This window comes from Bos grunniens, chromosome 19 (assembly GCF_055505025.1).
Source record: "Bos grunniens cultivar Pamir isolate PY7600 chromosome 19, Bosgru_T2T1.0, whole genome shotgun sequence".
NCBI lineage: Eukaryota > Metazoa > Chordata > Mammalia > Artiodactyla > Bovidae > Bos > Bos grunniens.
Genome location: NC_141183.1, coordinates 44468031 through 44540119, shown reverse-complemented (window position 1 = coordinate 44540119; position 72089 = coordinate 44468031). Strand labels below are relative to the sequence as shown.

At 42.8% G+C, this 72089-nt stretch overlaps 1 protein-coding gene and 1 long non-coding RNA gene across 6 annotated transcripts; both read left to right on the top strand.

Moving 5' to 3' along the window:
• Nucleotides 1-36542: 36542 nt before the first annotated feature.
• On the top strand, nt 36543-51362 carry WSB1 (WD repeat and SOCS box containing 1). Of its 5 annotated transcripts, none has more exons than XR_015148213.1 (10): nt 36543-36864; nt 41576-41744; nt 42758-43026; nt 44411-44542; nt 45757-45857; nt 46751-46914; nt 48132-48304; nt 49053-49166; nt 49896-50003; nt 50245-51362. XR_015148213.1 is itself a non-coding variant. In XM_086360177.1 (9 exons), exons 1-9 carry the CDS (start codon nt 36825-36827, stop codon nt 50402-50404), a joined length of 1266 nt encoding a protein of 421 aa, XP_086216303.1. In that variant the 5' UTR covers nt 36543-36824; the 3' UTR covers nt 50405-51362. The 5 variants fall into 5 exon arrangements, 2 of the variants coding, with proteins under 2 accessions (XP_086216303.1, XP_086216305.1); XR_015148212.1 differs by having other exon boundaries at nt 46751-46926; XR_015148211.1 differs by having other exon boundaries at nt 46751-48304.
• Nucleotides 51363-63920: 12558 nt separating this feature from the next.
• LOC147352486 (uncharacterized) lies at nt 63921-71501 on the top strand. The gene is made up of 2 exons (XR_015146937.1): nt 63921-64084; nt 70534-71501. It is a non-coding gene; the product is annotated as an uncharacterized LOC147352486 (long non-coding RNA).
• Nucleotides 71502-72089: the final 588 nt, after the last annotated feature.

The window sequence follows — 72089 nt, the reverse complement described above, 5'->3', positions numbered from 1 at the left end:
CTCAACACAAAAGGTGACTAAGAACCATGTCTTGAAATGTGTGAGCTGGTCAAGAGCAGACATTAAAGAGAGATGTTTCCTAGTGTGCAGGAGACAATTTAGGGAAGAGAAAGGCCAAGCTGATTGATTTGTCAAATTCTTCCTCTCAGATAGCAACAGATTGTTACTTAATTAGTTATTTCTCAGAAGTGCTGAGTTCTACCTTCTGTTTCTCTTGTGTTCTAATTTGGGGTCCTAGTTCAGTTCAGTCACTCAGTCATGTCCGACTCTTTGCGACCCCGTGAATCGCAGCACGCCAGGCCTCCCTGTCTATCACCAACTCCCGGAGTTCACTCAGACTCACTTCCATCGAGTCAGTGATGCCATCCAGCCATCTCATCCTCTGTCGTCCCCTTCTCCTCCTGCCCCCAATCCCTCCCAGCATCAGAGTCTTTTCCAATGAATCAACTCTTCGCATGAGGTGGCCAAAGTACTGGAGTTTCAGCTTTAGCATCATTCCTTCCAATGAAGTCCCAGGGCTGATCTCCTTCAGAATGGACTGGTTGGATCTCCTTGCAGTCCAAGGGACTCTCAAGAGTCTTCTCCAACACCACAGTTCAAAAGCATCAATTCTTTGGCGCTCAGCTTTCTTCACAGTCCAACTCTCGCATCCATACATGACCACAGGAAAAACCATAGCCTTGATTAGACGGACCTTTGTTGGCAAAGTAATGTCTCTGCTTTTTAATGTGCTATCTAGATTGATCATAACTTTCCTTCCAAGGAGTAAGCGTCTTTTAATTTCATGGCTGCAGTCACCATCTGCAGTGATTTTGGAGCCCAGAAAAATAAAGTCTGACACTGTTTCCACTGTCTCCCCATCTATTTCCCATGAAGTGATGGGACCAGATGCCATGATCTTCATTTTATGAATGTTGAGATTTAAGCCAACTTTTTCACTCTCCTCTTTCACTTTCATCAAGAGGCTTTTGAGTTCCTCTTCACTTTCTGCCATAAGGGTGGTGTCATCTGTATATCTGAGGTTATTGAGGTACTCACAAATTAGCAAAACAGCACAGGATTCAAAACGGTTGTACGTGCTGGATGAAAGGCATTTTTTAAAATTAGTTAATTTTAATTAATTTCCAATTATTTCAATTGGAAGCTAATTTACACTATTGTAGTGGTTTTTGCAATACATTGACATGAATCACCCATGGGTGTACATGTGTTCCCCATCCTGAACCCCCCTCCCACCTCCCTTCCCATCCCATCCCTCAGGGTCATCCCAGTGCACCGTCCCTCAGCACCCTGTCTCATGCATCAAACCTGGACTGGTAGTCTATTTCATATATGGTAATATACATGTTTCAGTGCTATTCTCTCAGATCATCCCACCCTCGCCTTCTCCCACAGAGTCTAAAAGTCTGTTTTTACATCTGTGTCTCTTTTGCTATCTCACATATAGGGTCATAGTTACCATCTTTCTAAATTTCATATTTTTCTTTCTGACTTACTTCACTCTGTATAATAAGCTGCAGTTCCATCTACCTCATTAGAACGGATTCAAGTACATTCTTTTTAATAGCTGTGTAATATTCCATTGTGTATATGTACCACAGCTTTCTTATCCATTCATGTGCCAATGGACATCTAGATTGCTTCTATGTCCTAGCTATTGTAAACAGTATAAAAAATTCACTTTTCAAATACGTCTAAATACAGAATATATGTGAAGTGTAATATTGCTTCTTGACAAACATGGGTGTTATTCTAGAAAAGCATAGATTTTTTCTTTAAATTTTACCCTCTGATACCCATCATTTAAAAAATAAAAATAGTTAATAAGATTTAATTAAATTTTCAAAGCCCAATACATGTTTTGGCTTTATTTGCTGCTGCTGCTGCTGCGTCACTTCAGTCGTGTCTGACTCTGTGTGACCCCATAGACGGCAGCCCACTAGGCACCCCCGTCCCTGGGATTCTCCAGGCAAGAACACTGGAGTGGATTGCCATTTCCTTCTCCAATGCATGAAAGTGAAAAGTGAAAGGGAAGACAGTCGTGTCCAACTCTTCGAGACCCCATGGACTGCAGCCTACTAGGCTCCTCCGTCCATGGGATTTTCCAGGCAAGAGTACTGGAGTGGGTTGCCATTTCCTTCTCCATGACTTTATTTAATTTCCATCTAAAATTTTTATATTCATGAAATTTAATTGTATCACTCTTTAACTCTAACAAGTAGCATTAAGTATTAAAAAAAATATTTATTTGTCTGTGCCACATCTTAGTAGCAGCATGGTGTAAGATCTTTAGTTGTGGCATGCAAATTCTTAGTTTTGGCATGTGAAATCTAGTTCCTTGACCAGGAATTGAACCCACACCCCCAGGATTGGGATCAGGAGTCTTAGCCATTGGACCACAAGGAAGTCCCTAACAATAAGTATTTTAGAACTAAAATAAGTACTTAGAAAATTCATGAAAAGTAATTATTTTATTTTACACTTATTTTATTTTTTGATAATTTATATTCAAAGTTTTTGTACTTGGGATATAATAAGAAGGTGTTTTTTAATCTTTTACATCATTACTGTCTGTGGAACACAATTATGTGAAAAATGTTGATAATCACATTAGTGTAATAATTTTGTTGAAATGAAGGTACAAAGTACAAAAAATAAATTTCATGAAATAAATATATAATATAACTTACAAAGGATGCTCAGTTTATTACTCTCCCTGATGCATCGGCTGAATTGCAAGACACGAGCTCTAACAGCTTGGTAACCTTTAGGTTATTCTTGGTAACCTTTGATAATTTACTACGTTGGGCATATAAAACTATAGCTTTCCATGTATTTTTAATTTTTTAGAAGTTATCTCTTTTATTTACTTTTTTGTTTATGTTTGGTTGTTCTGGGTCTTTGTTGCTGCGTGCAGGCTTTCTCTGGTTGTGGTGGGGGGGTACGCTCTCATTGCAGAACGTGGGCTTCTTATTGTGGTGCTTTCTCTTGCTGTGGAGCCCAGGCTCTAGGGCACTGGGGCACGCGGGCTTCTGTAGTTGTGGTGAGCGAGGTCAGTGGTTGCAGATCATGGGCTTTAGTTGATCTCCATCATGTGGGATCTTCTCAGACCAGAGATGGAACCCGTGCCCCCTGTATTTTTAAATATTGCTGTTTCAAAGATACAGTTGTTAAGATTGGAGGGTGGAACACATTTTATTTAGCAGTTTGTTCGCCTGATCTGATTTTTAACCTTTAGGCATTAAGCATTGTGAGTGCATTAGTCTCAGGGACTGCTGAGTCAGGGTGAGTCTAATCGGAGCTTTCCCAGGGATTGCAGTGGGGTCTTCTGCATGCAGCTTATCTCTTGATGATGAGCTCTTCTGGAATTCTAAAAAGTATCATTTCCTCCACCACCTTACATCTAAAAGATGATTTATTTCAAGTCTCTTGACCATCAGTTTCCAGCTGTCACATAATTTGCTTGTTTAAAGGCTCTCCTATCATGGCAGGGCTGGGGCCTTCCAAATAGCAAATTCAGAACAAAACCCATTTAGAACTAAAGATCTGGAGAAAGGTTGAGTTCTATGACATCCTGCTATTCCAAATGAGGTCCCAGGAGCCGAAGCATTGGTGCTCCCTGCAAGCTTGTCCAAAATGCAAAATCTTGGGTTCCACCCCACACCTTCCCCCAAATGACTGAATAAGAATATGCATTTTTATCCCCAGTTCATGAGTGTGCCCGCAAGGTGTGAGAAACTCTTCTCTAACTGAGATGAGGAAGAAAGGGAGGATGGTGACTCAGGATCAGCTAGATGCTTGGGGAGGGACACCCACAGAGGATTTTGGCCTGGGTCTCATTGTCAGCAAGAGCACTTGGGTAGCAGCACAGGAACCCAATCTTGTGACTGGACCACTGGGCCCCAGGGCCCCTGGCTGGGAAAGATGTACTATAAGACATTTTAGGATTTCTGCAAGTCCACTTCCTCTTCCGGGGGACTGCTGTCCCTGAATCCAGCTGCACTGGGGTGATTATGTCATAAACCATGTATGTGATCCTGAACCCTCTGGCCTTAACTCATATAATCATCTCAGGTCCAATGGTAACTAATTCATGGTCTGGTTGGTGGCCTGACTTGTGGCCTGGCTTGAATATATGAGCTGGGCCATCATATTCCTCTCTGGGGAGTTTAGGATGGTTATGGGGGTGGAGGTAGGCATTTTACAAAGAATTAGGGTTGGGTGGCCCTAATGGGCCATGTACATGCCTAAGGTATGAGGCAATGGAAACAGTGACTAAGCAGAGGAAGTTGACCAGAAAAGAAAGTGGAAGAGGAATGGAGGCTTTATGGACACACCAAGGAAAGGGAAAGGGGTTGAGAAAGAGAAGGGGAGAACAGCCGGGTTCCTGCTCTTCCCGTATTTAGTTTTCTTCCAAGTACAAGTCTTTGATTCTAGCAACCAACAGACCCTTGACTAGAAGAGTAGTTGAGTTAATTCCTAATAATTGAAACCTGAGAAATCTAAGGCTGTAATTCTTCTGTTAGTGTTGGCTCTTCCCAGTGGTGCTAGTGGTGAAGAACCTGCCTGACAACACAGGAGACATGAGTGTGGGTTCAGTCCCTGGGTTGGGAACCCCTAGAAGAGGGCATGGCAACCCACTCCAGTAGTCTTTCCTGGAGAATCCCAAGGCCAGAGGAGCCTGGCGGGCTACAGTCCATGGGGTTGTACAGAGTCAGACACGACTGAAGTGACTTAGCACGCACAGACACTGGTAAGAATGAAACAAGTCAACTTTGGTGGGAAAAGATCGACCTCTGAGGACTGATGTCTGGGTGTTTGAGAACTCAGTTTAGTACTCATGTATAGCCTAGAGATTACAACCATGTGTCTTATTTTCCCATTACGTGGTGTGTCTCTGTTTATCAAAACTGGAGGAAAATGTTCAAAATTTCAACAGAAAGCTCAGATTAGGGATATTGCCGGCTAAGTACTTGTTTTGAGCTTGGATTATCCAAGTCAAATTTGCTAATAAGGCCTTAATTTGATCATGTTCGAGGCGATTAATTAGGGAGATTTAAAATAATACTTTTGTAGCAGTCTTGGCTTGAACCTAACTGTGTCCCCCACTGGGCTTTTTACACGTGTGTGACCTGACTACAGGAGTGGGGTAGTGCAAGTAGGGGCTCCAAAGGCGTTGGTTCTTGGGACTCCATTTGCATAGAGTTGTCGCAAAGGAGCATGAACTTTGTTGTGCCAGTGGAGGAGGACTTGCGAAGGCAGTATTGATCTGAGCACTAGGGAGAGCAGGGCTTCAAAGATGCTGAAAGAGCTGTCATCCCTAAGACGTCTGAAACATTAGGGCACGAACCTAATTGTTTTGATGTCTGGGTGACACTGACACATGACAAAAAATGGAAAAGAGTTTCCTCCACTTCAGCTGTAGAGCCTCACGCAGGCCTCTGGGCACTAAGGGCAGCAGTATGGCTCGGACACCCCAGGCCTGCTGGGCGATTTACCTTTTGTCTTAATCTGCCTTTTGTTTTAAGTTGGCTCTTATGTGTCATGGGACCTTGCTTTGTTCATAGTCTACATGTTTAAACTCTTGCCCAACACTTGGTTAAGTTTTTCAACTCCTGATGTCATGCATATCCCAAACCTCTACTTGTCTACTCATGTCCAGCAGGACTTACGGTAGTGATCTCTTTAGCTGGTCTTCCTGCTGCCATTTTTGCTCTCCCACATTCTGTGCAGAAAAGACTTAAAGATATGGAAACTTCTTAAAGAGCTGGGAATACCAGACCAACTCACCTGCCTCCTGAGAAACCTGTATGCAGGTCAAGAAGCAAAGGTTAGAACCACTGGTTCAAAATTGAGAAAGGAGTACCTCAAAGCTGTATATTGTCATCCTGTTCATTTAACTTGTATGCAGAGTACATCATGTGAAATGCTGGGCTGAATAAAGCACAAGCTGGAATAAAAATTGCTGGGAGAAATATCAATAACTTCAGATATGCAGATGACACCACCCTTATGGTAGAAAACAAACAGGAATTAAAGAGCTTCTTGATGACGGTGAAAGAAGAGAGTGAAAAAGCTGGTTAAAACTCAACATTCAAAAAACGAAGATCGTGGCATCCAGTCCCATCACTCCCTGGCAAATAGATGGGAAAGCAGTGGAAACAGTGACAGACTTTATTTTCTTGGGCTCCAAATTCTCTGTAGATGATGACTGTAGCCATGAAATTAAAAGATGCTTATCCCTTGGAAGAAAAGCTGTGACAAACCTAGACAGCATATTAAAAAGCAAAGACATTACTTTGCCAATAAAGGCCCATATAGTCAAATCTATGGTTTTTCTAGTAGTCATGTATGGATGTGAGGGGTGGACCATAAAGAAAGCTGAGTGCCGAAGAACTGACGCTTCTGAACTGTGGTGTTGGAGAAGACTCTTGAGAGTCCCTTGGACTGCAAGGAGATCCAACCAGTCCATTCTAAAGGAAATCAGTCCTGAATATTCATTGGAAGGACTGATGCTGAAGCTGAAACTTCAATACTTTGACTACCTGATGCGAAGAACTGACTCATTAGAAAAGACCTTGATGCTGGGAAAGATTGAAGGCAGGAGGAGAAGGGGACAACAGAGGATGAGATGGTTGGATGGCATCACCGACTCAATGGACATGAGTTTGAGCAAGCTCAGGGGGATGGTGAAGGACAGGGAAGCCTCGTGTGCTGCAGTCCATGGGGTTGCAAAGAGTCGGACACAACTAAGTGACTGAACAGCAACAACAACATTCTGTGTTCAGCAGAATAGTCAGTGGGAACTTTTACAAATGGAAACCTCCTCTTAATATTCCAATGTCCTTCCATCATCTTTGCTGCTGCTGCTGCTGCTAAGTTGCTTCAGTCGTGTCCGACTCTGTGTGACCCCATAGACGGCAGCCCACCAGGCTCCCCCGTCCCTGGGATTCTCCAGGCAAGAACACTGGAGTGGGTTGCCATTTCCTTCTCCAGTGTATGAAAGTGAAAAGTGAAAGTGAAGTCGTTCAGTTGTGTCTGACTCTTAGTGACCCCATGGACTACAGCCCACCAGGCTCCTCCATCCATGGGATTTTCCAGGCAAGAGTACTGGAGTGGGGTGCCATTGCCTTCTCCCCCATCATCCTTAGCAAAGACCAAACCCCTCCCCTGCGTGGTCTGGCCCCTCCCCATCAGACATCCCCTGCTTCTGCTCTCCTGCTGACTTCACTCCACCCCTGTGGACTTTCTCAAACACTTTGAGCTCCTCCAAGCATTTGTGGAAATGGTTCCAGCTGCCAGGGCTCCTCCTTCTGTCCACTCACATACTGTCTTCATTGCTAAGCCTCTCCTGATCCCTCTGGCTAAAATGGCTATGTCTCTGCTGAAGCCACTTTCTATCACCTCTTCCTGTTTGTGTTTTCATCAACTGTGTCACTATCTAGAATGTCCATGTGTCTGTTTCTTCTTTATTTATTGCCTTACTCCCTCTAGTACAATGAAAGCTTCATGACAGCAGAGCCCTCGTCTACTTCATCCACTGCTATAATGCCAGCACCTAGAACAGTTCTGGGGACACAGCAGGAGCTCAATAAACAGGCATGGAAAGCACAGGTGAACTCCTTCCTATGTCCAACTGCACACTAAATAGATTTAGACTATTTAGATTGCAGGCCTGCACTTGCTCCTCTGGCTACGGAGGCTTCCCCTTTACACCTGTATATACTTGCTTCTGGAAATTCTGATAAACTACTCAGATCAAGCCTCATGCCTGGAATTTTCTCTAGTCCCAGAAGGGGAAAGTTAATAGAAGGTTGGTAGATTTAATTTTGTTGATCGAAACGATTACCTCCTATTCTATGGGCTTCCCTGGTAGCTCAGTCAGTAAAGAATCTGCCTGCAGTGCAGGAGACCCAGGTTCGATCCCTGGGTTGGGAAGATCCCCTGGAGAAGGGAATGGCAACCTACTCCAGTATTCTTGCTTGGAAAATTCTAAGGACAGAGGAGCCTGGCGGGCTACAGTCATGGGTCACAAGAGACATGACTTGGTGACTAAACCACCACCACCACCTATTCCACACCCATTTGACTGCAGAGAAATCCTACCAGCCCTTGGCTCTGTCTTGCGCATCTCCACATGCTGACTTTGTTTTCTACAGCAACAGGCCTGCTTGCTGGCAGCACCTGGGCCTCAAGGAGGAGGTCACCGCCAGCCTGGCGCTGCTTCTCTCTCCTAAGCTGCCATCTGAAAACTCCTGGGGGAGGTCGAACCTGACCTGTGTCATGTGTCCACCCTGTGCCAGCCAGCTGTCGCAGGGAGGCTGCATCCCACAACCCACCACTCGGGTCTGCTCCTGGGTCTCGGGGCTATTTTTGGAGAAGGGGGGATTGTTGTGAACTGGGAATCTATTCCAATCTGTGTCTCTTACAGGGGCCCTCCAGCCCTGACAGATAGGTCTCAGAGTGGATAACTGACACAAACTGAGCCAGTAAGAATTCCTCTCTTAAAAATTTGAAATATAAATTAGTGTAGAACAAATCAACTTTGCTGAGGCATACTGTTGTTTAGCTGCTAAATCGTGTTAGACTCTTTGCAACCCCATGGCCTGTAGCCCACCAGGCTCCTCTGTCCATGGGATTTTCCCAGGCAAGAATACTGGAGTAGGTTGCCGTTTCCTTCTCCACAGGATCTTCTCAACTGAGGGACTGAACCCATGTCTCCTGCACTGCAGGTGGATTCTTTACCGCTAAGGTACCAAGGAAGCCCTTTGTTGAGGCATAATTTACATATAATAAAACACATCCAACTTAAATTCAATGAGTTTTGACAAACGTACACATCCATGAAATTATCACCATAATCAAGATATAGAATATTTTAATCACCTCCCAAGTCCCCTCATGCCCCTTTGAAATCAATTCCTTCACATCACACCTAGGCAAACACTCAAATCTGTTTTCTGCCACTATAACTGAGTTGGGCAATTTCTAGAATTTTGTATAAATGGAACCACACTGAATGTATTCTGCTGTGTCTGGCTTTTATCATTTGGCACCAGGCCTGAGAGATACCTAGAGCCCGGGCAGCTGCGACGGCACACAGAGCGCGGCCAAGAGGAACTACCCCACGTCCGAGGTCAGGGGCAGAAGCCGGGAGGACCCCATGACAGAGGGGCGGCGGCCAAAAGGAGTTAGCCCACGTCCGAGGTCAGGGGCAGTGGCCGAGAGTGCCAGGCTGTGATGGCACAGGAACGGCCAAGAAGAGCTACCCCACGTCCAAGGAGCGGTGGCTCCATGGGTGCAGGAGGGCCTAGAGGAGCTATTCCACGTTCAAGGTCAGAAGGGGCGGTGGTGAGGAGATACCCCTCATCCAAGGTAAGGAGCAGCAGCTGCGCTTTGCTGGAGCAGCCGTGAAGAGATACCCCATGTCCAAGGTAAGAGAAACCCAAGTAAGACAGTAGGTGTTGCAAGAGAGCATCAGAGGGCAGACACACTGAAACCATAATCACAGAAAACTAGTCAATCTGATCACACTAGGACCACAGCCTGTCTAACTCAATGAAACTAAGCCATGCTCGTGGGGCCACCCAAGACGGGTGGGTCATGGTGGAGAGGTCTGACAGAATGTGGTCCACTGGAGAAGGGACCACAAACCACTTCAGTATTCTTGCCTTGAGAACGCCATGAACAGTATGAAAAGGCAAAATGATAGGATACTGAAAGAGGAACTCCCCAGGTCAGTAAGTGCCCATTATGCTACTGGAGATCAGTGGAGAAATAACTCCAGAAAGAATGAAGGGATGGAGCCAAAGCAAAAACAACACCCAGTTGTGGATGTGACTGGTGATAGAAGCAAGGTCCAATTCTGTTAAGAGCAATATTGCATAGGAACCTGGAATGTTAGGTCCAGGAATCAAGGCAAATTGGAAGTGGTCAAACGAGAGATGGCAAGAGTGAATGTCAACATTCTAGGAATCAGTGAACTAATCAGGACTGGAATGGGTGAATTTAACTCAGATGACCATTATATCTACTACTGCAGGCAGGAATCCCTCAAAAGAAATGGAGTAGCCATCATGGTCAACAAAAGAGTCCAAAATGCAGTACTTGGATGCAATCTCAAAAACGACAGAATGATCTCTGTTCGTTTCCAAGGCAAGCAATTCAATATCACAGTAATCCAAGTCTATGCCCCAAAGAATAATGCTGAAGAAGCTGAAGTTGAACAGTTCTATAAAGACCTACAAGACCTTTTAGAACTAACACCCAAAAAAGATGTCCTTTTCATTATTGGGGACTGGAATGCAAAAGTAGGAAGTCAAGAAACACCTGCTGCTGCTAAGTCACTTCAGTCGTGTCTGACTCTATGTCACCCCACAGACAGCAGCCCACCAGGCTCCCCCGTCCCTGGGATTCTCCAGGCAAGAACACTGGAGTAGGTTGCCATTTCCTTCTCCAATGCATGAAAGTGAAAAGTGAAAGAGAAGTTGCTCAGTCGTGTCCGACTCTTAGCGACCCCATGGACTGCAGCCTACCAGGCTCCTCCATCCATGGGATTTTCCAGGCAAGAGTACTGGAGTGGGGTGCCATTGCCTTCTCCAAGAAACACCTGCAGTAACAGGCAAATTTGGTCTTGGAATATGGAATGAAGTGGGGCAAAGACTAATAGAGTTTTGCCAAGAAAATGCAGTGGTCATAGCAAACACCCTCTTCCAACAACACAAGAGAAGACTCTACACCTGGACATCACCAGATGGTCAACACTGAAATCAGATTGATTATATTCTTTGCAGCCAAAGATGGAGAAGCTCTATACAGTCAACAAAAACAAGACCAGGAGCCGACTGTGGCTCAGATCATGAATTCCTTATTGCCAAATTCAGACTGAAATTGAAGAAAGTAGGGAAAACCACTAGACCATTCAGGTATGACCTAAATCAAATCCCTTATGATTATACAGTGGAAGTGAGAAACAGATTTAAGGGCCTAGATCTGATAGATAGAGTGCCTGATGAACTATGGACGGAGGTTCATGACATTGTATAGGAGACAGGGATCAAGACCATCCCCATGGAAAAGAAATACAAAAAAGCAAAATAGCTGTCTGGGGAGGCCTTACAAATAGCTGTGAAAAGAAGAGAAGCGAACAGCAAAGGAGAAAAGAAAAGATATAAGCATCTGAATGCAGAGTTCCAAAGAACAGCAAGGAGAGATAAGAAAGCCTTCCTCAGTGATCAATGCAAAGAAATAGAGGAAAACAACAGAATGGGGAAGACTAGAGATCTCTTCAAGAAAATTAGAGATACCAAGGGAACATTTCATGCAAAGATGGGCTTGATAAAGGACAGAAATGGTATGGACCTAACAGAAGCAGAAGATATTAAGAGGTGGCAGGAATACACAGAAAAACTATATGAAAAAGATCTTCATGACCAAGATAATCACGATGGTGTGATCACTCATTTAGAGTCAGACATCCTGGAACGTGAAGTCAAGTGGGCCTTAGAAAGCATCACTGCGAACAAAACTAGTGGAGGTGATGCAATTCCAGTGGAGCTCTTTCAAATCCTGAAAGATGATGCTGTGAAAGTGCTGCACTCAATATGCCAGCAAATTTGGAAAAGTCAGCAGTGGCCACAGGACTGGAAAAGGGCAGTTTTCATTCCAATCCCAAAGAAAGACAATGCCAAAGAATGCTCAAACTACCGCACAATTGCACTCATCTCACACGCTAGTAAAGTAATGCTCAAAATTCTCCAAGCCAGGCTTCAGCAATATGTGAACCATGAACTTCCAGATGTTCAAGCTGGTTTTAGAAAAGGCAGAAGAACCAGAGATCAAATTGCCAACATCTGCTAGATCGTGGAAAAAGCAAGAGAGTTCCAGAAAAACATCTATTTCTGCTTTATTGACTATGCCAAAGCCTTTGACTGTGTGGATCACAAGAAACTGTGGAAAATTCTGAAAGAGATGGGAATACCAGACCACCTGACCTGCCTCTTGAGAAACCTATATGCAGGTCAGGAAGCAACAGTTAGAACTGGACATAGAACAACAGACTGGTTCTAAATAGGAAAAGGAGTACGTCAAGGCTGTATATTGTCACCCTGCTTATTTAACTTCTATGCAGTGTACATCATGAGAAACGCTGGGCTGGAAGAAGCACAAGCTGGAATCAAGATTGCCAGGAGAAATATCAGTAACCTCAGATATGCAGATGACACCACCCTTATGGCAGAAAGTGAAGAGGAACTCAAAAGCCTCTTGAAGAAAGTGAAAGAGGAGAGTGAAAAAGTTGGCTTAAAGCTCAACATTCAGAAGATGAAGATCATGGCATCTGGTCCCATCACTTCATGGGAAATAGATGGGGAAACAGTGGAAACAGTGTCAGACTTTATTTTTCTGGGCTCCAAAATCACTGCAGATGGTGACCGCAGCCTTGAAATTAAAAGACGCTTACTCCTTGGAAGGAAAGTTATGACCAACCTAGATAGCATATTGAAAAGCAGAGACATTACTTTGCCAACAAAGGTTCGTCTAATCAAGGCTATGGTTTTTCCTGTGGTCATGTATGAATGTGAGAGTTGGACTGTGAAGAAGACTGAGCGCCGAAGAATTGATGCTTTTGAACTGTGATGTTGGAGAAGACTCTTGAGAGTCCCTTGGACTGCAAGGAGATCCAACCAGTCCATCCTAAAGGAGATCAGCCTTGGGATTTCTTTGGAAGGAATGATGCTAAAGCTGAAACTCCAGTACTTTGGCCACCTCATGCAAAAGTTGACTCATTGGAAAAGACTCTGATGCTGGGAGGGATTGAGAGCAGGAGGAGAAGGGGACGACAGAGGATGAGATGGCTGGATGGCATCACTGACTCGATGGCAGTGAGTCTGAGTGAACTCTGGGAGTTGGTGATGGACAGGGAGGTCTGGTGTGCTGCGATTCATGGGGTCGCAAAGAGTGGGACATGACTGAGCGACTGAACTGAACTGAACTGAGAGATATCTGCATGCTGGTGCATCTATCAGTAATTTGTGGAACACCTAGTTTGGTTACAAAGTAACAACAGAGAAGAATGAAGCCAAGATACCAAGGGAAGACGTGATGGGCGGCCACAGGGTCTAGAAGGGCTAGAGAGTAACCTCCGAGCCTGGTTCTAAAAAAAACTTTAAAAACCACCACCACTAACCAGGAAAGTACAGTACTATCTCATTTATCAAAACAAAGGGGTGGAAAAACAATCCCATACATGAGTGTATTTGTCTAGGCAAAGGCTGGAAAGATACATACAAAGGGGTTAATTGTGGTTATCTCTGGGTGGTGGGATTATGAGTCTTTAAAAATATTATTTTTGCTTATCTAAGTTTAAAATTTTCTATCATCAACAAAGGTTATTTTTACTTTAAGGGAAAAAAAGTATCTTTATTTTCAAATGTGCAGCTTTGGAAATCAGGCTGGGAAACTTCTCAAATGCTTGACATTTTTAAATGATGGGAACTGTTCCTAGTTACATTTCAAACCTCTGATGTGGCAGTTACAGCTCTGTGGCTGTTGTTTAAAAGTAAACTTCTGAAATAAGATCATTTCTGACTAATTATGCACTAAGCTCAGTTTTGTTGAAGGCCCTCTTAAGTCATCTCAAATTCTGACTATTCTCTTTGAGGGCTAAAATCTTAACCCAGCTATCCTTGTGATCCTTAAGCCTGTGGTCAAGTGGAAAGGACTGTACTTCCCATCATTCTTAGGATGTGGGCCAGAAAATTCACTTTCGGTGGTTGTGAAAATGCAGATTCTTGATCTGCACCCTGGAATTATTGACCCACAGTCTTTGGGAGTGGAGTTCAAATGGTGACTTTTAACAACTTTTCACAATAGCCAATCAGGCTATTGTGAGACACACTCAAGTATGAGAGTCAGTGGGTTCATTTTGGACCAAATAAACTTAATATCTCCCCTTCCACAGGCATCCTAGGACCTCCATGTCTACCTAGCTGATCCTCAGCTCTGCTTCTGCCCCCAGGACCAGTCCTAACCTCAGGCAGAAGGGAATAGAACTGGAATGATGCTGTTTTGTTTCAAAGAACTGTGTCCTTTGCTTTTTGGGGATGTTCATTTTCTCTTGGGAATCCAAGCACCACCACCCCTACTCCTGAAATCTTGGGCCTTCGTGGTATTCTTGCCGTCTGGGGACCTCTTAATGTCTAACTTGGTTGGCTGCCTGCCTTCATGGGCATCCTGTTATGTCCTACCCTGGGGTTCTATTGTTTTGTGTTGCCTGTTACCTGGGAGACCCTGCTAATTTGGTGACTGCCCTCCAGACTAACCCTTCTCTATTTGTGCTCATATCTGGATCTTCTCCCTCCTCTCCATCCATCCGCTCCTACTGCTGGTCTTTGTTCTGTGCTGGTGGCTGGGTTTATTTCTAGATGCAAGTCCCATTCTGCTCACTGGATCCCCAAAGTTGATGTGAGGAGATTGGCTATCATAACTTAGGTTTCACTTGGGCTTATTCCTCTAAATTCAACAATGGAGGTTGAATGCATTGAGTCTTCTTGAGTCTCAGTAGAGCTGTTTCTAATTAGTATCAGAGAATTTTCTGTGTGCTGTTTTATCTGTACTTACCTTGTCTTCATTTAAAGTGTTGACTCACTGAATTTATCCTCAAGGATAGAAAGAATCAGTAGTACACTAATGATCTATTACTATAATGTCTATATCACATTTAAAATTCAAATGGTGGTGTGTTTTTTTTTTTTTTAAGTCAGCTTGATCAAAGTCCTCTACTTCAGAATCAATAGCCTCTTTGAAGTCATAGAAACACTTAAAAATGGTTAAAACTCAAATTCAGAATTTTGATTACTTGAAAACCTTAATCAATTTCCAACTTGCCTAAATAGAGTTACCAGGATAAGAATTTAGGGTTTGGGGACTTCCCTGGCAGACCAGTGGCTAAGACTCCATGCTCCCAATTCAGGAGGCCTGGGTTCTATCCTTAGTTAGGGAACTAGATCCCACAAGCTGCAATTAAGAGTTCCTGTGCTGCAACTAAACATTCTGCATGCTGCAGCAAAGGTCCTGCATGCTGCAATGAAGACCTGGCAGAGTCAAATATATATATATATAATATATATTTAATTTAGGGCTTTTCGTACAGAAATACAGTGTACTTGAATACTAATACTAGAGAGTCATTAGAAAATCTGGAGTTCTGAGATACAGAAGATTGTGTTTTTCAAAGATGACCACTCAATATCTCCCACCTCATGTACCCCTCTCCCTTAAAGTAGCATTCTTGAATTCTCCTCCCCTTAAAATTGGTCTGGTCTTCATGATTTCTTGAACTGTAGAATTTGGCAGAAGTGACATTCTGGGACTTTCAAGGACAGGTCATAAGAAGCTTTGCACTTCCACTCAGGGCTCTTGAAACGCTTGCTCTGGTGCAAGTCAGCCACCAAGTAAGAAAGCCAACATTCCTGAAACAGCCATGTTGTGAGGAAGCCCAATCTAGGCACATGGTGAGAGACAACCATGATACCCAGCTCCTATCTGCTCCAACCTTCCCAGCCCAGGTACCAAACATGTGACTAAAGTCACCATCTTGAGCATGAGTCAACAAGGAATCTAGGCATACTTCAAACAGTTCTTTCTGTTTGTTGTTTGGCTAGTCAGAGGTTGTGTCACTGGCAATTGTGGCCTTAAGGAGAGTCCTGAGTCTCCAGAATGGCAAGTGTTTTCAGTTTAAGTGTTTGGATATGTTTCCTGCCCCTTCAAGAGTTTCTGTGCTGCGGGATTCCTGGCTGACTTGGCAGCAGCTGTTACCACACATCCATGGCTGGTTGTCAGGGAGTTTTAGATGCTGATAAACATAATGGACTAGAAAATGCTAGCCAGTTTTTTGCAACATAAATCCACCGTTTTCTTGGCTCTCCTGGGATTCTTCTCTGCTTTACCATCAGCCATACGGAATTCTGCTGACGTTCGAACCAGAAAGCTGAGAAACGGTTTGATTGCACACAGGAGAGATTATGTTGCACTGAGATTTCTGATACTCTCACTGAGGTCACAGGGAAACTGTCCTACAAAGTGCAGCTAAGCTAGGGCCACTCTCGAAGGACAGCCTTTAGAAGCATTCCTTCAGCCCTATCTGGCTTTAACCATTGAGGCTACAGCTTGAGGAGTCACTGAAATGGAAGTGTAGTTGCTCAGTCATGTCCGACTCTTTTAGGACCCCATGGACTGTAGCTTGCCAGGCTCCTCTGTCGGCAGGATTTTTTCAGACAAGAATACTGAAGTGGGTTGCCATTCCCTTCTCCAGGGGATCTTCCCAACCCAGAGATCGAACCCAGGTCTCCTGAATTGCAGGCAGATTTTTTTACTGTCTGAGCCACCAGAGAAGCCCAAGGATTCACTAAAGCCACACAACGAACAAAAATACTTACTTCCTAATTCAGGAATATCTACAGAGGGGCCACCTGAAGTTTCTAGGCCCATTGGTCTAACACAGACAACTTTGCAAAGTTACACAACCAACTTTGCTGTTGGTTGAGGAGGCTGGGCTGTTAGATATTGCAGGGAAGAGAGTGTTGGGATCCCTGTTAGTATCTTCATCCTCTTGTATTTCTTCAGTCACAGTCTTTGGTAACTTTTTGAGGGAGTAGATGGGGTTAGCTAGTGTAGAAAGGATTAGCTCAGGGTTACTTTTTGCCTTTCAGTGGTAAAGAATCCGCCTGCCAATGCAGGAGATGCTGGTTCGATCCCTGGGTCAGGAAGAGACCCTGGAGGAGGAAATGGCAACCCACTCCAGTACTCTTGCCTGGGAAAGCCCATGGACAGAGGAGTCTGGCGGGCTACAGTCCATGGGATCACAAAGGAGCTGGACCCGACTTAGCGACTAAACAACACTTTGCCTCAGTACATTCTATTGTTGAAAGACCATCCACGCCCATTTAATGCCGTGCCAGGGCAGCAGAGAACACACAAAAAGGCTCTTATTAAACTTTGTTCCTAGCTCCCACCAGTATTTACTGGCAAGATTGTAGCAAGAGAGGCAATCTCTAGCCAGAAGTTTCTTGGCTTGGGGATTCAGAAAAAATAATTTGCTTAGAAAATAATGCAATAATGGAGGAGGAAAAAAAGGGTCTCTTTTTCCCATGTGCCTCAGGGCAACTAAGCTCACTCACCACAACGAAGACCCAGCGCAGCCAAAAAGGGCAGGGGATCTCTCCTTACCTAATTTACTTGAAACTGACACCCAACTTTGCTCCCCTTTGTGGCTACGCCTTGCTCTATACACTGAAGTTTTTGTTCATCACAAGGGAAGACTAGTGAGTGAGAACATTGGCGGCGTCCTCTTGGTTTTCCAAGCCTTCATCTACAAAGCCCCTAAAGACAGCACCACATTTTAAAGGTGCCAGTGCAAATATTTAAACATAATCACACAGCATGTTCCCCTTGAGAAATACATCTCGCATTTGAGAAGTCAGCTCAGTAAGTCTAAAGCTTCAGAGCAGAGAAAAATGTCGCTTGTACCATGGTGAAATGTGGCCCGTGTATAAAGGACTGCTTCTGTCAAAGCGACTGAGTAATACCACAAATTTAAAAGGAAACAATTTGCTGATTCACTGCATCCTGGATCAAAATCGCGGAGTTGGTTTCATGAGCACAATGAACAAATGGAGAAACCTGGAGAAAGTACTTGCTACTCTTTTGGTTTTTTATTTTTTCCAAACAGGGATAAATGAAAATTCTAGCTGTGGTAGAATCTGTAGGTTTTCAGAGAGGCCTTCCCTATTCTTCCTCCCTCCCCCAAAGCCCAACTATATGAGACTATCATTTTGGCTTTTATTGTCTGAAGAAAGCAGGGTAGGGTGGCTAGCCTAGGAGTACAGCTCTGGACATTAACCCCCAAGGTGATCTTAACATCTTCCTATTAAGACTCCACCCACAAACTGCTCTGATCTTTGAGGGCCTAGATGTCATGGAGAGACATGCTAAGCTTCTGAAGAATACTTGTAATATTATATTTCAATATTTGTGGGATAGTCACAAATGTTATTGGTAGTATGTTTTCTAGCTCAATATGCCAGCAAATTTGGAAAACTCAGCAGTGGCCACAGGACTGGAAAAGGGCAGTTTTCATTCCAATCCCAAAGAAAGGCAATGCCAAAGAATGCTCAGACTACCACACAATTGCACTCATCTCACACGCTAGTAAAGTAATGCTCAAAATTCTCCAAGCCAGGCTTCAGCAATATGTGAACTGTGAACTTCCTGATGTTCAAGCTGGTTTTAGAAAAGGCAGAGGAACCAGAGATCAAATTGCCAACATCCGCTGGATCATAGAAAAAGCAAGAGAGTTCCAGAAAAACATCTATTTCTGCTTTATTGACTATGTCAAAGCCTTTGACTGTGTGGATCACAAGAAACTGTGGAAAATTCTGAAAGAGATGGGAATACCAGACCACATGATCTGCCTCTTGAGAAATTTGTATGCAGGTCAGGAAGCAACAGTTAGAACTGGACATGGAACAACAGACTGGTTCCAAATAGGAAAAGGAGTTCATCAAGGCTATATATTGTCACCCTGCTTATTTAACTTCTATGCAGAGTACATCATGAGAAATGCTGGACTGGAAGAAACACAAGCTGGAATCAAGATTGCCGGGAGAAATATCAGTAACCTCAGATATGCAGATGACACCACCCTTATGGCAGAAAGTGAAGAGGAACTCAAAAGCCTCTTGATGAAAGTGAAAGTGGAGAGTGAAAAAGTTGGCTTAAAGCTCAACATTCAGAAAATGAAGATCATGGCATCTGGTCCCATCACTTCATGGGAAATAGATGGGCAAACAGTGGAAACAGTGTCAGACTTTATTTTTCTGGGCTCCAAAATCACTGCAGATGGTGACTGCAGCCTTGAAATTAAAAGACGCTTACTCCTTGGAAGGAAAGTTATGACCAACCTAGATAGCATATTGAAAAGCAGAGACATTACTTTGCCAACAAAGGTTCGTCTAATCAAGGCTATGGTTTTTCCTGTGGTCATGTATGGATGTGAGAGTTGGACTGTGAAGAAGGCTGAGTGCCAAAGAATTGATGCTTTTGAACTGTGGTGTTGGAGAAGACTCTTGAGAGTCCCTTGGACTGCAAGGAGATCCAACCAGTCCATCCTAAAGGAGATCAGCCCTGGGATTTCTTTGGAAGGAATGATGCTAAAGCTGAAACTCCAGTACTTTGGCCACCTCATGCGAAGAGTTGATTCATTGGAAAAGACCCTGATGCTGGGAGGGATTGGGGGCAGGAGGAGAAGGGGACGACAGAGGATGAGATGGTTGGATGGCATCACTGACTCAATGGATGTGAGTCTGGGTGAACTCCAGGAGTTGGTGATGGACAGGGAGACCTGGCGTGCTGCGATTCATAGGGTCACAAAGAGTGGGACACGACTGAGCGACCGATCTGATCTGATGTTTTCTAGCTCACAATGAAATTATAGCTGCCATTGCTATTTAATAATACAACTAACTTGCTTATTAAATTCAGCTTTTAAGAATTCATATGCACTCTGAGGGCTTCCCAGGTGGCCCAGTGGTAAAAAATCCACATGCCAATGCAGGAGATGCGTGAGACATGGGTTCAATCCCTGGGTAGGTAAGATCCCCTGGAGTAGGAAACAGCAACCCGCTAAACTATTCTTGCCTGGACAATTTCAAGGATAGAGGAAGAAGCCTGGCAGGCCATAGTCCACGGGGTCACAAAGAGCCCTACACAGCTGAACATATGCACATGTGTGTATGCACTCTTTGAGGCACTGCAAATTGAAAAAAGTCACAGACACACTTCTAATTTTCAACCACTTTTAGCAAAACAAATAGAGGCACATACAGTACCTTTGGAAGGTGAGTTCATTGTTAATAAACCTATGGGTCTATAGAAGTCTTTGCAGCTAATGGTCCTCGTAAGTCCATAAGGTGTATAGTGCATGGATAAATGAAGATATTGTTTCTTGTGACAATCCTGCTGAAATGAAAACACCTATATAGTACAGATATAGTGGAGGAGATCTCCACCACTACTACCCCAACCAACCGAACACGAACACCCTATGGCAGTCATTGTAAAAAGTAGAAACACTCTCAGAGATGTGAGGTCTGCAGAATGGTTGAGGCATAGAATGACAAAAGCAATACCATAACACAGAAAGATGAACTCATCGAGAAATTGAGACATGTGGCTAAGTTCTGCCAGAACCCCTCAAAAACCCAGAGGGCAAGAAAAATGGGGCCTACCTAAGGATGCAGAGAAAAAGGTCTGGGACAGGGATCTATGATTCTGTTTGCTCACAGCAGAAATACTTGCAGCAAGTGGCTCAGCTGCAAAGAAGTCGCCTGCTAATGCAGGAGATGTGGGTTTTATTCCTGGGTCTGGAAGATCCCCTGGAGAAGGAAATGGCAACTTACTCTGATATTCTTGCCTGGGAAATCCCATGAACAGAGGAGCCTGGTGGGCTACAGCTCATGGGATCCTAGAAGAGTTGGGCACAACTTAGTAACTAAACAGCAACAGCAATATAGACTAACAAAAACAGCAACAAACAAAAGCCTTTGTGACAGAATACTGTTTTCCTTTAAGTTATATAACTTTTATACAAAGTATTGGACTGGGAGAATGCCATAAGTCAGGTAATAAGTTAGGTTGCTTTTCTTTATACAGTTTACAGTTTTGCTTGCTTTTTGTGTTTGATATGGTCAACTTTTACTAAGCTCATTTTAAGAAACAGATTATTTCCGATGGATTTTCCTTTAGAGATTTTTATAACTGTCTTTTGTTTCCTAACTTTTGTTGACATGGAGAAGGTTGGGGAGAAAGAGATACAATGGTTTTGGTTTAGAGGCACTTATTTGGTTCTGTTGTTTATATCCCATGTTGTACAATAGAAAGAATGATGAACTTCATCTATGAATGGTTTAGGAGAAAAAAGGGAGACCTAAACTTAATTTATAATTACAAATTTAAAATATATATATTATATTAAAATATATATAGTCCTTCCTTTTATATGACTTTCCCTGAAAGGAAAAAAAGTTATACTGAATAGAAATGGTTTGTTCATCAAAATCATTAACTTTTTTGGCTCCATCATGGCACTTTTATTATAATTAAAAAAAAAAGTTTAAAAAAAAATTTTTGGCTGCACTGGATCTTCGTTGCTGTATGCGTTTTTTTCTAGTTGTGGTGAACGAGGGTTACTCTCCAGTTTCGGTACATGAGTGCTTAATACTCAAAATTCAATGATTCCAGCATTACCTACCCTCTATTGAATGCCATGCCTTGTTCTCACTGTTAAACAGTGTAAATAGCAATTCTCAGATTCCACTGTGATGATACGAGAGAAACTTAAGTCTACCTACTTAAAAAAAAAAGTAAAACCAAAATTCACCTAAATGCCAAAAGGTAGGAAAATAAATCAGATTACTACAGAGATGATTCATTTGGAGGCCTTTTGTTTTCTTTTAATAAATGCTGATTGAAAACGAAAAGGTTCTGAATCCAAAGCCTAGCTCTGCTACATTTTATCAAAAATTTCTGGAGTACAATTTCAGAAACCTCAGCTTATCCAGCAGTTATCTTAATTTGGTCAGTAGAAAGGAGATGGGCAAATATCCCTGATGATGCACCCCTAGGTGATTTCCAAAAATTACATGCCACTATTCTTCTTTTTTTCCTCTTCCAGTCATTTTTTCCAGAGTACACATGGCCCCAGGATTGTTAGCTGATTTTTCCATTGTTCTCTTGGTAAGGGGGCAGGATACATACTTGAATCCTGAACTATTTATTTATTATGATAATAATAATTACTCACAATTCCCTTCCTATGTGTTTCTGGATAGGGTGAACCACAAAAGACATTCTTACATAGATTTGGGGTTTGGAAGCAAAAAGTAGCCACTTCGTAGCTCACATTGTTGCTTATCCGCTGACTTACCTTGTTGGCATGGGACAGTGGCTGGACCTACAACTACTCCACCTTCCCCTGAATCATTCTCCAGTTTTTGCAGTTGCTGAGCTAGATACATACTGAGGGGGACAGCTTTTCCTTGATTTATACCATCAAGGTCAGAGGCAGTGGGACCTGACATGGTTTCAGTCTATCCTCCTGGGGTTTTAGCTCAAGCTTGTAGGTTCCAGGTTGTACTTGATTTTCCTTATTTTATATCTGTTTTTAAAAAGACTTATTGTTTTATTTTTGGCTGTGCTGAGTCTTCGTTGCTACATGTGGGCTTTCTCTATTTGCCACGAGCAGGGGCTAATCTTCCTTCCTTGCACGGGCTTCTCATTGCTATGGTTTCTCTTGTTGCAGAGCATGGGCTCTAGGCACGCAGGCTTCAGCAGCTACAGCACGTGGACTCAGCACTTATGGCCCCTGGGCTCAAGAACACAAGCTAAGTAGTTGTGCCATATGGGCTTAGTTGCTCCAAGGCATATAGAATCCTCCCAGACCAGGGATCGAACCTGTGTCTCCTGAATTGGCAAGCAGATTCTTATCCATTGTACCACCAGGGAAATCCTCCTTACTTTATATCTACTTCCTCTTCCAAGCTGCCTTCCCTAAAATCTTCAGGCTCTGGGATTAGGTGTGACAGCGTTACAGAGACTCCTTAAGCCACACAATTGTGTAAGATTCTATATGATGCATATAGAATACACATACACACACACAGCTCCTAGTGGGTTCTGCTTCTGTGGGTTCTGAGTCTGTGATTGAATCCTGGATGATTGTATTATATACTCTGATTTTATAGTTGGGTAAATGCATTATTTTGGGGGATTTGTGCAAAAAAAACTTTATCATTCAGAATAGTGTATTGTAGGTTGGTTTGTACATTTTGTACTTGGAAGACTAATCAATTAAACTCAAAACCTGAATTTTGAAGAATCATAAATTTGATCAAACAAACAGCTTGTTCACCTCTTTAAGCTTTTTACACTTTCCTATACTATAAAAATTGCTCTGGGACAAAATAAAGAGATGATATACACATTCTTCTTAGAAATATAGGGGTAAGCATCAGAAGAGATCAATTACCAGATGTGTGGTTACCTCTGGGTGGCCGGAAATGATGATGAGTGGGAGCCAAGGCCATCAAGGAGATGGTGCTTTTGGTAGAAGATTTTTTAGCATCATTTGACTCCCTAAACTAGATGCATAAAGCTTTTTGATAAAAATAAACTCTCATTACAAGAAAGTTTTAATAAAAAGCCAAGTCCATGCCATCTATTTGTAATAGGGCAGGCAAGAGGAAAGGAAATAGGAAAGGTTATCATTTGAGTTGGACAACAGAGTTCAGTACTGGAGAGATTCCAATACAAGTTGAAAGGAAGGTCAAATCTGGGGAGGAATATGAAACAATAAGATTACAACGGATAAGAGAATGAGCTCTTCCTTCTTTAAGAGTCCTTTGCTACAGAAAGAAAATCTTGGCAACAAATTTCTCCTCCCCAGCTCTCTGCCTTCTCTTTTCTGTATCTTCTGAACTGAATGAATGGAAACTTAAGAAGTTATTGAAACAAGATAACACACTGAAGCATCTCCTTCCAGAGCCATGTTTCATGGACTTGAGGAGCCTTAAGTTCTGGAACTGGTACAGTGATGGCCATAAACAATAATTTTCATTTAAGAAAAAACTTCTGATTCCTCTCACAGCTTGATTATATTTTAACCCCAATCATTTCCTTTTCATGACTCAAGTCCTTGGATTTCAACTTCTTGCCAATCCTTCTACTTCCTCAATTTGGCCTTTCCCTTAGCATTTATTATTTTCCACCCAAGTCCATATATAGAAACATAACTTAGAAATATCAGGACAAATTTAAGTCAAGGCATTGGTGAGAAAAGTTAGGTAGTTAACCCTTTTACAATACTTTCCCCCAAAGGAGTAAATGCAAGAGAGGTTTTAGAAAAGAGAAAATAAGATAAGGTTAGGAGGAAAACAACAAGAAAGACATAAGGAAAATTTCAGGGAAAATGGTTCTATTTCGGCAGAAGAAAAACAAATTGTGTATTCAGCAGCTTTATTGGTCCTATTTCAAAGAAATAAAAAATAGGTATTATATTACTAGTTCACTTATATCTGTTTTATAACTGCCTGCTCCTCCATCATTCAGAGTTTCATCCTCAAATCATTTGGTAATTCCAGCTGCATAAATTTCTAAGGAGTCCAGGGAAGCCTGAGAGCTGAACAAAAAGTATTACATTACTAGCCTGCCTTTATACATAGTTTTTCCATCTAGAGGCATAAAGCATTTCACACACACTTTCTCTTTTAGTCAGCAGGCATTTCTAAGGCTGAAACAGAGGCTGCTTATCCTAAGTCATGTGAATCATCAGCAAGGGAGACTCAAATTCCAGACTTCAAGTTTCAGCCTTTTTCCACTGAACTTTGCCACTTCTCCAGACCCAAATGATGTACTTTCCAGACTATGGTTCCTTCTGATTGATGACTGGTCATCTTCCTGATTTCTAATTCCTCAAGGGATCCCTCCTAGAGACCTTTTATTAAGGTCAATTTCATTCTGTTATCAACTCCTCTGGGCACAAATCCTCCACTAGTTACAAATTCCGTTAATGTCTGGAACTTCTCCTCAAAGAGAAGAAACTTTGATTTCATGGTCACATTCGCAGGTTCTTTCCTTGGACAGAAATTGTCTGCACCTGAAGACAAGCTCCTTTCTCAGACTGCTGCTGCTGCTGCTAAGTCACTTCAGTCGTGTCCGACTCTGTGCGACCCCATAGACAGAAGCCCACCAGGCTCCCTCGTCCCTGGGATTCTCCAGGCAAGAACACTGGAGTGGGTTGCCATTTCCTTCTCCAATGCATGAAAGTGAAAAGTGAAAGTGAAGTCGCTCAGTCGTGTCCGACTCTCCTCGACCCCGTGGACTGCAGCCCACCAGGCTCCTCCGTCCATGGGATTTTCCAGGCAAGAGTACTGGAGTGGGGTGCCATTGCCTTTTCCGTTTCTCAGACTACATACACTCAATTCCTTCTCACCGTCCTCAAGTTTTAATTCCTTTTAAGAGAGGTTTGTTTGAAATCACTTTGGGTTTAAAATCACTTTTTTTTTTTTCCCAAGAGAACAAATCAAGAGCTTGGCAAACAATGAGAGGTTTTATTTGTTGGCTTAGTCACTGACTCAAGGACTTTCAGTATTCCTTGCTCTGCTATGTTGAATACACTTTGTGCTTTCAAATTGCCTGTCAATAAAATTAAAATCACCCCAGTGAAAATTACTAGTTTCAAGCACTGATATCAGAGGGTGTCCAACTTCTTAAACACCATTTACCACCCACAATCTTTACATTTATTGACAAAAAAAGAAAATGATTAGAATTTGTATGTATGTGGTGTGTGTAGCAGGCTGTGTTGGGGGTGAAATAAATGGAAAATGAATGATCCAAAATCAATGATGTCATCAGACAAGCCATTGAGAAGGATGCGTCACTTGCTAGCTCCTCATGTGATATGGGTCCGTTACCTTTGGGCCATATTTCAATAAATAACACTGAAAGATGGAGGAACCTTTATTTCCCCTTTTGAAATTATTCCTCAGATACTTTACAAAACTTGTGCATTAAAATATATGATACATGGACCACGGAGATGGTGGCACTGTGGCTTAGGCAGTGTGAGCACTATAGGGCAGGGCGTCCATAGGGGTTGAAGGAGAAAGCGTTTATGAAGGACCTGCCAAAATGGGAAAAGAAGATGATGATATTCTCCAGGGCAGCAGGCTGCTGGGGGAGCTGCTGTCCAAAAGGAGCAAAAAGGAGCATTAAGTCTCTGTCTTCGACTTGGCTGAGGGCGCTGCCAACTCTAGGGATGGGAGAAAACACTGGGATACAAGCAGGAGCTGCTACAGGCAGAGGAACCAGGCTAAGGAGCTGCAGGAAGGAGAAAACTGTCTCTGTCCTTCCCCTCTTCTCACCTCCTGTCCCCCCATTCCCTGCCATCTTTTTCTCTCCCCTCACACTCTGCTCCTCATTCCAAGTCCTTTTGAATTCCTGTTTTTGTTTTGTTTTGTTTGTTTTTGTTTGTACCTCGAGCCATGTGGGATCTTAGTTTACAAACCAGGGCTGGAACCCACCCCACCACACCGTCCCACCCCCGCATCAGAAGCTCAGAGTCTTAATCTCTGGACCACCAGAGAAGTCCCTGAACTCCTGGTTATTAAGATGTCTCCCTTCATTTTAGGCCCTTTCAATCTCCCTCTTAATGGCCTCCCTCTAAGCAGGTTCCTCTCAGCCTACACTTCCCTCCCCACCCCTCTCCACCCCTCAGCAAAGGGATTCCTGGTGAGGTTTAGGAGATAGCCAAGTCAATTTATAAATTATCTCTCATATGGATTATTTCTACATATGAAGAAAATTAATCTGGTTTATGTTGATTCTTCGGAGAAGGCAATGGCACCCCACTCCAGTACTCTTGCCTGGAAAATCCCGTGGATGGAGGAGCCTGGTAGGCTGTAGTCCATGGGGTCGCTAAGAGTCAGACATGACTGAGCGACTTCCTTTTCACTTTTCACTTTCATGCACTGGAGAAGGAAATGGCAACCCACTCCAGTGTTCTTGCCTGGAGAATCCCAGGGACGGGGGAGCCTGGTGGGCTTCTGTCTCTGGGGTCTCACAGAGTCGGACACGACTGAAATGACTTAGCAGCAGCAGCAGCAGCATGTTGATTCTTAGCAGCATTTAATTTTGAAATTTCAATTTTTGAAACCAATTTCTCATTGCCATTGGTCTAATAATGTCACAACATGATACAAAATAGGCTTCCCTGGTGGCTCAGACACCTGCAATGTGGGAGACCTGCGTTCGATCCCTGGGTCAGAAAGATCCCCTGGAGGAGGGCATGGCAACCCACTCTAGTATTCCTGCCTGGAGAATCCCATGGACAGAAGAGCTTGGCGGGCTGCAGCCCATGGGGTTGCAAAGAGTCAGACAACTGAGTGACTAAGCACATGCGATGCAAAATAAAGATAAGGGCTAAATGGTACTTATGCAGGGAAAAGAGATGGAGTTAGGGGCCTACTACATGAATCCACTTGTGTTCCTGGAGGAGGTAGTGAGAAAACTAAGGAAGCCCATGACTGGACAAAGCAAACAGGGTTGATAATGGCTCAGGATCCTTTGATCTTTGGAATAGTATTACATTTCAAACCAGTGGCACAATAAGCCTAGAACCCAGGTCTCTGAATGTATAATTTCATGGTGTCAGTGAAGCACACGAGCTTAAGAAGTCAGAAGGGGAGTTCATGTGCTGGCTCTGCCTCTAACCAGTATGTGAATTTGCAAAATTACTTAGTCTCTTTGAAATTGTGAAATGGCATATGAGCACTGTGAGGATTAAATCAGCTAACTTGGCAAGGGCTAGACTCAGTTTAAAGGCTAGCCTCTGCCCCACCCTCCTCAACCCTTTGCTTGACAGCTGGAGCAAACCATAAGGATTGCACAACTCCTAGGTTCCCAGATCACATCAAGGGGAGGAAACAGGCCAAATCCTTATCAGGAATTTAGTTCAGTTCAGTCGCTCAGTCGTGTCTGACTCTTTGCGACCCCATGAATCACAGCACACCAGGCCTCACTGTCCATCACCAACTCCCGGAGTTCACTCAGACTCACATCCATTGAGTCAGTGATGCCATCCAGCCATCTCATCCTCTGTCGTCCCCTTCTCCTCCTGCCCACAATCCCTCCCAGCATCAGGGTCTTTTCCAATGAGTCAACACTTCGCATGAGGTGGCCAAAGTACTGGAGTTTCAGCCTCAGTATCAGTCCTTCCAATGAACACCCAGAACTGATCTCCTTTAGGATGGACTGGTTGGATCTCCTTGCAGTCCAAGGGACTCTCAAGAGTCTTCTCCAACATCACAGTTCAAAAGCATCAATTCTTGGGCATTCAGCTTTCTTCACAGTGCAACTCTCACATCCATACATGACCACTGGAAAAACCATAGCCTGGACTAGATGGACCTTTGTTGGCAAAGTAATATCTCTGCTTTTAATATGCTGTCTAGGTCGGTCATATCTTTCCTTCCAAGGAGTAAGCATCTTTTAATTTCATGGCTGCAATCACCATCTGCAGTGATTTTGGAGCCCCCCAAAATAAAGTCTGACACTGTTTCCACTGTTTGCCCATCTATTTCTCATGAAGTGATGGGACCAGATGCCATGATCTTTGTCTTCTGAATGTTGAGCTTTAAGCCAACTTTTTCACTCTCCTCTTTCACTTTCTTCAAGAGGCTTTTTAGTTCCTCTTCACTTGGTGGTGTCATCTGCATATCTGAGGTTATTGATATTTCTCCCAGCAATCTTGATTCCAGCTTGTGCTTCATCCAGCCCAGCGTTTCTCATGATGTACTCTGCATAGAAGTTAAATAAGCAGGGTAACAATATACAGCCTTGACATACTCCTTTTCCTATTTGGAACCAGTCTGTTAGTTCCATGTCCAGTTCTAACTGTTGCTTCCTGACCTGCATATAGGTTTCTCAAGAGGCAGGTCAGGTGGTCTGGTATTCCCATCTCTTTCAGAATTTTCCACAGTTTCTTGTGATCCACACAGTCAAAGGCTTTGGCATAGTCAATAAAGCAGAAATAGATGTTTTTCTGGAACTCTCTTGCTTTTTCCATGATTCAGCGGAATCATCAAAATTAAATTCCTTAAATCAGGAATTTAAGCCTAGCTTATTTGCCCCGGGCTCCCTCAAGCTTATCGCTGTGCAGGGATAATTCTCCAAACCTCTCTGGAACTCAGTTCATTCCTCTTGTGGATGGCGAAAAAAACTATGTATGCCCTTAAGACACAGGTTAGATAAGAGCCAGTCAACGTTTATAAAATACAGTCTAATCCAAGAATGAAAACACAGGGTCAAAATGCATTTTCAATACACGCTATTACATAGGTCAGGGCGGTGTTGCCCGGAATGTGGAGTATGAGTTGCTGGTGGCATACAAAACATTTTTTAGCTGCCACATAAGTGACAAAAAATATGTAGCGAGAAAGCGATTTCCTTTCAATTGCCTTTAATTACTTCAAGAAGTAATTCTCATTTGGGGTCTCTAACACTTGCTGTTTCTCTCTTTAAAAAGAGAGTAAACCTCAGGAGCATACCTTCAGCAAGAGGAGAAATTAGACAGAATTTAGAATATAGCCAAAGTTTTAATGTTTATATTTGTCTTCTGATATAGCAAAGAACACTGATTTTCCATTTATGAGCCGCATTTTTTTCTTAAGAGTAAATGGAAGTTTTAAGACATATTACATATTCTTTAATTTTAAAAATAACTTCATTCAAATACAAATATTAAGTAAATACCAACACAAATGATAAGTGGATTTGGACAAATTGGAAAGGTAGTTTTCAAACGATTGAGCTTTGGGAAACACAGGCCTCCTGCATGGGGAATCCAGGGACCTAGATTCTAGTCCTGCCTCCAGTAGTAACCTACTGTTCGACTTTGGTGAAGCTGAGCCTCAGCCTCTTCATCTGGAACTAACAGGGCTTGCTCATGTGGTCTCTAAGGATCCCTCCTGCTCTAATATCCTACTATCTGAAGCAGATGATTAGGATGTTTTCTATCTTTGGTTAGGAATCAATTGCTCTTATATATATAACCGAATCACTTTGCTGTTCACCTGAAACTAACACAATATTGTAAACCAACTATACTACAATATTGGAGAAAGAAATGGCAGCCCACTCCAGTACTCTTGCCTGGAGAATTCCACGGACAGAGGAGCCTGTCAGGCTACAGTCCATGGGGTCACAAAGGGTCCAACATGACTGAGTGACTCAGCATATACTCCAATATAAAATAATTTTTTTTAAATGTCAAAAAATAAAATTATTTTTTAAAAAAGCAAAAACAACCAATTGCTCTGTCTTCTTACTTTATTTTCTCTCCAAATCCCCCTTCAGGCATGTGATATCTAATTCAAATGAAATATGGACCTCCGTTTTATTAACACTCACAAATTGAACTAACGCACGTGATCCAAAAATGCAAAAAAAAAAAAAAAAGAAGAAGAAGAAGAATTCTTCATAATGGAAAGAATAAAATTCTTTGCAATGGAAAGAAATTCTTTGCAATGGATTTTGAGGGAGATGACATTTGTTCTGGTCCTCAACTTCACCACTTACTGATAATGTGATCTTAGGTGACCTTAAAGTCCCTTTGAAAGTGTGTTAGTTGCTCAGTCATGCCCAACTCTTTGCAGCCCCATGGACTCTAGCCCACCACGCTCCTCTGTCCATGGGATTTCCCAGGCAAGAATACTGCAGTGGGTTGCCATTCCCTTCTCCAGGGGATCTTCCCAAGCCAGGGATCAAACCCCAGTCTCCTGCACTGCCGGTGGATTCTTTGCTGTCTGAGCCAAATTAGCAATAAAATTCTATGAAATTCAAGTGAGTCTATACAAAGGAAATAGATCAGCTGAGAATTCACTTCCTTTCCTTTCTAATTGAGATATTTAACACCCCATAATAATATTTTAATATAGACTCAAATTTGAACGGAAAGAAGATAAACATTTTTAAAAAGACATAGCTTCTATCTTCTGTTAACGAGTGGCACTCTGAAGGAAGATGGAATGTATACAAATGATTATACCATGCTGAAAGAACTAGTGTGCAATATGAAAAGTGCCTGACTCCTCATGAGTAGAGTTGTCCCCCATCTTCATTCTTATTCCTAACTAGTTGTATGAATGTGAGAAACTCATTTGTACAATAGAATATTTGTTTCATCACCTATAAAATAAGGTTACATTGTATGATCTTTAAGGTCTCTTGCAGCTATGAGTCTGAAAATGATTTTATGCTTCAGAGAAATTAAATGGTAATCTCAAAGACTCCTAATTATACATTGGAGATGATTTCTTCAATATAGTTATTTTTGCAGGTATAACTAACAAACAAAATCACACAATCTTTTTTTTTAATTGGCTTCAATCACAATTGCCTCAGTCTTTGAACTTTCCTACTAGCCAAACTTTTGAATTTGATTTCTTTTGATTTTTGTAAAGACAGTAATAATAACACTTGCTTTCTAAATTTACCTCAAATACCCTAGTGGGAAGTTAGATGAAAGATTCAATTCCATTCAGCAAACATCTACTGAATATTAATTACGTGCAAAATCCTAAAAATGACACCAATATAAAGAAAGGTCATAGCCCTCAAGGAATCTAAAACCAAGTAGATAAAGTGAAGCATTATCATTCTACCAAGAGAATTCATTTCAAAGGAAGGAAAAAAACAAACTCAGAAAGTAAAACAGTATGGAAGATAAAAATGAACTTAATAAGAAATGAGGGCTTCCTTGTGGTTCAGTGGTAAATAATCCACCTGCCAATGCAGTAAACACGGGTTCCATCCCTGGGTCAGGAAGATCCCACAGGCCTCAGAACAGCTAAGCCTGTGTGCTACAGCTATTGAACCTGTGCTCTAGAGCCTGTGCTCTGCAACAAGAGAATTCACCACAGTGATAAAGCCATGCGCCACTGGAGAGTAGCCCCTGCTCTCTGCAATAGAGAAGAGGCCGAGAGCAGTGAAGACTCAACACAGCTAACAAATTTTTTTAAAAAAAAGAAAAAAAGAAATTATGGAGAAGGGTTGAAAATCAGTCAGAAATTCTTCAGCCTAAAAGAAACGATGATCCATATGTTAGCAAGTAATGTTATCAATCGTAAAATCTCGCTTTCAAATCCATTCCATCAGAGCAAGACTGACTCAGCCAGCAGCTCAAGTATAGACAGCTTACCTTCTGTCCACAGGACTCTCTGAGGAGAAAGATTCAAATTCCAGCCAACGCTGGCACCCTCCACAAGAAGGGAGAAAGAAACAGTTGACTTAAAAACACTGTCTCAGGGACTTCCCCAGTCTTAATCCATGGTTAAGACTTCTAATGTAGGGGCATGGGTTTGACCCCTGGTGGGGGAACTAAGATCCCATATGTTGTGTGGCACAACCTAAAAAAAAAGTTGTCCCCAAATCAGGCAACTGGAGACAAGAGTACAGAAGCATTTCCCAAACAGAGAGGGGAGGACAAGAGAAACCCTTGCCTTTCATGCAGTCTGCTGCTGCTAAGTCACGTCAGTCGTGTCCGACTCTGTGCGACCCCATAGACAGCAGCCCACCAGGCTTCCCCATCCCTGGGATTCTCCAGGCAAGAACACTGGAGTGGGTTGCCATTTCCTTCTCCAATTCAGTGAAAGACAATTTTCTTCCTCCTTATAATCTCTAGTAAACGGTCACAGGCAGGGACATTTAGAAAAATGAAAATGCAAAGTTCTATCAGGAAGATAAAAATGAATGATATGAGGAAAATCTGCATCACAGCATGGAATATTCCATTTTATACTGATTTCTCCTAAAGGTCCAGGACTGAGTGAACGGACAGTGTGTGAGTGCCTTGAGTCTGGGGATATGGAGAGGAGGGGGATGGAGGTGGGTCAACTTGAAACTGTTTCCCTCTCAGATTGGGACTTGAATCCAGCCAAAACCCACAGTACCTGGTTTCAGGACCTCATGAAGTTCAGGTTCTTGATGTCTCATCACAGAAAGAATCCAGTGAGAGACAAAGTGATAGGTAAGAAAAGGATTTATTCAGATTCAGAGAGAAGCACACTCCACAGAGTGTGAGCCATCCCAGAAGGTGGGTGTGGCCTTGAAATGTGGCTTGGTTAGCTTTTATGGGCTGGGTAATTTCATGGGCTAAAGAGTGGGAGGATTATTCCAACTATTTTGGGGAAGGGCTGGAGACTTCTAGGAGTTGGGCCACTTTTTGGTCTTTTGATGGTGCCTTGGAACTGTCATGGCGCCTCTGGGTGTGTCGTAGCTTGCTGAGAGAAGATCAAGGGCTAGAAATCCACCCCTCTGCCATCTTGGACCCATTTGATTCTAATTGGTTTATGCTGTGTCCTTGGGCTATGACATTCTCTCAAAAGTTGTGCCCTGCCCCTTGCCCTCCTGTTACAAGCTCTGAGAATCCTACAGAACACTGGGACCTCTGCTTATCTTTTTGGATATATTAATAATATGATAATTTCCCATAAACTGCTGGGAGAATTCTCGCTCAGAAATAGATGGAGAAACATCTAGACTGGCTATACCATTTTCCACACTTTGAGGCATTCTGAATATAGATGTAAATTAAGATCAAATCATACATCTTTGAATACCTGATACTAACATTCTGCTCGTATCACACTGTCATACACCCCACCGCCCCCCCCAAAAAAGTAAAATCAGGAAGAATAGTGAAAAATTAAGACAGCAGGGTAAAGTGTAGCATTTCTAGACATTTCATCTTCAGCAAGACTACCACAGCCAAAAAGGGTTGCCTCCAGACTTTTCCTCTGGGCTCTATTTTTTCCTGTATGTTCTACAATTATCGAGGTATCTTTTACTGTTTATTAGTGCCCATGTTTATGTGTATAAATTCTGCTTCTCCAGCTACAATTTGAGTAAATTCCATACTCTTTAAATCCAGGATCCCAGACTTCACAATCTCAAGATTTGAAACTCCTGCTCTCACACCCAAGCACTGAATAACTTAGCCTGAGGGAGTTGTAGCAACAATATTACAAAGGTCCCAAAAGCAAAACAAACAGGCACACAAGAAGATCTCCTATTGCATAAACAATGAGGCTCTTCTTAACTTTTTTGTTTGTTTGGTTTTGGTCAAAAGAGTCAAAAGACTGTGGCAATTTTTTTCATCTTTGAGATTTAACCATGCTAGGGAACAATAAAAAATACTGGGGAAACAATAAAATATTTGGTGTTTTGGATGTTGGTTTGTTGTTTTGTTTTTCTGGTAGTGATAGGCATCAAACTTCTGTTGTACAATTATTAGTGTTGTTTTTTGTTTTTAAGTCATGTTTGTTATTTTAAGTTAATATTGTTTCCCTTTAGCTACAGGAAGGGGACACTTACGTTCTAGTCCCATCAAGTTATACATTGAAAAATAAGATCCTGCAAGAAATCTTCCTAATTTAAAGCTAATTTAGATGTTTGTAACTTCAGAGACTTGTGTAGATACATAGCTTAACAGCAACCCACCTGAAATGATAGCTTTTGGTGAGTATGGATTGTCCCAAAGCAGGCCACAATTTTGAATTGGACACATTCATGATATCAAGGGAAATAGAAGCAGTCCACTGTTCTGCACTACCAAGTTATTACATATTCTGAAAGAGGAAAGGAAAAAAACTCACCTCCAAATAAAGTGGAGAATGATGTGGAGAAAAGTTTTTTAATCTACATAGGAAAATATTATTTTATCATAAGGAAAAAAGGCAAGATGCAAATTTTATATTGTAGTCTAGTCCAAAATTCTAATTCTTTATATAGAAAATGGTTACTCTCCTTGAACAAAAGAATGTAATAATTTTGCTTCTCCTCTCTTATGCTTATGTATTTCCCTGAGGTACAAGAAAATGGTGTAGAAAAACACACCCTTGAGAGAGAGAAATACATGAAAATGCCAGACTGTTCAATATAACATTTTGCTGAGATGTAAGAAAATGGAATAAGAGAGGACGTAAACTTTTAAAAGATTATATTTCAAGACAGTAAATGTTGGTTCAAAAATTTCAAAAGAAATGATATCCACATAAAAAATTATGACTAAATCAGCCTTAGTAGATAACCACTCAGCAGCAATGTTTTCGAAGTAACTCAAGAATGAGATTCATTCTTTTTAGTGTTGGATCAGCTTTGTTTTGGAAGTCAATGCTTTCCAGAGCTTTTCTTTATGATTTTGATTACACACATTCTTATGTTACTTAGTATCTGACACTTTGTTGCCAGACCCTGTTCTAAATGTTTTTTGTTAATTCAATTATTCAATTCATAATTTAATGAATTCAATTCTCTAAACTGTGAAGTTGGTAATATTTCCATTTTATAGATGAGAAGATTGAGGCATAGAAAGATTAACTAATTTGCCCAAGGACACACAGCTAGTAAATCTTTAAAAGACTAGGAGGAAATGCATCAGGATATTGATGGCGATTTCTTAGGGTGTGGGGTTATAAAGAGTCGTTAAGAGAGATGATACAAACAGCTCTTGAATCAAGCCACTGGCAGCTGTTTAAAAACAGAGAAGACAGACTCCAGAACAGTTTAAGAGAAAATACTGGCAGGGCTTGTGGAGTGACTAATGCCACACGGGGAATGGCCGGAGTCTAAAAACACTCCAGCTTCTGGCTTAGGTGACTGGTTGGACGTGTTCACTAGGATAGGGAATACAAAAGATAAAACAATTTTGGGAAAGAAGACTCTCTAGGTTCAGAGTCCACAGGAGAGCCCTGCTGCTAAGTCGCTTCAGTCGTGTCCGACTCTGTGCGACCCCAGAGACGGCATCCCACCGGGCTCCCCCGTCCCTGGGATTCTCCAGGCAAGAACACTGGAGTGGGTTGCCATTTCCTTCTCCAATGCATGAAAGTGAAAAGTGAAAGAGAAGTTGCTCAGTCGTGTCCGACTCTTAGCGACCCCATGGACTGCAGCCCACCAGGCTCCTCAGTCCATGGGATTTTCCAGGCAAGAGTACTGGAGTGGGGTGCCATTGCCTTCTCCGCCAGAAGAGCCCATTAAAGTGCAAATATGTCTTCCGACCGGAACCAACTTGGCTCACTGACACTTGCATCATCCCTGCTGTCGGAATGGTTAGCTGCCTCCCAGAGGCCTAGGCCTTGGGTGAAGGAGGAGCTTCCTCTGGGTAGATTTGGTGGGGCCTGCCTTGGCCAGTGGCCACGACACTGCTGACTGCCAGCCTCGCTGAAGCCCCGAGGAAGGCCCGGCCGCAGGGAGCAGGCAGCCAGGACAAAGGCCGCCCGGGAGGTCTCCCGCTGGGGCGGGACGCCACGCCATCCAGCCCGAGTCTCCCTGTTCCTCAAGTCGGGTCACCTAGGCCCTTCCAAAAATCGCCTGGCTCACGTCAGAATGCTGGCGGCCGGACGAGTGGTGCATTGCGATGTTCCTTGTCTTCTCATTGTTTTTACCCGTGAAACCTCCAGTTCCCCAGCGTACAAAGGCCGGGGAGGTGGCCAAACCGAATTGAAATCTGAAATGTCTTTTTTGTTCCTTACAGTACAGTCAGTTTAAATTTCATGCAATCTTTAAGCTGTGGACTAATATGTATTATACAATTCTCGGTTTGCCTTTTCAAAGGTGCTTCAACTTATAAATATCAAGCTGGGGCCCGGGCCAGGAAATCCAGACCGAGTTAAACGCACAGTGCGTAGGTTCCAGCCTAGCTTTGGGGGCCTTGGCTGGTGCAGCGGCCCCTCCCCCTCCTCCGCCCCCGCGCTCTTCCGGCTACCGGTCGGGTCCCCAGGACAACGCCCGCGCTCACCCGGAGGGAGGGCGGGGCGCGGAGCCGAGGCCGTCACGTCCCGAACGTCGAGAGGCGGGGAATAGCGCTATGACGTCACGAACACCGCCCCCGGCTTCCAGATATCCCCCGCGCCGCCCGCCATTTTGTCTCCAGTGTCTTGTTTGCTGTCGGCAGTGTGGAGGGAAGTGTCTTCCTTCGTAGGCGGGAGGAAGGGACCAGCATCTATTGTCTGTGTTTAACTCCGTAGTTCGGTCAGAGGCCTCCCAGAGCTTTCCCGGGGCAGTCGGCAGGAGCCTCTGCGACCGTCCCGCCCCTCCCCTCTGTCCCCGGGACCGGGAGGGACCCAGCCCGCGTCACGCCCCTCGGCGCTCGCCTTTAGCCTCTCTGTCGTTGCGTCCACATCGCGCCCCCGGAATCAGACGGTATCCCATAGATGGCCAGCTTTCCCCCGAGGGTCAACGAGAAAGAGATCGGTGAGGAATGGGACGATGGGTGAGGGGTGCTGGCGAGCGCGCGGGGGCGACGGAGAGGCAGGGACTCCCCGGAGGAGGGTGAGTCTGAGGGAGGACAGTGAGTCGGGCTCGAGCCCTGGAGCGAAGAGGAAGGAAGCTACCCTGCGGGTGGGTGTCGCCTAGGGTAAATGGGATCAGAATTGAAACGGCGCCTACTGTGCGCTTGGCCAGGAGGGAGGCGGCGCGCAGAGGAGGCAAAAAGGACCAGAGAGCCGAGTGGCGAGAGCTGCAGGGATCGTGTGGCCGGGGCGGAATTGTTCCCCACACCCTAGTTTTTTTCTCTGGCGGTCTGAGCAGGGCCGTTCTCCTGGATTTCTCTTGGTTAAGGGCCTGGGGCGTCGAGTGGGCAGGGGAGGGCTGGGCAAAGATCCAGGGCTCTTAAAAAGTTTCCAATGAAGAAAAGTATACTTGTCTGTTAGGAGCTATTATTAAAGGATGGGTATTAGTGTATACGAACTATAAAGAGCAATGCAGCTATCAGCCTGGAAAAAACGTTTTTAAAAATGGTATGGTGTTCAGAAAGGCAGCAAGCTCAGGGGAGGAGACTCAGTTATCTTTCATATACTGAGGAGCGCAGGGAGGAGCAGGATGGTTGGGTGGAGTGACCGGAGAAAAGCTGACTTACAGAAGAGCGAACTCTTGAAAAGGTTTTCTGGAAACTGGCTTAGTGGCCAAGCTGAAGACAGGCCAGTAGATGTTGAAGGTCCTGCTTTAGGACCTACCCCAATGACTCACTTGAAAGCACCTTACATTATCTAAATCCTCTCTTAAGGTAAAATACCTTAAGGTGGAATCGCTTTAAGGGGAGTTGAGGTTTGACTGTTTAGTAAACATTGAACTTATCGTATTATATACGTTATTTAAATATATGCAGTTAAATGAAAATTGGAGGTAGCTACTGAGCAGAGAGCGTTTGCATTTCCTTGTTGTTCAACTAAATTGGTGCCTTTATTGAATATTTGGAGGATGTTTTCTAGAGAAATGGAGAAGCTAAAGTAGCCAAAAGGCCCTCTATCCTGTATGTGGGTGAAGTTTTATACCTAGAGACAGCTATCTTAGAATTCTGGTCTTTTGTTCTTTTACGGATAAGGTTGACTGGCAGGTTAGGAGGGGACTTTACCCCTGGTTTTAATAACTATTTTAAACATACTGAGAAGACAGAATTCATGTCCAGTTGTTGAACTGTGGAATATAGAACTCAAAATTTCTTATTCTCAGTCCAGTGGTGGTTTTTTTTTTCTTTTTTCTACTCACAGTGACACTGAGGATGAGTGATTTGCCTTTCTTATATCTGTATTTTACTTCATCTTGAATCATTTTGAAAACTTTCCAATCCTCTCTTCTGTGGATTGGACAGAGCTTCTTAGCCTACCAGCGTGAGGTGGAACCACCCACTAAGTAGCCTTTTAAATTATTATTATTTTTTGCATGTTTAAGTCTCAGTGTTATTTCTTGGTTATAGTGTAAAGTTACTAAGTAGATGCCAAATATCTAAAAGAACTTTTGCCTTTTGTAAACTTTTTTTTTAAGTCTGGTTTTTTGTTTCTTTGTTTCTTTTTAAAATATATCATTTGGATACAAAGTTAAAACCTCTGTAGCTTTGTATCTATCATTAAGGACCTCTGTTGCTGGTTTCTCAAATAAGTACTGAAAGAGGAGGCAAGATTCCCTGATTGATGAAAGAAGTCTATATGACAGGCAGTCACTGCCTAGAGCTACAGCCCTCTTTCACAAGGCTGTGCCACAGACCCTCCCTTTATGGTTATGAAATTGCAGGGAAGAATGCGAAGGAGCTGAATCTGGTTTGCTTGGTTGAGCAGTGACTCAGATGATGTGTGTGGTGTCGTGTCTTATGGCCAGGTTCCCTGGCAGGCAGCCTTTCCCTTATACCAGGTTGTTAAATCATACTGTCTTAGGATACTAACATGCAGCAGTTGCAGGTCATACACAAAAGTTCAAGTGATTTTTTTTCTTCATTATAGAGTTTGTGCTAGTGTATAATATTGTACCAGTAAATATTTAAATTATTTGGTTAAATGCAATGATCATTTTATATATTTTGTTAGTAAGCAAAGAAACACAGTAATTATTAACTAAATACTTGTAATGGTATAGTGTATTTATTTGGCAAAATATGTTGAGGGTGGCCCTATAAGTACATTCATCTAGTTTAATCAGAAGCTTTCTCGTTTTAAGAAAATGCTTGCATGTTTTTCGGTTGAATTTTAGAACTTGCGTCCCTTATTTGTGAACTTTGATATTTTTTTTCTCCTAAAATTTGTGGATTCTAAAAGATGTGGTTAAAGAGAAGCCCCCCTCCCCGCCCTTAAAAAAAATAGGCGGAGGTTGCTGATTGAGGGGCCAGGCACATAAATGATGATATAAGAGTGTGGGCTTCAAGGCATGGAGGGGAATATGAAGCAGCAAGCCTTTTCTAAAATCATTTGTGTGTGTGGTGTTGTCTGACTGCTGCACAGCTTTTGGATTCTTAGTCCCTGACTAGGGATTGAACCCTGGCCATGGCAGTGAAAGCCCAGAATCTTAACCCCTAAGCTGCCAGGGAACACTGTCATTTGTATGCTTAAAAAATCATTCTGCAGGCATCAAGTGTCACTGGTTTGTGAATTGTATATTAAAGTCATGTTCCTGCCAATGAAATTGTTGCTGTTTTGATACAAGTGGGGCAGGGGTATTGGTGGGGGCAGTGGGGCAGGGCGGAGATCTGCTTTGATTAAATCACACCTACAATAATGTGTTTAATTGAAAAGGTTCCACTGTTTTAAGGGCCATTATTAACTGGAATTTATCCGGAACAGTATGAAAGTGAAGGTAGAGAATGGACTTGAAACAATGCAATCTAAGGGATGGTTGAAAACTCACCAGATTTTATCATGGTGAAAAGATTTCGTTACTGATGTCATGGCTGTCTTCAATATATGAATGTCATGTGAGCGCAGGATCTCTTATTCTCTTTGATCAGACACAAGACTGAGTGGGCAGAGTGGCAAGAAGGAAGATTTTGAGTCATTAAAAGGAAATATTCTAAAAAAAAATAAATAAATAAATAAAAGGAAATATTCTGATAATCTCAGCTATGCCAGAATAGGTGCATGTTTATATTTATGAGTATCACAGGAAAACAGATTTCAGTTTTGTTTTACTTTTTAAACCGTATCTCATTTGTTTAATGTGGCAAAGAATTGGGCAAGGAAATAGTTATATCACTTAAGAATGGGAATTTATACATGTGCTTTCATATTTGTTTAATAAACATTTGCTGAGCCCCTGTCGCATGCCAGATGCTGCGCTCGCTGTTGGCAAAGCATACGTTGAGACTGGATGTGTCACTGAAATGAGTACACTTTGGGGGTTTGCGTAAGTGTATCTGCTCTTGCAGTAAGAGTGTCAGTGGCTCTCATTTCAATCGCAATACGTAGACTACGTTGTTGGAAAGTTTAAGCCCAAAACATAAAAAATAGATTACAGGGTTGACCACAAAGCAAACCACAAAATAGATAACGGGAAACTAAACTGAAGGTAACTTATAACTGAAAAGGGAGAGTAGCAAAATTTAAATCAAGACAAACCCAAGACAGCATTGGTGACAGACTTAAGAAGATCCTTTCCCGGAATCGAGGAAATGGCAGCCACATTTGCATGTGCACAAAAATAAAAATACATGAAATTGTTCCACTTTTTTGTCCTTAAAAACCAAAAGAATTACTTCCATTTGAGGATGAGTTTGGTGGCCCGTTAGGAAGATGCTGAGGACCACTATTTGAGAATCACAAATATAATGCATTTTATTTTATTTTTCGCTTGTTTGGCTGTGCCACTTGTCATGTGAGCGCTTAGTTCCCCAACCAGGGGAAACTGCCCCCTGCAGTGGAAGTGCAGAGTCCTGGCCACTCTATCACCAGTGAAATCCCCATAATGCATTTTAAAGTTCGGAGGATTTTTTTATTTTTGTGACCCGAAAAAGATAAGCATCTTCTGGTCTGACTAGACCATTCATTTAATAGTGCTTCCTTTGAGTAGTGATATAATACTATACTTTATAGTGGATTATGGTTTTTGAAAGCAGCTGTTTGCAGAAGATACTTTTCCTATAGAGCAACTTTGGTTTCTTGCGTTTTAAAGGTTAGTAATTTGAAACATAAAGGCAGGGGCTTCCCTGGTGGTCCAGTGGCTAAAACTGTGCTCCCAATGCAGGGGGCCCAGGTTCAATCTGGGAACTAGATTCCGCGTGTCTCAACAAATACGGGAGATCTCACACGCTACAACCAAGATCTAGCACAGCCAGATCCAAGGGAAATAAAAGCATAAGGCTGGGAAAGTCAGGACTTCAGAAATTGGCAGCCCTGAGAGATCATTACATTATTTTTATTTGACCAGGTTTTGTTTTTTTTTTCCTTAATTGAAACTTTCTTTAAAAGTTCTTGATTTGGGAAATTTTAGGAAAATCACTTCGCCAGAACTTATAAAGATGTTTATCATCATCAAGGGGTCTTCACGCAGCCTCTCTCTCTTAAAAGGGTAGAATGCAGAACTTGGTGCATAAAAAAGGGGGAAAAGTCAGTGGAATTGAGTGAATGCCACAGTAATACAGATGCAGTCTCAAATTCATTGTTGTTATATACAATGTCTTGTGTTTTTTTCTGTTTTCTTTTAGTGAGATCACGTACTATAGGTGAACTTTTAGCTCCAGCAGCTCCTTTTGACAAGAAATGTGGTCGTGAAAATTGGACTGTTGCTTTTGCCCCAGATGGTTCCTACTTTGCCTGGTCGCAAGGACATCGCACAGTGAAGCTTGTTCCGTGGTCCCAGTGCCTTAAGAACTTGTAAGACTCTTCTTTTTTGTATTTTGTATCTGTCTGTAGAATTTTTTTCCGTGTGGACTAATACAATTATTTTGTTGTTTTATGTTATTTCTTTTGAAGACTGTTTTAAATGTGTTTTGATCATAAGCTGAATATATTTGTTAGAAAATCTGTGGAAAGAATTGTCTAGCCTTAATTGTATATTACAGAATATTTTCTCAGATAGTTTGGTGTTTTTCTTTCCCATATAGTAAAAGGCAAATTAATTGTGCCTTGATAGTATAGTTTCTAAAATGTGTGTGAGCCACCAGGGAAATCCCTGATGGCTCAGGTGGTATAGAATCTGCGTGCAGTACAGGAGACCTGAGTTCAATCCCTGGGTCAGAAAGCTCCCCTGGAGAAGGGAATGGCAACCCACCTCAGTATTCGTGCCTGGAGAATTCCATGGACAGAGGACCCTAGCGGGCTATAGTCCACGGGGTTGCAAAGAGTCAGACTTGACTGAGCAGAGAGCACACGAACGTAGTATAGTTTCTAAAATGTGTGCGCTGAATTTAACATCTTTCCCTTCTTCTTGTGTCTGGTTTACCATCACGGTTTCATTCCTTCACGCCTTTATCACTGCTGATCATTACGGCATTAGACAGTCTTCTGGTGTCAGCTTCACAATGTGTTCTCAGAGTTTTTTGTTTTCTGCTTGTTTATACTTTTGGGTTAATGAAAAGAGTCCTAATTAATATAGGGTTCTACATCAGTAAGGATATATTGAAACACATTTGAAATGACAAAATTACAAATTGCTTTTTATTATTGAACTTTTTCTTAGGCACTGAGGATTTTAGTCTGAATTTATTTGGTCATGCCCACATAGCTAATAGCAGACTTTTCCCTTTCCCATCTATAAGGATTCCATTGTTACTCAGTATTACTATAATAATATGGAAGTTATTTTAGCAAACACTTATTATTTAGTATCCACAGGAGTCCAGAATAAATAACTAGATGACAATCTGGCTTTTTTTTTTTTTTACCAGTCTCTTGCATGGCACCAAGAATATCACCAATTCAAGTAGTTTAAGATTATCAAGACAAAACAGTGATGGTGGTCAGAAAAATAAGCCTCGTGAACATATTATAGACTGTGGCGATATAGTCTGGAGTCTTGCTTTTGGATCTTCAGTTCCAGAGAAACAGAGTCGCTGTGTAAATATAGAATGGCATCGATTCAGATTTGGACAAGATCAGCTACTCCTTGCCACAGGGTTAAACAATGGACGTATCAAAATATGGGATGTATATACAGGTATGAAGTCATAGTCTTGAAAGCAAACTCGATTATTTTATGATGTAAGCATAACTTGTAGACACTAGAAGAATACGATTTGAGGATTTTAACTTAAGGAGAAGCAAGAATTGATCCTCTGAATCTGTCTTTATACATATATCTTTATTGGCCTAAACAGCATCTGCAGCTTTTAGTTTTAATTTAGGAAAATAGAGTTCATATTGCTTGATCACTCTTCAGAGAATATTATAGTAGGAAGGGCATGCCTAAGGAACATTTAGTTATCACTTGTAAACTAGTAATGTACTTTATGACTCAAATTGCAAGATGTTTTCTTATATACTTTTTCAATATATAATAGCTTAGAGGCATTCAAGGTAGATCTGGTTTTCAGCAATCATTATCTAGCCTCTGGAAGGCTTTAGTGACATTTTATCTAAAGTTTAACCAGGTAGGTTGAGAAGTTAAATTCTTTGGGCAGTTAAAAGTAAATATGTCCTGGGAATTCACTGGCAGTCCAGTAGTTAGGGCTTGGTGGGTGCTTCCCTGCAGGGGGCATGGGTTTGATCCCTGGTCTGGGAACTAAGATCTCACAAAACATGAGACATGCCTGCTGCGCCCCCCTGCACGCCCCCCCTGCCCCCCCAAAAAAGTAAATGTGCTCTTCACTACCTACAATGTATAGTTTCAGACTGTTAGTCTGTACTCCAAAATTTAAAAGATTTTTAAAAATGAGCTTTAAAACAGTATGTACATTAGAATATAGCAAGTAATATTAACATTGAGTGGGGATAATGAATCAGTAAATTTGATTGAATTCTGGGAAAAAGTTTACAAGGTAAGCACATCACTTTTCATAGAAAAACAAAACTCATACAGTAGATGAATAAATACTTTTTTTCATTGAGATTATGTTTGAAAATTTAGGCTATTACTATACAAGGATCTTTTTAAAAAAAAAAATTATTTGGCTGCATGGGGTCTTAGTTGTGGCCTGCCACATCTTGTTCCCTGACCAGGGATCAGACCCAGGCCCTCTGCATTTGGAGTGTGGAATCTTAGCCACTGGGCCACCAGGGAAGTCCCACAAAGATTTTAAATGATGCAGATTTTCTTGATATTAAGTTGACTTGGTCCAAGAGTTTGTTCACATTTTGGAAATTCCCTTTTAATTTTTCTAATAAATTTAGGCTTTGGTATCTTTGAAATAATTCATTTTAAGACATTATAAATAGTGAATCTAAAGATGATAGTAAAAGCACACTAAAAAATGAGTCATTTTACAAAGGAGGTACCCATATATTTCTATACTTTTTTAACGATGAGAAACCTGATTTTTAAAAATATGAAAGCTGGTAAAAATTATTAACATTGCCTCTTTCTGACCTTCCATTGCATTTAGGAAAACTCCTCCTTAACTTGGTAGATCATACTGAAGTGGTCAGAGATTTAACTTTTGCTCCAGATGGGAGCTTGATCCTGGTGTCAGCTTCAAGAGACAAAACTCTGAGAGTGTGGGACCTGAAAGATGATGGTATGTCTGTCTTCTAGGCTGTGGAAAAGAATTAGTTTCTGGGTATTATTACTGAGATGTATTACAAACACTTGACGTTAAAAGTGACATGATCATAGTTTCCTTTTCTCTGCTTAGTCCTTTGCCCCCTTTCCCTGTGCAGATCAAACAAAACTGTAAATATGACCTGGAATAGGAGCCAGCAGTTACTCTAAACAATCTGATACACACGGAAACTAACTACACGGATCTGTATCAACTATTTGAGGACAAAATCTATATCAGTTTTAAGGTTTTATTCGAACTGGTTTGTGTTGGTTTATTTCCTTTATATTGGGGAAGGTTATCAACTTCCTATTTGCTTAGTGGAAATTTAAGAAGATCTTGATGTAATGAAAGATACTCCTTAGTAATTAATAAAATATAAATTCAAACATGATTTACACGCCAGAATTTATAATATGTAAATACTAAGCATAATTTGGATAGGTTAAGTAAGAAATTATAAAAATAAGGGATTTACCCTCCAATATAGTAAAAGGAATGTCAGTGTCAAGTTTTAGCTTTTTTGGAAACATTGGTAATTGTGGTGCTTTTACAGTTTTGGGGAATTTACCTTGTTTGAGAGGACCTGAGATGAGCATTTCTTCCCCCTTCTTAACCTCCAGTGAAAGAATTTAAGTTTTAACTAAAACCTTATATTAAGATCCATTGGTGCTCCACCAGCCTCAAGCTGGAAGTTGACAGGCTTGTTTAGACAAGTGTAGCTTAAATTGAGCGTAGTAGGAAACAAGACCCTCAGATTTGGAGACTTGTTTCGGCTTATGGGTCGTAACCATTACCTGATAGAACAATACACTGTTACCAAACTATGTGGCACCTCTTCTACATTTATCAATTCTCTAATTGCTTAGCTGTTAAGGGATCCCAAAAGTTTAAAAAAAAAACAAAAACTAAGAGTCAGCTGACCTTTTCTTAAAGGGCCAGATGGTGACTATCTAGGCTTGTAGACCATACTATCTCTGCAGTAGTTACTCTCCTCTGCTGCCGCAACAGTGGGCATGCTTGTGTTTCAGTAAAACTTAGGTGCAAAAATAAGCAACGGGTATATATTGCCAACCCCTGTTGTAGATCTGTAGTGTTTTAGATCACTGCCCCTTAGAAGTTTGTGAGTCTGCTATTTTTGAAATGCTAGTCATTTCCAGGGTTAACACAGATATTTTCTTTTTGTTCAGGAAACATGATGAAAGTATTGCGGGGCCATCAGAACTGGGTGTATAGCTGTGCATTCTCTCCTGACTCTTCTATGCTGTGTTCAGTGGGAGCCAGTAAAGCAGTATGTGTCAAAGTTCCTGTATATTTATTGTGAATTGGATTGTAATGATGTATGCAAAATCATTTTAAATCTGGTAACCTATTAAGTCTGTGCTCGGTGTCTTAAATATCTTAAATGTGTTATTTCATGATGGGGGAGAATTTGCATGAGGGAAATTAAATAAATATAGTTATTGATTATTATAAAGTGAGAAATTTTGGGTTGCTTTAGTTAGAGATGATATATGTAAAATATGGGGTATGGCAATTTTATTTTTTATAAGATCTAGGAAAGTATATATGCTGTAGAAGAGATCTAGTCCAAATGTTGAAACATTCCCTTGCTAATTATTTTCTTCTCTGTTGTTCTATTTTTTTTTTTGGTCCAGTTTGCTGTTTAAAAAGTTTTGAGTCCCAGCTGGTCCTGGACATTTAACTGAAAAAAAGTAACTTAAAAATCTAATAAGAATAAGAATAACAGTCATGTATGTCCTAGAGTGAATTTCATCTAAATTTTATATGGTCTGTCTTGCATAGCATACCTGTAGACAGATTAAGTACAAAGTGACTCTTAAGAGAGTTATCCTTACTGATGGACCCTCCTTTACTCAGTTATCTACTAGCTCTGTGTTAGTATAGTTAAAGTGATCTTACTAGCTTCAGGTATTTATGAAAATGGTTGAAGTCCAAATAAATGTGATGATCACAATACACTTTGAATTAATGGGGGTGGGAGTCTAAATAAAATGGATTTTATTTAGCCAAAAAGTGTGTTAAAATGATAGTTGCAAATGTTGACAGTTTAGGGGGAAAATACTCAGTTCTTTAAAAATCATAAGAAGAGCAAAGCTAGATGTTGACATTGCTATTTTAGGCTGTGTGTTTTCCATATGCTTCTTGCTTTCCCTGTCACAGGTGGTGGCAGCAATATTGGTGTGATTGAGGTTATGCTGGCACCACTCGCACACAGGCGCACAATGGTGTTAGCTGGGCAGAAAGAGTGGCATCTCTGGCTACCGGGCTGGGGGCGACCTTTACCGTAGGATGAAGTAACCTTGCATTCGGCTGCAAGGTGTACTGTACGTACACAGGTGCTGGTCGATGTCCACTTTCTGCTTTTCTTTCTTTCTTTTTTTCTTTTTAAAAATAATTAAAAATAATTCCCCCCGCAGTGAACCCAACTGACTCCTCCGATGTAATTGATCTTCCAGTCTGGTGGAATTGGGAGTCTTAACATGTGAAACCAATTTAGTGTAATGTAATTGGCTTTCAAATGGTTTCTCTGTGCTATTTTTTGGAATTCATTGTGATACTAGAGATACCTTAAGTCTTTGATCCAACTGAAAGTTTGTATTTATTTTCTTTGGAAATAATATATTGTGTCTGTGCAGAAAAAAAGTAGCAAAAAGGATTGCTTTACTCCAAGAGGAGGAGAGTTTATCTTATTAGGATTGTTACAAACCTCTAAGCTGATGTTTAATATAACAGACTGAAGTAAACATTAGAGTCCTGTTTAGAGCTATTCTGCACAGTCTAACTACACTGATCTTTAGAATCTAAAACTATGTGTGAACTAGTACTAAAGTAACTTAAATGTTTTACACTTAAAATGACTAATGATTGTGGTCGGTTTGGGAAAAATAAGATTGGCAAATCTTGATTCACAGAAATGTTAATTGTATTATTTTTGTAAATTAGCATTTTCATTTTGTAATGTGGTTTAACATCCTTGTTGTTTGCCAAAGAAATTTCATTTGGCTGTGAAAAATTCTCTTTGCTTGCAGTATCTGTTTCTCTTCCTAGGCTCACGTTGGTGACCCAAGCCTATTGTAAACAAGTGATTATCTCAAAGGGAGATGCCAATGGAGTAACAATTTGTTAACCTTATATTTTCTGTCTGTATATTTTTTAAAAATTTGGTAGTTTCTGGAAATAAAAAAGGGGTTTGTAGTACTTAACCCTATTTATTTTTATATATTTTAGTTAATTAGTTTTTGGAATAAATGGATTTCAGTATAATTTTGTGGTTAAGTTGCATTGCCTTTTTTGTGTTTAGGCTTATTTTTAAATTAACATTTAACAGAAACATTTGAAATAGAATTTGCATGTCTACTTTAATTAACTTAAAAACTGATTTTAATCTGACTATGACACTGAGCATATTCTTTTAATTATTCATAATTTATAATGTTTAATTTAATATAATCTTAATTAAATTTAGCTGTTTTAGTTTAAGATGTGCGATTTTGTCCTCTGCATGTCCGAATGAAGCTATAACATGTGCCTTTTCTTGCAGGTTTTCCTTTGGAATATGGATAAATACACCATGATACGAAAACTAGAAGGGCATCACCATGATGTTGTAGCTTGTGACTTTTCTCCTGATGGAGCATTGCTGGCTACGGCATCTTATGACACTCGAGTGTATATCTGGGATCCACACACTGGAGCCATTCTGATGGAATTTGGGTGGGTACAGCATGTATTGTTTCAGTCTGTAATTCTTCTCTACTATCAGTGTAGTTTAAGAAGTTCCAGAGATGATCTGAATCATTAACATGTGACATCTAAACTTACAGTCTATTGTAATTTGAAATTTGGGTATCATTTATGCCCTTTAATCGGAGAAGGCAATGGCACCCTACTCCAGTACTCTTGCCTGGAAAATCCTATGGACGGAGGAGCCTGGGAGGCTGCAGTCCATGGGGTCGCTGAGAGTCGGACACCACTGAGTGGCTTCACTTTCACTTTTCACTTTCATGCATTGGAGAAGGAAATGGCAATCCACTCCAGTGTTCTTGCCTGGAGAATCCCATCGACGACGGAGCCTGGTGGGCTGCCGTCTATGGGGTTGCACAGAGTCGGACATGACTGAAGCAACTTAGCAGTATGCCCTTTAATAATGCATCTAAATTCTACCAATAAACTTGACTGTCTTGATACAGATCTTGTTACTTAACAGGACATGACTCTGTAGAAGTGGTAATTATATTTAGAGTTTTGTGTTGGGGAACCATAAACTTAGTCTTAAGAGTCTTAAACCACTCTAAAAAGGAGGTTAGTAATTAGGTTTAAGTACTTCATTTAAAGTGGATCTGCTCCGTCTTCTCAATTGTGTTCATGAAGGCCACTCTAAACTATTCAAAGACTGATGTACAAGGTAGTTTTGTTTCTTGAGGTGACTCTCACTTGCCCTAAAACATGTCTTTTACTTCAGGCACCTGTTTCCCCCACCCACTCCAATATTTGCTGGAGGAGCAAATGACCGATGGGTACGATCTGTATCATTTAGTCATGATGGACTGCACGTTGCAAGCCTTGCTGATGATAAGTAAGTGTGTGAATTACAGCTTGACATATTTATTATTGTCTTTTAAAGATTTCCTTTCATTCTTCTACTTAATAAAAAACATTCTTAAGGATGAAAAAATCTTTCTACAGTTGGAGTTTTAATGACTTTCTATCTAGACAACACTTTGGGAGATGTTGGTGTATCTTAAATATTGGCCTGAGTAGTATTTGTGTAAACTGAAGATAATGAGTGCCTTTTCCTGTGTTCTTTATTAACGAGTTCAGGCAAACTAGGTGCATTTTTAATCAGCTTTTTAGCTCAGCTGACAGGTTTCTTTTTTATTTTTTTAAGTAATATCAAGGTTGAAACAAGGACATTGTCAAAGTGAAATAAATGGTAAAAACAGTCATTAGTACCTGCTGAAATTGAGACTGTAAGGATGAAATGAAATGTCACGTGTCTGAAATGTGCTACTTTTGGTAAGAATCAGGAACTAGATGCAGCCATTCCATTTTCCCATACTTTAATCAGTGTGCCTGGATATGGCACTAAGCAATTTGGGAACATCGATGTAGAAAGTGACTCATTATGATCTTTCTAGACTGTTAAGAAACATGGGGAGAGTTATTTGCCAATAATCATTGTTTTACTTTTTGTTTAGGTAGGTTCTGACTTAGCACAGAGTCGCATTTCTTTCTAAATTTTAAAAGTTGCTTTTACCTTAAATTTCCAACTAGATAATTATTGGACAATTTATTTCCTTTCTAGAATGGTGAGGTTCTGGAGAATTGATGAGGATTATCCTGTGCAGGTTGCACCTTTGAGCAATGGTCTTTGCTGTGCCTTTTCTACTGATGGCAGTGTTTTAGCTGCTGGGTAAGTGATTTTTCTCTTAAGAGGCAATTTAAGTTGGCTTTAGTCAAAGCAGCCTGTATGTTACTCAGTAAATTCCGTAAGGGCTCTTTATAATACTATTGCAGGTCTCCTTAATCAGATTTTAATGTGCAATTTGTGGCTCCAGCTCACAGCCTTGGTGGTAATTGTTTGAACTGTGGGATGATGAAATACGTGGATTTGTGTGACTGAGCCTGTGATTTTTTTGTCTGTTTCTGTTTAGGACACATGACGGAAGTGTGTATTTTTGGGCAACTCCAAGGCAAGTCCCTAGCCTTCAACATTTATGTCGCATGTCAATCCGGAGAGTGATGCCCACCCAAGAAGTACAGGAGCTGCCGGTTCCTTCCAAAGTTTTAGAGTTTCTCTCCTACCGTGTTTAGAGGACGCTGCCTTCCCTAGTATTAGGGACTGAACACACTTTACACAAACCTCAAGCTTTACTGACTTCAAGGTTTAGGAGATTTATTTAATTTGATACATTCTTGTATTGCATTTTGATCAATTGAGCTTTTAAAATATTATTTATAGACCTTAGAAATATTTCTGAACATATCAAATGTAAATTTTTTTCCTAAAATTTAACTGTGAAAACATATACATACATGTATATATTTATATATAAGCTGCTGTGTGTTGAATGGACCCTTTTGCTTTTCTCATTCTTAGTTTCAGCATGTATATGTTGCTTCAGTAGAGCCGCAGTATATATCTTTGCTGTAAAGTGGAAGTAACTTTTTATTATTCTGTAACACTGAGTTAGCTGGTAAGTACTAACTTAAGAAAGCTGAATTGCACCATACAAAATGTGTATTTGGTTGGGGGGGTGGTCAGACAGCCGACCTGCAAAACAGCTTCTGTCGAGGGAAGGATTTTGTTTTTGTTAGGAGTGGCATCTGAGAGTTGGAGTTTGAATGTGACATTATTAAATTAAAAATAGGATATAACCAGGAAAAAGGTGTGTCTTTTTTTTTTTTCCCCCGCTAACTGTTGCTGCGGGCCTTAATTTTGGAAAGCAGCTTGCTACTTTAACCCCTGTGGTATAAATAAAGTACTATAAATTTTAGTCAATTTGAAAAATCCATCTACTGTATTATTGCTAAATATTTTGTTTGTACTAAGGGACAATTAAGACTGTGGTGGGGATTTGTTTTGTTTATTTTATACACATATCCTATGTTTCTGCAGAGGATAATACTGGTGACTTGCCAAAGAGAAGCAATACAGTATATCTGCTTTTGCCTTCTGTTATTTATCTTACCTGCAGATATTAAGAATGTATGCATTATGTAAAATATATATATTTTTGTTGAGTTTTCTAATTAAAGACTTAAAAAACTATCGCAAATGTTTCTTAAATATGTTGGAAGCACCAACCACAAGCAAATTTAACAAGAGTAATGAAGAAATAGCACAACTATAGGACACTCAGTTCAGTCTCGTCCAACTCTCTGCGACCCCTGGACTGCAGCACGCCAGGCTTCCTTGTCCATCACCGACTCCTGGAGCCTACTCAAACTCTTGTCCATTGAGTCGGTGATGCCAACCAACCATCTCATCCTCTGTCCTGCCTTCAATCTTGCCCAGCATCAGGGTCTTTTCCAGCGAGTCAGCTCTGCATCAGGTGGCCAAAGTAATGGAGTTTCAGCTTCAACATCACTCTTTCCAATGAACACTCAGGACTGATCTCCTTTAGGATGGACTGGCTGGATCTCCTTGCAGTCCAAGGGACTCAAGAGTCTTCTCCAGCACCACAGTTCAAAAGCATCAATTCTTCAGTGCTCAGCTTTCTTTACAGTCCAACTCTCACATCCATACATGACTACTGGAAAAACCATAGCTTTGACTAGACGGACCTTTGTTGGTAAAGTAATGTCTCTTGCTTTTTAATATGCTGTCTAGGTTGGTCATAGCTTTTCTTCCAAGGAGCAAGCGTCTTTTCATTTCATGGCTGTAGTCACCATCTGCAGTGATTTTGGAGCCCCAAAAAATAAAGTCTTTTCTCATTGTTTTCAGTTGCTTCTCCATCTATTTGCCATGAAGTGATGGGACCAGGTGCCATGATCTTAGTTTTCTGAATGTTGAGTTTTAAGCCAACTTTTTCACTCCCTTTAATAGGGCACTACCTGAGAACTAATGCTTCATGAATGCAGCCAGTTTTACTTGGTTTGTTCTTGGAGAACCATTGTAGAAATGCTTACTTTAAAATTACTGAGCAATAGAAAATTATCATCTTTTAGGGGAACTAATGGGCTTCCCTGGTGGCTCAGACAGTAAAGAATCTACCTGCAATGGTGTGGACCCACGTTTGATCCCTGGGTCAGGAAGATCCCCTGAAGAAGGGAATGGCTACCCACTCCAGTAATTTTGCCTGGAGAATTCCTTGGATAAAGGAGCCTGGCAGGCTACAGTCCATGGGGTTGCAGAGTCAGACACGACTGAGCAACTAACACAGAGTGGTGCTAGCAGGCTTATCTTTAAACCTCTTGTGATTTTTTTTTTTTTTTGTTTTCATTTTGCTTCATAAAACCTCTCCTTTATCAAGTAATAAGGTACCATTACCCTTCATACCACTAAATTATTTACTTTCTAATCAGCATATCCAATTAAGTAAAAATAGCATTTTGGGACAATAAATTTTCAGAGAAAGCCAGAATTGCTTGCCATCTCCTCATGAAAACCATAGTGCGTGGTGAAAACAAGATTGGGGAATGTAAGTAGAAACACGCTTACATTTCCCATCTTTCATCAGGAAGAGGTAATAGCAGGATGGTAATGCTTTAGGCTGAGTGACCAAAGGAAGGTAGGGAAGATATGACTGGGATACTCAGATGGGTCAGATTCTAGCTACATGATTTTAAAATGGTTACTGCTGCTTCCTTTCATGTCATTTGGAGAACTGGCAAGAGAGCCTTTACATTCAGATTTCATTTCCTGTTTTAGGACCCCGTTAAGGGTGCAGGTGGACATAGGAAAATGCCTCTCACCCTCAGTAGGCAATCTATTTTCTCACAACTTCAAGTGACTTTAAAACCTGTAACTTGATCTGAGGTTGGCAAATCTTAAGTTGATGATCCTTGAAATCACCTGCCTGCTTGCGATTGAGGTCAAGTTGGATTTAACTGGTTTGTACTGCCTTTAGGGCAGCAAGACCAAAAAAGGCCGAACTGCAAATGTAGCACGCTTCTGGGCTGAGGCAGCGTCTGATGGGTGCAGAGGACTTGGCTGTCAGCCAGCCCGCACAGGGAGACGGAAATACAAAGCATGAGAAGTAAAATATTGTCTCACAAGCCAGAAACCATAGAGACAGTCCAGTCTCCACGTCAATTAAAATGAAGGTTTGTCGGCAATAAACATTTTGTCCAAGTAATTCTGACCTAAGAAAATGCATTTACCTATAGAATGCAGGAGACCCAGATTCGATTCCTGGGTCAGGAAGATCCCCTGGAGAAGGGAATGGCAGCCCACTCCAGTATTCTTGCCTGGAAAATCCCATGGACAGAGGAGCTTGGCGGGCTACAGTCCATGGGGTCATGAGTCGGACACGACTTAGCCACCACCATGGAATGTTTAGATGATAAAACACAAGCAGTATGTACAGTAGAGTAACACATGGGTTTACTGTAGAGAAAGTATCAGTTACCCTGGTTTTTGTTTTAAAATCCTTTCCCCTGAGAAGTGAGAGCTGTTGGTACTGAACAACAAAGTGCAGTCAAGAAAGATGGTCATAACCATGGCTTACGTTTATGGTAGCAAGTTTGGGAGGAATGAAGATCAGTTTGCAATCTCAACGCGCTCTTTCCCCTGTGAAACTTGCCTTTAGCCAAAAGCAACATGAATAAGGTATAAAATGACCTACTTGTTTTACAGATGTTTGGGTAGCTTTCTGTGGTTGTGATAGGACATTCTTAAAGGTTTAACAGTCGAGAAATCAGAAAAAAAAAAAAGATTGAATCAGGTTAGGATTGGAGAAGGAGAAAGATTTAATTTAATTTTTATGAACTCCAATTATTTTGCCTTTTAGAGACTGCAACCTTGTGCTTTCTCTTTTAGAGAGATGACAGAAATCTAGGAACTTTTTTCCACCAGTAATACCGCAGAGAAGTTGCTCTTCTGGTCTCAAAGTAAACCTAAACTTTGTTTAGCAAAATCTGTAATACAGTGACGGTGGTGATTTTTGTTGTTGTTTTAAATAAGGCCGAAGCACCAATGGCTATTTTTAAAAATTGTTGTCCAGAAACAAAGTGTGGACTGTAGAAATCAAGTGTGGGTCAGGAATAAGATGAATGGCTTGCAGTGAAGATAGATGAAGTAGCAACTCCAGTAAATTTTGTGTATAAGTTTCCCAATTGTTAAATAAAAATGCAATGTTCTTACAGGAAAAGATGAATATTAAAAGATACCCGAGAAAGATACAAAATAGAACCAGGAATGAGGCTAGTATAAAATAGAAACCATAAAGACATACTTTTGCGCTAGGTGAGCACACAGGTACCCATTTCTTTGTAATCCTCAACCATCTCCCCACCTCTAAGACCCTCTAAAATGATTTCACAGGAATTACATAGGTTTCAAGTTGTCTCTTCAATGATATTAGTTGAATTTAGAAACAGGAACTGTGGGGTCAACTGTGTTGTAAGAGTCTGCAGCTCTCAATTCGAAAGTGTTCCCACCACCCCCTATTTTATGACTCAAACTTGTTTTACTCAATTTCACGACATGTCCAAACCTTGTAGATATGTGAGTTTATGACCTAGATGGTCTCTCCTTGGTGGTCTCAGACAAGCTGCCCCAGCCCAAAGTGGTCTTGCCCCTTCCTTGAATTCAATCATCTTAATTCCCACACCATTTGCTTGGCCTTTCAAACATGCCCTGTTGCTGGTTACTTCTCCTTAGAGGCTGGTGCCCCATTTAGAAGGCAAATGCTTCACACTTGGAAGGGCTCTCAACTTTCTCCCACAGGGCTCTGCCCCTGGTAGGCATTTGGGTCACACTGGCAGGTTGTTGGTGCCATGGAAAGGAGAGACCAACCCCTGATCAGTAGGCATGGAAGTACCCCTAGGCTGGGGAGTTGGGATGAGAGCCATAGCACCAGTCCATCCAGCATGTGCTGGGTGGAGAAAGCACTTCCCTCAGACTGGGACATGATACTCAACACCTGTGAGGACCCAGAAGTCTAGGCTTGGCCACATCTGGCCTCAGATCAGGAGAATGTTCATATGGTAGGTTGGCCCAGTTTCTCACCCTGCAGGAGGCCAGCTGCCCAGAGGACTTCACAGAAGTGCTGGCTGAGGCTGCATCTCAGGAAGGACTTGGGGGATTGCTAGCTTGACTGCTTAACAACAGGTAACTTAAAAAATGCTGTAAGAGTGCCTCCTCTCCATGAGTGGCTTTTGCTAATATTTCATATCTGCAGTGTCGGGTATGTGGTAGGCAGCATTCAGCATGTTACTACCATTTGTTGAGCGTTGGCCGTATGCTCGTTGCTATTCCTGGAGCTTCCCAATGACTCTGAAGTATTATCACTTTACATCTGTGGAGGTTCAGAGAGACTAACTCAGTGTAGGTCATGTAGGTCATAAAAAATGACATCAAGGATTTAAATTCCAGTTGCCCTGTCTCCAGAGTCCTGTTTCTCTACAAAATGGGCACTAGCCTTTAGGGAAGGCAATCAGTCAAACTTAGACTCCTTAGTCCCTGCCTGCGCTGCCAACCCCCTGGCGTTAGTCCCAACACACTCTTTTTTTTCCCTGGATCATGGAGAAGAAAAAAAAAAAACTAGAAGGAAACACTCCAAATAAAATTTGGCAATTGAAACCCACGCAGACAAGAAAATGATTGTTGAGCCCTGCGCTTTAACCCACAACCTGGGGAAATTACACTGGACATTGGTTAGTTCTAACCCCACACTGTTCTTCTTAGAAGTTTATCTCAAACAAATCATTTTTATTGCCCATGAGGACAATCCAACTCAGGCTGAAGCAGGAAGAAGCAAAGCAGTCATAAAAAGTGAGAAAGTCAGTTGACCTTAAAGCCACAGGCCTTAAAGATCAACACCAGGTCAGTTTACAAATTGGCACCTCCAGGGGAAACCTGAGCCCCTTGCACCATCTGTATGGACAAGGTTAGATGTGCTTGCCTGGGACTGACTTGGAATACCAACCACCAGGACCACTGGGATGGCACTGGGCCATGTGGACAAGTTATCTTGGTCAACTGATACAGATGCCATCGAAGGAGCAGGGACAGTTCACAATTAGGGAGGGCCTGAGTTGGGAATACAGGATCAGATCCTTCTCACCATTCATGGATTGAAAGCTATACTTCTATCCCTCAACATCTGACATCTTTGAAATTGGGATGCATTTTCGAAATCGATCTTTAAATTTTTTTTAAGTGGTACAGATTATAATTGGTGGCATCTAGGATTTGATGAAATATGTCAGTGTTATTTACATGCAAGTTACAGGTGATAATGTCAGAAGTAGAGGACACTGGAAACAGGTGGTAAATGAAGTGAGAGTCCATGAGGCAAGTGAAGAGGGATCCATTAGCCCTTCCTGAAAAATGGCTTGACAATGAAATCTATCCAACAAAAAATCTATTAAAATCACAAAATAGCTAATGGCACCCCACTCCAGTACTCTTGCCTGGAAAATCCCATGGATGGAGAAGCCTGGTAGGCTGCAGTCCATGGGATCTCGAATAGTCAGACATGACTGAGTGACTTCACTTTCACTTTTCACTTTCATGCGTTGGAGAAGGAAATGGCAACCCACTCGTGTTCTTGCCTGGAGAATCCCAGGGATGGGGGAGCCTGGTGGGCTGCCGTCTACAGGGTCGCACAGAGTCGGACACGACTGAAGTGACTTAGCACAGACATTTACTATGATCCAGGCACTGTCCTAAGTGCTTAGCCTATATAATTTAATCTTTGCAACAACCCAATGAGGAGGATATTCTTACCCCCATTTTATAAATGAAGAAACAGGCACAGATGGGGATAACTAACTGTCCAAAAAGCTACCTGGTTGTAAATGGTGGTGTCAGGTTTCAAACCCTTGAAAGCTTTCTGACCCCAAGCCCTGGAAAAAAACACAACACTCAATGTGCAAATCGAGCATGAAGTTTAACTTCGAGCTTCCCATCAGGCAGAGCAAAATAGGATCTAAAAGTAAGTAAACCTTCAATAAACATGAATCTACACATGTACTTTTAAAGTAATGTCTTCATACCATCATTGTTTTGAAAGATTCTCATGATTTCTTTAAGCCAAGCTGTATGGAAAAGTCCAAAGATGACAAAAACTGCATATTATTCCTTCTCTCAGAAATGACACAGAAGATCCCATGCCTGATATCTCATTTTGTGATTGAGGGGTGGGAGGGCAAGGGTAGATAGAGATGTGGAACATCCATCTGGAACTTTTTTGTTGAAAGTGGGCCACTTTGATCTGTTTTCTAGACACTAATTACCGAAAGGCCATTGACACATCCTCAGTCAGACAAGGCCAAAACAGAATTTGATGATACACCTGTAAGATCATAAGCTTCAGAATCAAGAAATAACTCGGTTTAAAATCTTTGCTCTAACTTCTTCATTGTTGTGTGATCTTGGGCAAGTCTCTGACCTTTCTGAACTTCCTCTTACTCACTTGTGAAATTACACATCATCCTAGTACCTAATGCCCAGGGTTATCAGGATTAATATGAAACCAAGCTCCCAAAGCATACTGAGGCCTAGCCTAAGACAGGAAGCTGTCATTATGCCTAGAAATCTGCAGTGGTAAAGAATCCACCTGCCAATGCAGGAGACACAGGTTCAATCCCTGGAGGAGGAAATGGCAACCTACTCCAATATTCTTGCCTAAGAAATTCCATGGACAGGAGAGCCTAGTGGGGTTGCAGAGTCAGACACAACTGAGCATGCTCACAAGCTTTTTTATAGCAGCAAGGACCATGGGTGTTTTTGATTATCCCCTTCCCCAAGGCAAATCTGAGGCAAATTGGAGAACTTTTTTTTTTTTAGTGTGTTGAGCCATTGTTTTTAGCATTTTTTTTTTTCCTTAAAGAAATGCCAAAGGCCTTAAAACAGCCACACCCTACACAGGGCCTCATGTGAACAGTCAGATGATCAGGGTGGGCTGGGACAAGAGGCTGGGAAGCAGAACTTGGCTGCCTGCTCCCAAGACACAAGCCCTAGAGCCCAAGGAGGAGCCTCCTTCACTGAAGGGGAAGGCAGAGTCTGGGGGTTGGGAGGGGTTGGGGAGGACAGTGGGGAGGCTGCAGCCCCAGGCGGCAGAGGGTTTTGCTGGAACCATTAATCAGGCTGTGGGTACAGACTGTCTGAGGATACTGTTTAGCTGCCCTTGGGTATGAACTGGTCAGGGCACAGAGTCCTCCTCTCTGGCTTGATTCCTGCCTCTGCCCAGGCAGAGGCTGTCCTACCCTGCCTTCCTCAGCATCCTGCGGCTCCTTCTATTCCTACACCTGTTATTCATGCGCTCATTCATTATTTCCTTCCTTCATGCATGCATTCATTTATTTACTCAGCATATCTCGAGCACTTGCCATATTCCAGACCCTGATGGTACAGGGAATACCAAGACAGTTCCTGACCTCCGAGAATCCCAGTGTTGAAAGCAGATGAAAACAAACCTGCAAAACTAAACAGCAAAGCAGGGGAAAAAACAACGTCATAATTGCTATAATTGGTCACAGCCTGGATCATTATTCATGGCCTTACTTGCTGAGTTTATCACTGAAAGTGTTAGGTAGGTAGAATAGGAAAAAGGAGTCCAAAATAGCAATGGCTAAAAGACAAAGAAAGGAAAAAGCCTGTGAAAATAAAACAAAGGAAGGTCAGAGGACTGGAGTGAGAACCTCAGGTGAAACAAACAGCCCTCCTGGCTAGTCCAATTTACATAGGGCAGGCTCAGGGAGAGGAGAAAAAAACATGAAAAGAGGAGCCAAAATTGAGCATCTCACATCTTTTGGGTCATCCTGCCCTCATGCCTCGAGGATATATTTTCCTTTGCTTGCCAAATAAAACTGAGCTGTAACCGAGCTATACCACTGGTTGGTCTGCCATTTCAAATTTTTGCTGTGGTGAGAAAGAACCGAGGAAATTACACACTTCCCCGACAGAAACAACAGAAAGAGTTGGCTGACCGCGGAGTCTGTAGCCAGACTGCCAGAGTGAGCATCCCAGCTCTTTACTAACTGGGAACTTGGGAGGAACTGAGCTTCTCTGTGCCTGTTTGCCTCTGTACCTAATAGCAGTTACAGAGAAGATAAGTAATTACAATTATGGGGATGATAGTAGTTATATCCTCATAGGGTTGTTATGAGGATTAAAGGACTTAAGACTGGGTTTGACATATAGCACAGTGGAAGTGTTTAATCGGTTTTCTTTAAGACGCTGCAAGTTCTTCATATAACGATGGAGTTCTATCGCCATTCCAAGGTAGATGGGGTTCCACCCCACCCAAGCTCCCAGTAAGTGTGCCCTGTGGCCCTCATCAGAAAATGGATGGTGGCTCATTGATAAGGAATCTACCTGCCAATGCAGGAGACAGGTTTGATCCCTGATCCAGTAAGATCCCACATGCCTCGGGGCAACTAAGCCCCTGCGCCAGGACTACTGAACCCATGCATTGAAACTATTGAAGCCTGCATGCTTAGAGTCTGTGCTCTGCAATAAGAAAAGCCACCACAGTGAGAATCCCGTGCACCCCAACTAGAGAGTAGCCCCCCACTCATCACAACTAGGGAAAGCTGGTGTATAGCAAGGAAGACCCAGCATGGCCAAAAATAAATAAATACATTTTTAAAAAAACATTTAAAAAAGAGAAGAAAATGGATGAACTATGTTGGCCCTAAGAGTTACTTGTGGAATTTCCCTGCCAGGCCCCTTCCCTGGACATTCTGAGTTGGAACCATAACCCAGGGGTCGATGAAAAACATGTTGCCTGCCATATTGGTGAACAAAGGATGCTGCAGCCACCTAGCCATCACATTACAGCCAACCGGACAGTGACCCCAGAGGAAACTCAGGATGGAAACCCATAGAACAGGATAGAAACTCAGGATAGATGCCTGCCAACCCAGCTGTCAGCTGCTGCAGTCACCCCCAGTGGTGCAGCCTGAGGAGACTCAGGAAGAGAAAGCACTGGATACTGGGCCCAGAGAGCTAAGGTGCTAGCAAAGGAATGATTTCTGTGACTCCTGCATCTTCCCATATATAGAAAGTGCTAAATTCCTTAATCTGAGTTTTCTTTGAAGTGAAGTAAAGTGAAGTCGCTCAGTTGTGTCTGACTCTTTGCGACCCCGTGGACTGTAGCCTACCAGGCTGCTCCATCCATGAGATTCTCCAGGCAATAATACTGGGGTTTCTCTGGTGGTCCAGTGGTTAAGAATCCACCTACCAGGAAACAGATTTGGTTCCTGGTCTGGGAAGATTCCACGTGCTGTGGGGCAACTACGCCCACTCACCAGGACTAGTGAAGCCTGGGCACCTAGAGCCCATGCTCTGTAACAAGAGAAGCACTGCACGGAGAGGCACGCACACCGCAAGGAAAAGTAGTCCCTACTGGCCGGAACTAGAGAAAAGCCTGTGCATAGCAGTGAAGAGCCTGTGCACCACATCAAAAAGACCCCATGCAGAAAAAAAAAGGGGGGGATTTTTTTTTTTTGAAGTGCTGGGTACCTGGTTTTTGTTGCAAAAGCTCCTATATATTCTGGCTTCTTTACCTCTTCAGAGCGGTCCCTCAGCACCATCTGAGAGTTCTGTCTCCTGGGCTTGAAGTCCTCAAAATGTCCGCCAAATAAGACAGAATTTTCAGCTTTTAGGAGGCTTTCCCAGTAGCTCATTGGTAAAGAATCTGCCTGCAATGCAGGAGCCACAGGAGATGTGGGTTTGAGCCCTGTGTTGGGAAGAACCCCTGGAGGAGGGCAGGGCAATCCATTCCAATGTTCTTGCCTGAGAATCCTATGCACAGAGGAGCCTGGTGGGCTACAGTCCATAAGGCTGCGAAGAGACAAACATGACTAAAGTGACTTAGCAAAAAAAAAAATAAAGTGACTTAGCATACACAGATGTCAGCTTTTAGCTTGTGCATCTTTTTTCAGTCAACACAGGCCACACAGAAGTATGTTCCCAGTTGAAAAACCATTGATTTGGTTCAACCCCCTTAATCTGACTGAAAGCAATCAACTCAAGACAAGGTGAAGTTGGCAGCAAAGCCCAAACAGGAAAGTGAGGAGCTGTTTCCTTTCACTCCCTTTGTTGGAACCATGGCCCAGCAGTCCTCACAGCAAATGGGACCCTAAATATGGTGGGGCTTTGAGGGAGAGTGCCAGAAACCAGGAAGGATTCTGGGAAACCACAGAGGATCCTGGGAAATCAGAAAGGATGCTGGGAAATCAGGGAGGATGCTGGGAAACCCCCTGAGGACAGTGCTTCTATCCTTCCCATGGCCTCTCTACCTGGCTGCCTCTCCCAGTTCAGAGCACACTCTTCGGCTCTCTTCTAAAGTGCACACCTCTCCAGGCTCTTAGGAAGCAGAAGTGCCTGCTTGTAGACAGAACAAGGCATGATTCAGCAGCCTTTCAGTGGCTGAAGGATGGAAGGGAGATATCAAGGGGTCGGAGAGTCTTTGATGTTACAGACTTTCCTTGACTTACAATGAAATTACCTCACAATATCATAAATTGAAAATACCCTAAGTACAAAATACATTTAATGAACCTAATCTATCAATACCGTGGCTGATCCTAGCGCACCTTGAAAGAAAAGTGAAAGTGTTAGTCGCTCAGTCACATCTGACTCTTTGTGACCCCATGGACTATAGCCCACCACGCTCCTCTGTCCATGGGATTCTCCAGACAAGAATACTGGAGTGGGTCACCATATCCTTCTCCAAGGGATCTTTCTGACCCAGGGCTTGAACCCAGGTCTCTTGCATTGCAGGCAGATTCTTTTCTGTCTGAGCCACCACAGTAGTGCTCCTTAAAGATACTATAAACACATTAGCCTACAGTTGGGCAAAATCAGCTAACACAGAGCCTGTTTTATAATAAAGTATTGAATATCTCATGTAATTTATTGAGGACTATACTGAAAGTGAACTGCTTGTCTGGGTCCAGAAGAGTCCTAAGTGTATCTGTTGTTTATCTTTGTGATCCTGTGGCTAACCAGGGCTGTGGCTGCCCTGCCCAACATCACAAGAGAATATCAGACATATGGCTAGCCTGGGAAAGGTAAAAATTCCAAGTATGGTTTCTACCGAATTTGTATTGCTTTCACCTCATCATAACATCAAAAACTCCTAAGTGGAACCATATAAGCCAGAGACTGTATTTGTGGGCATGGCTGGAGACCTCGACCAGGAGGGGAGGCAGGGCCAATAGCCTGTTCATCTCTCAATCCGATTGTTTGATTCAGGAAGAATCAGACATTTTAAAGAAGGTTCTAGAAGCAATGCTAAGTTTGAAGCATGAGTCAGCATTCACCAGTTTGGGTGAGAGGGGTGGTAAATGTGTAGACGTGTGAAGCAGCTTCTAGGCATTTTAGGGAACGTGAAGTAGTACAAGTCCAGCAGAGCAGTTACAGTGTTAGTTCCACTTATCAGCTATGCGACAGCAGAGGAAGAAGTACCAGAGAGGGCAAGGCAAGAGGCAGGAGCCGATGACATCATGAACATTTTTTTCCCACTTTGCTGCATAGAATTAATTATATTATCATTTATAGTCATCACATGGTATTTCAGAATGTTTTGGCTTATTTGGTGATAATAATAATAATAATAACAGGCAATATTCACCACAATCTCACTAGGACTGGGTGTTATTTTGTCCAAAAAGGGTTTGGTACCTAGGGTGTTTATAGACCACTGCTTCCTCCCAAGGTCCACAGTCCCAACACAGTCCCTGAATGAAGGGGAAAACTCTTGAAATGTGGATGAAGTATTAAGCTGTGGAGAGGACAGGACCCATACAGACTGGTAAAGTCAGCCAGAGTCATGGGGGTTTTGCCTTTAGGCTGGGAACGTTACTCTCTTTCCATTGTCTAATATAAAAATGTTTCCTTGAGGCAATAATGGGATTTCAAGAGCAAGAGGTACAGGCAGAGAACATATAACCTTGAGTAAAAATGTGTAAGTGAAAAAAGAAAGGTGGATGGACAGAGGTCACATTCTCCCCATAATATCTCACTGAGAGTGAATATTCTCCACCATTTAACGTCACCAACCTCACGCCCTCTGCCCAAGCCTCCTCTTGCATCCATCTCATTGTTTGTGATTGCTTCTGCTTCTGTCTAGTGGTCAGACTGTGAATCTAGACCTAAGGGCAGGGACGTTTTCCCATCTGGTTTCCGGGAGTAAACAGTGACACACAGTGTGTGGCTCAAGGGACCCCAGAAGGTCTGTGGACTGGTCTGAACACCCCGCCTCCATTCCCCACCACCACCGAGGAGGCTGGTTGCTAACTCTCGTGGAATAGTCATTCTGAGGAAGAAGAATCACCTGCATTCAATTTTATTGGGGAGCAGGATGGGCAGGAGGGAGGCAGAACTCTTTAAAGTTGGGTTGTGGCAGGCTCTTGGGAGCACAGAGTACTGGGGAGAAAGTGGATGTAGGTTCACGGCCTCTGTTTCTCTTTTCTCACCCCCAGTGCCTGGCCCAGAGGTGAATGGGCACAGAGGCTCCACGAAACCCTGCCGTGTGACTGACCCACACGGGTCACTTGAAGCCACCTGATGGGACTCCGGACTGTGTATTAAGACAATAAGCAGACACACTCCCAGCAGAGCCCTGTGGCAGTGGGGAGGGCTTGATCTGCATTTGGAGACAAACTGTTTATCTTTGTCTCTGCCTTAAAAGGAGGGAAAAGGAACTACATTACCAAAACTAGGAAGCGGGGCCACTAGCCTGCAAAAGGAACGCTTTGCCAGGGCCTGGTGGTCCCCCACAGAGGACTGTCAGTTCTGATGGCCAGAGGGTGGTGGAGGTGTTTGATGGCGAATAAAGAATCTAGGGGGAAGCTTCCCTGGTGGCTCAGATGGTAAGGAGTCTGCCTGCAAAGTGGGAGACCTGGGTGTGGTCCCTGGGTCGGGAAGATCCTCTGGAGAAGGAAATGGCTACCCACCCCAGTATTCTTGCCTGGAGAGTCCCAGGGACAGAAGAACCTGGTGGGCTACAGTCCATGGGCTCCCAAAGAGTTGGACAGGACCGAGTGACTAACACTTTCACTTTTTCCACTTTGAGGTGTGCTTGAAGGACCCCAGGGTCTGTGCACAAGGGCAGAAGCTTTAGACTGGGCTGGTTCCTGACTGGGGATGAGGGGCAGGCCAGGGAGCTGGGGAGCAGGTGGCGAGGCAGGGACCTCAGGAGGCTGACTCCGTGCCCTGAGCCTGTCAGCCCTGTGCCATCACAAGATGCTAGAGAGAGTAGCAGAAGCATGCGTTCCTTTGCTCTCACAGCTCCACTTTTAGAAAGTTATTCCCTGGAGATGTGCCTGCAGTGAACCATGGGTGTGAACTGGAAGGGTAAAACCAGGAAGCTTCCTGTCCATCTAGGAGGGCAGGGCTAACCCTCTGTGGGATGTCAGGAAACTTTACAAGATGGAGACAAAACTGCCGGATGAGAACCGAGCAAGTTCTAGCATGGTATGCTCAATTTATATTAGTAGCTGAAAAAGCTTGGAAGAATTGCACCAAGGTATTATTAATACCAGCGAGGTGTGAATTAGGGGAGAATTGGACTTTCATTCTGATTCTAGCTTATATACTTCTGTCTTGTTTGGACATTTTACACCAAGCTTTAGCTTTTTAATTGTTGAGGATATCTGTTTATTTCTTTTTAAAATATATGTAAAAATTAATTTTTATTGGCATACAGTTGTCTTTTTTAAAAGTTAATTTTTGATTGGAGTATAGTTGCTTCTCTTTTTTTAAGATTTATTTAGTTGTATAATATTTTGGCTGCGCTGGGTCTTCATTGTTGCTCTCGGGCTTTCTCTAGTTGTGGTGAGCAGGGGCTACTCTCTCGTGGAGCACAGGCTCTAGCATGCGAGGGTTCAATAGTTGTGGTGCACTGGCTTAGTTCCATGGCATGTGGGATCTTCCCGGATCAGGGATTGAACTGGTATCTCTTGCGTTGCAAGGTGGATTCTTAATCACTGGACCACCATGGAAGCCCTTTATCATTACTTTTTTTTTTTTTGGCCACTCTGCACAGCATGTGGGATCTTAAATCCCCTGACCAGGGATGGAACCCATTCCCCTTGCATGAGAATCACCGAGTCTTAACCACTTCCAGGGAAGCCCCTACCGCAAACATTTTTAAAAAGTCAATTTAGGGAATTTCCTGGTGGTCCAGTAGTTAGGGCTCCATGCTTTCACTGCTGGGGGCCCAGGTTCAATCTCTGATGGAGGAACTAAGATCCTATAAGCCACATGGCTTGGCCTCAATATAGCATTTAAAAAGTTGCATTTAAAATTTCTGCCTTCAGTTCTGTGAACAAGTCATTCCAGCAAAGGCACAGAGCACCTACCCACTCCCCCCTTTATTCTGTCCACATTCTCTAAGGTGGGGAGCGTGAGGGGGTGCAGAGCATGTGAGGGAGTGGAGGGCATGAGGGGGCTGGGAGTTGAACTGCTCTGCACTCTGCCGTGTTTCTTGGCACATAAGTTAGCCCTTCTGAGCCTCACTGCGTTCACCTATAATGCAGGCTCAGAGCTACCTCTGATGCTCTGGGCCCCAGGGAAGTAGAAGTTGCCACAGTCCAACTCCACGGCCAGGGCAGCGTGGGTTCAGAGTTAGACCCAGGCTCAAGGTAGGGGAAAGAGGCAGGAAGGAGACAAGGAAACAGGGGTGAAGACGAGCTCTCATTTTTCTGGACTCGGGCTGTGGGTACAGGAGGTCTTCATGTCACTTGGGTCCAGGGCTTCCCGCCCTGATGCTGACCCCACCTTCTCCAAGGTCGAGTCTTCCTGGGCCTCTCCAGGCATCTCCAGCTAAACAGACCTGGGCTGTCTGGGCTGCGCCTAGCTCCCCTGAGACTGGGTAGCTCACACCTTTGGACCCGGCAATGAAAAGTTCTTCTTCATCAGCAAGAAGTGAGAATTTTGGAGAGATGAAGAATGCAGTCCACAGACATTCCAGGGTGGATTTAGAAGCAGAGAGAGGACTGGTTGGGCTGGGGTGGAAGTGGGAGAATGGTGGCCTTTGCAGCCTGGGATACAAACACAGGACCCAATGAATAGGGTGTGTGTGTGTGTGTGTGTGTGTGTGTGTGTGTGTGTACCCAGTGAATAGGGTGTGTGTGTGTGTGTGTGTGTGTGTGTGTGTGTACCCAGTGAATAGGGTGTGTGTGTGTGTGTGTGTGTGTGTGTGTGGACCCAGTGAATAGGGTGTGTGTGTGTGTGTGTGTGTGTGTGAGTGTGATGGGGGACGGGATCACCTTCTGGAGCAGTCAGAGGTGGATCCCAAAGGAATCCAATGCCAGGGTGAGGTGTCCCAAATTGGGCAGCAGAACTTGAGATGCAAAGGGAGACCGGTGATATGGGGACCCATCCCAGCAAGCCCAGCCTCTGGAGTCTGAGATCACACGTTCTGAACTCCTGCCGCCAGGGCTTTAGAAGTTCTCTGGAAGCTGCCGGTGACTGCCTTCTGACCCACCTGGCGCTTGAGGGACTCCTCAGATATCTGTCACATGAGTGAGCCAGGAAGGAAACAGAGATAGATGCCCTTCCCATTCACGCCCTGCCCAGGGCCACCGCTGCTCAGCAGCAAACTAGGCCACCGGCCTGACCCAGTTTCCCCGGGTGCCAGCCGAGCCCTAGGAGCCCTGGATGAGGCCAGAGCAGGCGTCCGGGGTGACTCCCAGGCGCCGCCCCGCGGCCCCGCGGCCCTCCTCTGCAGTTCCTTGGATCGGTCTGACTTTGGCCTCGGCCACGACTCTTGTGACTCATCTCCTGGAGGAGAGAGAACAAAGGGGCCTCTGTGGTCCCCGCGCTGGCCCGAGGCTGGCGCGTCCTGGGGCAGCACCGCCCCCCGGTGGCCGCGGCGCTCCGGGGTGCTGGCCCAGCTCCGACCATGCTGGCCTTGCGATCCGGTCCGTCCAGTGATCCGGAGCCGGTCCGCCCCGGTGCAGAGGGAGGGCTGCGTTATGGGCGAAGCCTCTACAAAGGGTGGAATTGTTCGTCCAGCGCCCCGGGGAGAAGGCAAGCTCGGCCTTCAGGAACTGCTCCCCGGGGAGCCCTTTCACAGAGCGGGGAGGGGGCCACGGCCCTTCTCTAGTGAAAGCCTGGCTTGACTTCCTGCTTTCCGCCTCCCAGAGACCACGTGTCTGCTGTATTTTAAAAATAGATGCGAACATCTGCCGTTTCCCTTTTGTGAGTGGTCTATTCATATCTCTTGTCCATTTTTTTTTTCCATTTTCTATTTTTTTCCTCTTACTGATTTTTAGAAAATTTCCTTCATGTTGAGTCTGTCATGTGCTGTAAATATTTTCCTAAGCTTAGAATTTGCCTCGATTTTGGTTTTGGTGATTTTTGACACATACACCCGTTACATTTTTATGTTCTCTGACTTTTTGATGTTTTACTTTATTCTCTCCCCTGTTGCTTTCTGCTTATAGGACTGTTTCCTTCTGAGTTTCAAAGGGTTCCCTAATTTTCTTCTAGATCTCAATTTTTTTTTCCTTCTCCTTCCCACTCTCCTCCCCCCCTCCCCCGTTCCTCCTCCTCCTTTTAAATCCTGGAATTTAGCTTTTAGATCCTGGAATTTCTTTTGATATAAAGTGTGAAGAAAAGGGGAGAAGGAAATGGCAACCCACTCCAGTGTTCTTGCCTGAAGAATCCCGGGGACAGGGGAGCCTGGTGGGCTGCCCTCTATGGGGTTGCACAGGGTCGGACATGACTGAAGCAACTTAGCAGCAGTGAAGAAAAGGAGCTTCCCAGGTGGTGATAGTGGTAAAGAACTTGCCTGCCAATGCAGGAGTCAGATCCCTGGGTTGCCAAGATGCCCTGAAGGAGGACGTGGCAACCGACTCCAGTATTCTTGCCTGGAGAATCTCATGGACAGAGGAGCCTGGCAGGTTATGGGCCACAGAGTCACAAAGAATTGAAGCATGTGAAGTAAAGATGTAAGCTTATTTTTTTCCCCCAAATAATTAGCTAACTTTCAAAATACCATTCATTATTCAGCCTTTCTCCTTTAGCAGAGTATTTCCTCACTTATTTGAAATACCACCTCAATTATAAACTAAATGCTTGGGCTTGTTTCTGGCCAAGCAGAAACAAGTCAAACGGAATAGACTTCTTCAAAAAAAGAAGTCAAAAGGAATAGACTTCTTAAAAAAAAAAAAAAGGCATTAGACCGCTGCTCGTGAACTTAGGACATATTCACATTCTTTAAGTTCCAGCTAAAAATGCAGTCTTGAGTGAGACATCCGTGAATGAAAACTGGATGGGAAATATTTCATTTAAAAGGATAAGACCGTTCTGGGGAATTCCCTGGTGGTCCAGTGGTTAGGACTCTGTGCTTTCACTTCCAAGGGTGCACCCAAATTAAAAAAATAAAAGTATAAGGACATTTTAAATTCTTATAATGCAAAACGCCAAGCTCCCCTCCAGAAGGGCTAGATTAATTTATCTTCCACCGGAAGAGTATGAGAATGCCCTTACTATACTCATGCCAAGGATGAGAATTGTTTGTAAAAATAGATCCTAATTTCAAAGACAAAAATATACCACTTCATTGTTCTGTCTTAATCTGCAGTTATTTGGTGCTGGGGAACCCCTTTCAGCAGGACCACCTGGGCAGTGCTGGCAACTGCCCTATTTCCTCATCTGAGGCTCACCTGGATCTGCCTTTGCCGCCTCTCTCTACTCCTTATGGCTAATATGACCATGATTTTTTTTTTTTAATTGAAGTGAAATTCACCTAGCATTAAATTAACCATTTAAGTGAACAAACCGTTGGCATTTATTAATAGTACATTCTCAAGGTTGTGCAACTATCACCTCTATTTAGTTCTAAAACATTTACGTCACCCCCAAAGCAGACCCATAGCAATTAAGCAATCAATGTCCATTTCTCTCTCCCCATAACCTGGCAACCACAAATATGCTTTCTGTCTCTATGGATTTAACTATTCCAGATATTTTATATAAATGGAATCATATATTATGTGACCCTTTTAGAATATTAATTATTTTTGGCTGTGCTGGGTTTTCGTTGCTGCATGGGCTTTCTCTTGTTGCGGTACACGGGCTTCTCACTGTGGTGGTTTTTCTTGTTGCAGAGCATGGGCTCTAGAGTGTGCAGTCTTCAGCAGTTGTGGCGCACAGGCTTAGCTGCCCCTCAGCATGTGGAATCTCCCCAGACCAGGGATCGAACACACATCCACTGCATTGTCAGGCGGATTCTTAACCACTGGACCACTTATGTGACTTTTTTTGTGTCTGGCTTTTTTGTCTTAGCAAAATATTTTTGAGTCTCACCCATATTGTTGTAGTGTGTATCAGTACCTTTATGGCTGAATAATATTCCATTCCAATTTGCTTATCCATTCCTCCCCTGATGGACTTTTAGGCTGCCTCCACTTTTTTAGTGGAGAAGACAATGGCACCCCACTCCAGTACTCTTGCCTGGAAAATCCCATGGATGGAGGAGCCTGGTAGGCTGCAGTCCATGGGGTTGCTAAGAGTCAGACACAACTGAGCGACTTCGATTTCACTTTTCACTTTTACGCATTGGAGAAGGAAATGGCAACCCACTCCAGTGTTCTTGCCTGGAGAATCCCAGGGACAGGGGAGCCTGGTGGGCTGCCGTCTATGGGGTCGCACAGAGTCAGACACGACTGAAGTGACTTAGCAGCCACTTTTTTAGCTATTATGAATAGTGCTATGAACATTAGTACAGACTATGATTTTTTGAAGTAATAACTGGGTAGCAATGTGACAAAGCAGGTTTTCTAATCTGTGAATTTTTTTAATATGAAAATTTCATGGTGTTGTAAAAGCAAATCATATTTTGACATACATTTCATGATATCAATGAAAAGTACCTGTAAAGAGTAGAGGGGAGAATGCACATTTGTTGACCACAGATGCGTCAGGCTTAACTGATGGTAGCAGAATGTGCCCTGCTTGTATCCCCTGGCCACCTGGAGTCACTTGCAGATCGTAGCCTTAGGAAGGTAGCTTCCTACATCTGTGCCTCAGGACATGCAGCCTGCACAGGGGCAGCTCTGAAGTATCAAGGAGTTGCCAATATCCCAGGTGTGACCCTTAGCCAATGAGGAGCATCCTTACCCCTCTGCTGAATCCTGACGTGTGTTCTGTGCAGCCCCACAGAGGGTCCTGGTGGGAGTGACCTGTTACCCCCAGTGGTCATTTGATCATGTGTGCAGACATCAGGGGCCTCTCACCTCTGTTTCACTTCCCCTCCCTCACTGCATGTTGGATTTCTGACTCCTTCCTTTGTTTATTTTGTAATTGGCAGAAAGTGAAGAGGAACTAAAAAGCCTCTTGATGAAAGTGAAAGAGGAGAGTGAAAAAGTTGGCTTAAAGCTCAACATTCAGAAAACGAAGATCATGGCATCTGGTCCCATCACTTCATGGGAAATAGATGGGGAAACAGTGGAAACAGTGTCAGACTTTATTTTGGGGGGCTCCAAAATCACTGCAGATGCTGACTGCAGCCATGAAATTAAAAGACACTTACTCCTTGGAAGGAAAGTTATGACCAACCTAGATAGCATTTTCAAAAGCAGAGACATTACTTTGCCAACAAAGGTTCATCTAGTCAAGGCTATGGTTTTTCCAGTGGTCATGTATGGATGTGAGAGTTGGACTATAAAGAAACTTGAGCACTGAAGAATTGATGCTTTTGAACTGTGGTGTTGGAGAAGACTCTTGAGAGTCCCTTGGACTGCAAGGAGGTCCAACCAGTCCATCCTAAAGGAGATCAGTCCTGGGTGTTCATTGGAAGGACTGATGCTAAAGCTGAAACTCCAATACTTTTTCACGAGAAGAGTTGACTCATTGGAAAAGACCCTGATGCTGGGAGGGATTGGGGGCAGGAGGAGAAGGGGACGACAGAGGATGAGATGGCTGGATGGCATCACCGACTCGATGGACATGAGTTTGGGTGAACTCCGGGAGTTGGTGATGGACAGGGAGGCCTGGTGTGCTGCGATTCATGGGGTTGCAGAGAGTCGGACACGATTGAGCGACTGAACTGAACTGAACTGAGCAAATTACTTAAACCCAGTGCCTTAGGGACCCCATTTATAGCATAGAGCTAGTCCTAAATGCCTGCCTCGATGAGCACCAAATGAACTAACGTACGTGAAGCGTCTAAAAAAGTGCCTGGCACAGAGCATGTGCTCAAAATATCAATCATGATAATATAAGTAGGACCAGCACAGATTCTGAGGACTGAAACATGCCTGGCTCAGTTTCTTCATCTGAAATGTGGATTAAGATGCTTCTTTTGAAAGATGAGGGTGAGGAGTACGTGGCATGACATAATTTATGCTAAAAAGCACAGGGCCTGGCCCTAGGTGAGGACCAGTCCTGGCCAGGCCAATCACTCTACCTTCATGGAATGGCTGTGCCACCATGAGTGACTTCCACCAAACAGGAGGGGCCAGTGCTGGGGTGCAGGCGAGACATTTCAGAGTCCCCGGTCACTTCCTCCTTTGTCTCTGGAGAATGGTGTGACCTCAGGTGGGTCATTGTCCCTGAGGCTTTGGTTTGTACCTTCCCCAAAAGAAGTGGTTGAATTTAGGGGATGGTCAAATACTGTACTGGCTCTAAAGATCTAGGGAGAGTCCTGCCCTGGGATGGACAGACACACAGATGCACACATACACACACACACTGCAGAAAGGAAGCATCTGCGTATCTGCTGGGCCACTTGAGTCACCTCCTGGAGTCTTAGGCCCCAAGCTCTGTTGCTCTTGAAAATCACCCAGAGTAGAATAATGAATCCAAAAAACTTTTCCAGGCATTTACACATGTGAAAGCTGTTTTCCTCTTAGGCCCCTCCTCTCC

Bases quoted from the DNA above. Each gene is read 5' to 3' on its own strand.
- WSB1 (XM_086360177.1), top strand. From the start codon at position 36,825: ATGGCCAGCTTTCCCCCGAGGGTCAACGAGAAAGAGATCG. The intron at 36,865-41,575 runs GTGAGGAATGGG...GTTTTCTTTTAG, and splicing joins GGTCAACGAGAAAGAGATCG to TGAGATCACGTACTATAGGT. The intron at 48,305-49,052 runs GTGGGTACAGCA...CTTTTACTTCAG, and splicing joins GCCATTCTGATGGAATTTGG to GCACCTGTTTCCCCCACCCA.